General features: G+C 41.6%; 1 protein-coding gene and 2 pseudogenes across 1 annotated transcript; 2 read left to right on the plus strand and 1 right to left on the minus strand.

The window, feature by feature from the left end:
* Nucleotides 1-666: 666 nt before the first annotated feature.
* On the minus strand, nucleotides 667-30,225 carry LOC141498691 (ribosomal RNA processing protein 1 homolog B-like). The gene is given in 8 exon segments (XM_074201851.1): nucleotides 667-802; nucleotides 804-1,050; nucleotides 1,052-1,232; nucleotides 1,573-1,920; nucleotides 5,040-5,176; nucleotides 5,178-5,218; nucleotides 29,928-29,979; nucleotides 30,119-30,225. Coding segments are annotated over 8 exon segments (1,224 nt in total). The 3' UTR covers nucleotides 667-691.
* A 64-nt stretch (nucleotides 30,226-30,289) lies between these two features.
* On the plus strand, nucleotides 30,290-32,896 carry LOC141499934 (tyrosine-protein phosphatase non-receptor type 2 pseudogene; annotated as a pseudogene).
* Nucleotides 32,897-44,862: 11,966 nt separating this feature from the next.
* LOC141500010 (tyrosine-protein phosphatase non-receptor type 2 pseudogene) lies at nucleotides 44,863-47,869 on the plus strand (annotated as a pseudogene).
* Nucleotides 47,870-72,089: the final 24,220 nt, after the last annotated feature.

A 72,089-nucleotide genomic window follows, 5' to 3' on the forward strand; every position in this document is an offset into this window, starting at 1 on the left:
ACATTTTCTCCTAATTTTTCATTTTTTTTGGTTTGTGATCTTTGTTGTTGCCGTGAAATGCCAGGGCGTTTGAAACATATTGTGCCAATGAGCGTGAATCTAGCCCCACCTGTGTGCAAGGTGTCCGTAAAGCAGGATAACCAGAGAGTGCCTGACTGCTTTTGATTCCTTGAGTTTTATAAATAAATATTTTTCCTCTCAGTTGTGCTGAGGCAGTACCCAATACAGGGATTATTGATAGATTAGCAGTGAAGGCAAAAATGACCTCTCCCACTACTCTTCCTACTGTATATTTACAGTTACAAGGGATCCCACTGGGGAGATAGGGCAAAGTTGCAAAAGAACCCTGGTCTAGGAGGGAGGATGCCTTCAATCTAGTCCTGGTTCTTTCAATGGTTGTATAACTCTGAGTAAGTCACTCCAGACCCTCTGGGTCTCATCTATAAAAGAGGCTGAGGAGAGGAAGAGATGGCTGAAATAATATCTCATTGCTTTTAGTTCTTTGAACTGGGAGGAAAATGAAACCTCTATCTCACCTCCTCCCTCTTCTATCCTTACAAATAAAGTTCTTTTGGTGCCGTCATCTGGCAATTTCTTAGATGGCTCTGTCTTACTGTTCCCATTTCGTTCAGGTCAGTTGAGGGCATCAGCCGAGCCTGAGTTTTCTCTTTTGAAGGTTGCATTCACCATCTTACTCAGATGTGTTAGATTTCTGTGGCTTGCCTTGCCCTTTTTCTTTTTCCAACTTGACTTTCTCTGTAAGTTTATTTCTTGTTTTCTTACGCCTTTCCCGATTAAGGAAGGGTGTGGTCATCTCCATCTGTAGAAATGTCTTCAGGTAAACTGATTTGAGGGAAAATTCCTTCAGATAAATCTTGAAATTTTTTGACTAGTTTAGAGAGACGTCTCCTATTGAAGGGTGGTGTGTTTTTTCTGCTGGTCACTTCTAGGAGTCGGTCAGCAACAGCTGTATAGTCAAACTGAAGAAGTGGACTTGTGTCTTCAGAGGTCCCTTTCCTCTTCAACATTCCATCCCTCTCTTTCTGTTGGACCTATTGCCGATTTCTTTTTAATGACGCCGTTTTTAGAAGTCAACTCATCAGATTCTTCCTCCTCAGACAGTTCACTGTCACCATTAGTTTTCTGTTCCTCCATTAAATCTTCAGGGGCAAATGGGGATTGATCTCCAATGACTTCAAAGATTCCTCTAGCTATCGTTTGTACCAAGCTATGTGCCGGGTTTTTATTTACAACGCCGGCTTCTTAATGCTAGTCCGTCCTCTTACTCACCAGTCCAACGCATGGTGAGTCTTCGGGGTACCTCCGGCCCCCACTCTTTGATGGGGGAAGAACCAGACAGAGCGCCTGAGGTGGGTCATGAGTCTTTATTCTTCTGTGATCACATTCCCGCTCCCTCCCCACCTCTCAGCAGACCCTTTTATCCCCTCTGTCCTCCCTCCCATGAACTCTTACTCAATGAGGGGCCGAGTTCTGTAACATTCCCTTATAAGGTGATTATGTTTCCCCCTCTAAGCGACCGCCAAGCCTCTTCCCCCCGCCCCCAACAGCTATGGTCCTTAGTTTTAGCTGCAATCTTGTACAATGGATCAATAAACTTGAGATTTTGATCTGCCACAAGCTCTTTTGCTCCCACTTTTGCTAGTTCATCTAGGTAGATGTCAAGGAAATGAAATTTCAATCCATTAGGAGAATTACTCTCAGGGTGCAGAATTTCCTTCATCAAGACATCCAGAAAAAGCTTGATCCGGCTTTCATCCCAGCCATTTCTCTTCAGTACTTCAAAGGACTGTCTCAGGACCAAACGAATTAGCATATAATATTTGTCTAGATGTTGCTGATCTATTCCTTTCCATTCCCGATTCGTGGTTTTCCAAAAGGTCTGGATGAATAGGTGTTTTAGCACAAAGCATGTGCCAGGAACTGTGCTTGGCATGTATCTTCTCAAAATTCAATTGGTACTCAACTCAGAGCTGCTTTTTTCTACTTGAAAGTGAAGTGAGGGGACGGAGCCAAGATGGCGACATGAAGGGATCGAGTCTAAGGAGCTCTCTGATAAAAACTCATAAACTAAAGACTCTAAACTTTAGAGAGACAGAACCCACAGAGGGACCCAGTGAGGCAGTTCTCCTACTCAAGGTAACCTGGAAAAGAGCAGAAAGGCTCTGCTCCCCGGGACGGAGGGACGGCCCGCCAGAGCCAAAGAACTTCAGCCTCCAGGAGGCAGCCCCAGGGCGCTGGGAGCTGAGGCTCAGAGCAGCGGGGGAGTCTCCTGAGCTGCACCCCGAGGAGCACCGGCACAAAGAGGGGGAACAGAAGGGGACCTCTGCCAGAGCGAGCACCTGGAGCCCAGCCCTCAGGGCACACAGAGCAGCTTGGTCTTTCTGCAGCCCAAATCCAGGAAACAGAAGCAGGAGCCCCCAGGGCATGAGCCCATTGAGCTGAGGGAGGGGAGTGAAAAGAGAGAGACTGCAGAGCTCTGTCCTCTGCCTCCGGAACAGGACTCTGGGGCTCTGACCACATTCACATCCTGATCCCAGTCTGCCCCCCCCCACCTCGGCCCCGTGGCAGAGGGGGGCGCTTATGCTCATTCACAGACCAGGAGGGAGGACAGAGCCTCACACACTGAGACCCTTGTGGGGGTGTCCCAAAAGCTCAGGAAGCACCCCCAAAAACAGGCTTAGGGGCTTAGGCTGGGAAAATGAACAAGCAAAGAAATAAGAGGAAGACCATTGAGAAATATTTTGCAAATGAGCCCAAGAAGGATCAAAATACTCAGTCTGAAGATGAGGAAGCACAAGCTCCTGCATCTAAAGACTCCCAAGAAAAACAGAAATTGGGCTCAGGCTATGACAGAGCTCAAAAAAGACTCTGAAAATCAAATGAAGGGAGTTGGAAGAAAAACTGGGAAAAGAAAGGAGAGAGATGCAGGAAAAACATGAAAATGAAATCAGCAGCTTAGTCAAGGAAATCCAAAAAAATGCTGAAGAAAATAGCATGCTAAAAGCCAGCTTAGGTCAAATGCACAAAACAGTTGAAAAAGTTATTGAGGAGAAGAATGCTTTAAAAAGCAAAATTGGCCAGCTGGAAAAAGAGATAAGAAAACTCTCTGAGGAGAATAAATCCTTCAGACAAAGAAAGAATTCAGGGTGATTGAAGAATTTACCAGAAATAAGGAATCAATACTTCAAAACCAAGAAAATGTGAAATATCTCATTGGGGGAAAAAAAAAAAAACAACTGATATGGAAAACAGACTTAGGAAAGGTAATTTGAAAATTATTGGAATACCTGAAAGTCATGATCAGGAAAAGAGCCTTGACATCATTTTCAAAGAATTACTGCAGGAAAATTGCCCTGATATTCTAGAAGCAGAGGGCAAAATAGAAATGGAGAGAATCCACCGATCCCCCCGAGAAAGAGATCCCAAAAAAACAACCCCTAGGAATATTATAGCCAAGTTCCAGAGAAAATATTACAAGCAGCCAGAAGGACACAGTTCATATATCGTGGAGCTGCAGTCAGGATCACACAGGACTTAGCAGCAACTACATTGGAAGCTCGAAGGGCTTGGAATACAATATACCGGAAGGCAAAAGAGCTTGGAATGCAACCAAGAATGAACTACCCAGCAACGCTGAATGTCCTCTTCCAGCGAAAAAGGTGGACTTTCAATGAACCAGGGGAATTTCAGAGGTTCCTTTGGGAATGGCCAGAGCTGTACAGAAGGTTTGATCTTCAGAAACAGGACTCAGGTGAAGCATGGAGATTGGAGGAGAGGGGGGAAATATGAGGGACTTAATGAGTCAATAGGAAAAAATGGGAAATGGAAAGGGAGAAAGAAAAAGGAGAGGGGGAATAGTCCCAAGATGTTTCACATAATAAGATTTTTTTTTTTTATTACAATGAGCTATTGCAATGATATGGAAGGGGGGAGGCAAGGGGGAATGAGGGAACCTTTGCTCTCATCAGAGATGGCTAGGAGAGGAAACAGCAAATATACTCAATGGGGTATAGGCATCTGGAGTAAGAAGGAGGGGGGGGAGCAGGGGGAAGGGGTGGGGATGTGAATAAAGGAGGAGAGGATGGACCATGGGGGGGCAGTGGTCAGATATAACACTTTTTCTTTTTTACTTCTTGCAAGGGGCTGGGATTGGAAGGCCTGTCCAGGACCACAGGGCCAGGTGGATTCTGGGCCTAAGGGGTGGTATGGGGGCTCAGGGCCTCTTGGCCCCAGGACCAGGGATCTGTCTGCTGCGCCACTCAGCGACCCTACAGCAGAGTCAGAGGGAAAGGAGAGAGAAAGTATAGTACATGGTAGTGCAGAAAAAAGAAAGGAGGGAGTTGCGATCAGCAATGGCAACGGTGGAAAAATATGGAAGTAACTTTTGTGATGGACTTATCATAAAGAATGAGATCCAGTCACGACAGAGTTGATGGTATTGGAACAAAGACTGAAGCACATTTTTTGTTATTATTATTTGGGGGAGGGTGCAGGGCAAGTGGGGCTGGGTGGCCTGCCTGGGGCCACATAGCGGAATGATCTTTGTGGGTGTCTGGGGCCGGATTCGGACCCAGGTGCTCCTGGCTCAAGGGCCAATGCTCTGTCTGCCACCCGGCCACCCCTACTATTATTACTATTTTATTTTATTTTGGGTCTTTTTTTTTTCTTTCTTCTTTTTGGTTTTTGCAGGGCAGTGGGGATCGGGTGGCTTGCGTGTCACATGGCTGGGTGATTGTTGGGTTTACGAGGATGGATGTGGACTCGGGTGCTCGTGCCTCCAGGGCTGGTGCTGCTTCGTTCATTGCGCCACCTGGCCATACCTACAATTATTACTATAATTTTTTTTTTATTTCAATGTTTTTCTCTCCCCTTTACTTTCTCGCCCAAGCAAGTCTATCTATATTCATGGGGGGAGGGGTATTTTGTTTACTTGTAAACAAGTATATTTTATTGAGGAAAAAAAAACATTTAAAAGAAAAAAAGTGAAGTGATCATTCTCTGTGCAGGTAGTTCTGAGCCTCCCAAGTTGTTCATAACATGGATGAGTTGGGAAATGGTATCAGCTAATTCCTCCTGTAGGAGAGATTCATCTTGCATCCACATGCAATAAAAAAGTCCTTTCCATATTTTTAATAGCTCTTCTTGACTGAAACCACGTGTCACTCTGAGTTTTCACGCTAATGTACTGGCGCAGCTTCTTCGCAGCCCAGTCAGTCCCAAATCAGCTTCTCGTTGGCCTAGTGGAGCATCCTGCTCGGAGGACATTCAAGAAACCATGTTACAAGGTAGTCAAGGCAAATGGGGTTCAGTGGCTTGCCCAAGGCCACACAGCTAGGTATTTGTTAAGTGTCTGAGACCGGATTTGAACCCAGGTACTCCTGACTCCAGGGCCAGTGCTCTATCCACTGCGCCACCTAGCCGCCGCCACAAGTTTATTCTTGCATGTTGAGCATTGTTAAAGTTTTAGAGCTGGAAGATACCTTAAAAGTCTTTTTTCTGACTTCCTGAAATCCCCCACCCCAACCTTTTTTTGTCTGTTTGTTTTTAGGATAACCACTCTAAGGTCAAGAAAGTAATGGAAACTTTGAGCTGAACTTCAGTCGGGTCTCCTAGTAAGCAGTTTGTGTGAAAAGGACTTGGGGAGGGGCAGCTAGGTGATACAGTGGATAGAACACCGGCCCTGGAGTCAGGAGTGCCTGGGTTCAAATAATTGTCTAGCTGTGTGGCCTTGGGCAAGCCACGTAACCCCATTGCCTTGCAAAAACCTAAAAGAAACAAACAAACCAAAAAAAGGACTTGGGGAAGATAGATGCCACATGCTTTAGTAGCTTCTGTTTCTATAATGGCTATCATGGATCAGGCACGGTGTTAATACTTTAGAAATATGATCTTATTTGAGGTGGGTGCTTTTAGGATTCCTATTTTATAGTTGAGGAAACTGAGGCAAACACAAGTGAAATGACTTGTGAAAGGTCACACAGCTAGTAAACTTGTTTGACGGATGTTCGGCCTTGCTGACTCCAGGCCTCACACTCTATGTGCCTAACACTTTGATCTTGTCAGCATAAGCCATACCCAATCTGAACTAGCTGAGTGATATGACAAGTCAGAAGTTAGTCAGTCATCGAGGTTTTATTAACTGCTTCCTGCCCTAAGTGTTAGGGATACAAGAAAAGGCCAAAAGCAAACAAACAAAATTAAAGCCAGTCCCTGCTTTCCAGGGAGTCAGACAGCAGGTACATTACAAGGGGCACACACAGTACATACAGAGGGAATGAAAGTTAGTCTCCGAGGGAAGGGATTGGGGTGGGTAGGTGGGGCCAACGAGGGAGTGGGGGCCAGCATTTCTGATAGATGCAGTCTATTATAGTCTATTTGTCTACATAGTGAATAGACATTTATCGAGTTCACACTATGGCTGGCACCTTGCATAGAAAGGAGAAAAAGAAGAAAATTCCTCCCAGAACAGAAGCTTCCAGTTTAATGAGGAAGACAACACTGGAAAGGGCAGGGAGAGGCACCCCTCCCGCCAGGAGCTTGGTAGAAAAGTTGGGAAATTCCCAAGTAGTGCAACCAGGTGGGAAATGAGATGTTGGAGGAACTGCAAGGCAGTCAATATAATACAGCAGGATTATAGCCAGGGAGTGAGCTGTCAGAAGTCTGGAAAGGGAAGAAGATGACAGGTTGGGAAGACCGTTAAAAACCAACCAAAAGACTTTATATTATAGCAGTCTTCACAAGAAATGATGAAGATTTCAACTCAGCACACAGCTGAGTAGAGAAGGGAACACACACACACACACACACACACACACACACACACACCTGTGATGTTTCAAAGATTGAAATGAAAAGCTTGGCAGTGTGAGCAGCTGGGGATGACCTCTACTGTAATAGCAAAGTTTGGAAGGGGGGAAAGTTTACAGGGAATAACAAGAATGATGAGAGGCGTGGAATCCAGCAGTTGAAGAAACTAAAAATGTTTAGCTTGAAGGAGAGGTGATGGTAGTAAGGTAATACTCTGTGTTCTAATATCTGAAGGATTGCAAAGTAAGAATACTAGACTGAGTTCTGTGTCATCTTAATGGGGCAGAACCTCCTCACAATTAGGGAATGAACATATACATTCAGGAAATGAAAAAATACTCTGAATCATTAATTATTACAGAAAGGCAAATTAAAGCTTCTCTGAGGTACCACCTCACACCTCTCAGATTGGCCAGTATGGCCAGGAAGGTTAATGATCATGGTTGGAAGGGATGTGGGAAATCTGGGACACTATTGCACTGTTGGTGGAGCTGTGAACTCATCCAGCCCTTCTGGAGAGCTATTTGGAACTATGCCCAAAGGGTAACAAAAATGTGCATACCCTTTGACGCAGCAATACCACTACTGGGAAATGAAAATCAGGAAAAAATGGTCATATAGTTGCTGAAATATTGAAGGCAACACTTTTTGTGCAAACAAGAAACTGAAAACAGAAGTGGTTGTTCATTGAGGAATGAGCAAAAAAGAAATGATATACGAATGGGCTCATAAGGATCAAATTTAATGGTGTTTTCTTGGTCTTCATCTTTTTGATCTCTCTGTAACCTCTGACACTGTAGTCCTTTTTGCTCTCTCCAGGTTGTCCTCCTATCTGATCATACCTTTCAATCTGCTTTGATAGATCTTTAAGCTGGTCGCTCCCACTAACAGAGGTAGTCCCCTGGGGTGCTGTCCTGGATATTTTTCTTTTTCCTCTCTACAGCCTTGCTTGGTGATCTTAGAGTTCCCATGGATCCAGTTATAATCTCTAATCAAATAATTCTGAGATCTACGGCCCTATTTCTCTCCAGTCCTGAAAAACCAACTGCCTCACTGATGCCTCAAACTGGATGTGCCATAGACATCTCTCACTCAGTATGTCCAAAACAGAACTCATTATCATTCCCTCAAACCAGAGGTCTCTGAATAAGTGGTTAACAACCAGGTCTGGGAGAGGGAATGTACCTTCAACATATTTTAACAGTTTATTCTATATATTAACTATGATGAATATACAATAACTGTAATAGTTAATAACTAAATGCATATATTGTCTATCACAATCTACAAAATAATACATCAAGCATATATATCTGATTTCTAGCATCTGCGCTTACACTGAACACTTAATCATTGAGAACTGGCTTGATCCATATTCACCATGCTTCTGCCTCAGACTTCCCTTCTTCTGAACTTTTTTTGCTCTGGCCTCCTGAATTTCCCAAATCCTTTCAAGACTCAGTTCAAACCCTACCATCTGTAGGAGACCTTTCCTAGTCGCCTCCACTTCCGTCCCTTCTATTGACAGTGCCTCCTCTCTGAAATCATTTTCCATTTATACTTTGTGTTAGATTTCCAAATCGGTGTGTGTTCTTATCCTTTTAATTCCTTTGGTTACAATCTGGGACATCTAGGCTGGAGGACTGGTGAAAGATCAACTCCGCCATATTTGTATTTGATTATCTGCATGATTTTTCTTTCACTGGAATTAGGTTTCCTTGAAGGGAAGCACTTCAGAAATTTTTGTTGAATTCAATGTGCATCCTCACATAGGGAAAACTAGTCAGCCAATGTGGACTTAATGGTTCTATCCCTTAAACCTGTTGCCTGCCCCCCCCCCCCACACACACACACAAAGGGGAGAATCTGGGAATGCTCATGGACCGTTAAGCTCTGCATTGTCAGCAATGGGATATGGCAATCCCAAAAGCTAATACAATCCTGGAATGGATTGATTTAGTGTCCAGGATTGAGTAAGCGGGGGCCCACAGAGGGTGGCACACATCCTTAAAAAGTCACCAGGATGGTTAGAAGACTGGCAAGAAAGCACTTTGAAGGAATCTGGCTCATTTAGAGGAGATGAGTTGGGGGAGATGCACAGCGATGTTTGAGTATTTTAAGGGTTACCATGGCAAAGAGAGTTGAGCCTTGTTTCTTTGACCCCAGGGAACAGAATTAGGAGCAATGGGTGGCAGCTGCAGAGTCTAATTGACATTTGGAGCTTACCAAAACTTCCCAACAATTATAATTATTCCAAAGTGTAATGGGATGCTTTTGGAGTTTTCACAAAGACGCTGGATGACTGCTTGTTGGGTACATGGTACAGAGAAGTCTTGTTTGAGGACGGATTAGACTAGATGAGAGGTTCATTTTTTTTTTTTTTTGGTGAGACAATGGGGCTAAGCAACTTGCCCGAGAGCATACAGTTAGTAAGTATCAAGTGTCTGAGGCCCGATTTGAACTTAGGTCCTCATAGGTCAGTGGTCATAACCTGGGGTCCAAGGACCCCTAATTAGTCTGTGGACAGATTTCAGGAGTGTCTCCCAAGCTTGGAAAAAAAATCACATCTTTATTTTCACCGACTATGATCCTGAGAAGGACTCTATCCATAGACTTGGTTGCATTTCCCCTGACACCAAAAAGGACCAGAAAGCTGGAATAGATGCTCCCTCAGGTCCCTTCTTGTTTCTTACCACCATCACAGGCAACTTTCATAACCTTCAGTTGATATAGGTAACAGAAAACTCATGAGATGGAAGATGATTTTTCTATTTCATTGGTTCCTTCAAACAAGTCTGTGAACTGTACTACAGAACTTGGGGGAGAAAATGGCCCTAGAGTCAGGAGGACCTGAGTTCAAATCCAGTCTCAGACACTTTTAAGTTGAATTGATTTGGTCATGTAAGGTACCCAGTGATTACACAATGCAAATGACTTCTTTCCCAATTAAACTGACCAGTCTGACTAAAGACATCTATAGCCAGCCCAGCGTCTGGCACAGAGATGCTATACTAAGTTTCTTTTTGAATGAATGAATGATCATTTTACTTGGAGTTCCTGGTTTAAAAAGTCAATCTGGTAATTGTGCAAACACTGGTATTTACTTATATTGTCAATATGGCTAAAACCTCTCTGAGAACTCTTGTACTTTTGTTGCTTAGCAAGATTATTGATCCATAGTATTAGCAGTATCCTTTCTACTCTGGTTCCCCTCCCTCAGACAAAAGAGAAACAACTTTATCCAGCCCCTAGACCTGGCTGCCTAAATGCCATATCATCCAAGCGAGCAAAGCAGAATCTTGAGGCAAACTGCATTACACTTCATTACTTAACCTGTTGACCTTTATGAATTTGGCCACAATAAAGAATTAAGTTAACATGTGCTAATGTCCAACATTGAGTTTGTTCTAAGAAGGAACAAATGGAATTAGGCAAACATGGGTTGACCTTCAGAATTTGATCTTAACAAAGAGCAAACAAAATTAGATCAACATTGTGTGTTTATTAGATTCTCTAAGCCTGTGGGTTATGCAAGTTTGAGTCCCAGTTAGGAATCGGGCCCAAAAAGGAATTTTTGGAGAAGCATACCTCTGTGCTTGTCCATCAAGGGAGTGACCCTCAATTCAGGATGTGCCTCATGTAATGTTTGTTAGGGGCAAAGAGTTTGTTAGGGGATGGGAGTGAGAGGCGCCAACAGGAGTGCCCCCTCCCAACTCCGGACCTTTGTGCCTTAACAGTTATGCATGGGAATCTTGCCCCTCCGGGACTTTGCCACCATGCTGTGACTGTTGATACAATAGGGCAATTCATATGTACTGCAAGCAAACAAAATTGACATTTGTATTTAGACGACATTGTCACACCCTAGCTTTGGGTGTTGTGCTCCTTGAAAGGTACAAGTGTGCCCTACAAGTCCAGTGTACATGGATAATAGATGGACAAGGAGGAGGGCAAGGCTGATCTTAGAAATAGGCAATGTGCTTTGTTCTACAGGTGATAAAAATAATTCCCCTGACCAAACATATCTCATGACTTGTACATGCTTTTTATCCTAAGCTACAGCATTGGAGGCAGCATTATACAGTAGAAAGAACCTTGGAGGTGAAGTCAGAAACCTTGGATTTGAACTCTGCCTCTCCTACTTACTAGGTATATGGCCTGCCTCAGTTTCCTCCTCTATGAAAGGAGGATCTTAGAGCATATGATTTCTCAAGTCCTTTCTCTAAGTCTTATGAATATACATATTAAATTCTATGTGCTGACTGGGAACAAAGAGGAACTGCTTCATTTATTAATTGCCAGGGGTCCAACACTGTATTAAGAGCTTTGGGGACTAGAGAAGAAAGCCCTGCCATAGCCTCTGCTTTGAAAGAACGCTTTGGGGAGTCATATGAAGATTTCATTGCACTCTAATATTTGGGCACTGCAAAGGAAAACATGAAAAGGAGGGGAGAGACAAGTTTACATTCACTGCATTCAAGAATCACTCATTCTGTCAGAGAAAACCTCGTTTATTTGAACTCCACACCGCAAATTCCAAATATCACATTGTGCTGATTGCATTGCAACACGAAAAACTGGTAAGGGTGATTCACTTTCTAAGTCATTCTGTGGATATTCTTAAACGTTTTATTCACAATCAACAATAAAAAGCAACATGATTTCACAACCCGAAAAGCTGTCAAAAAGAGACTTTCTCAATGGTCTATCCTGAATAATTTTGCAGCTAAACGAAAGATAAATTTTTAAAGCGAAAATAGTCGCTATTCAACTACTCTTTTATGTTTGATTAAAAGAGAGAAATTAGCAAAAACAACAGCAATGAAAAACAACTTCATATAAACTGACATGTGAAAGAAAACTGGCGGAACAATCATGCACGTTGAACTCTATGGTGTTTCTGAGCGATCACCACCCTTCTATGAATCTTATCTCCATTTTGAAGTTTGACCTGTCGTTTTTATTTTTTAGCAAACACACTCAGTTAACGTTGCTAATCACTGAATTCTCGAGTATTTTTGAGGAGCCGTTACCCACTGTTGGTGGCAGGTGGTGCTTTGAAACTGACGCCACGGTTTCTATCAATGGGACAAATACTGGATTTTTTTCAACGTGTGAGTTGTGTTTATGAAAAGACCCTAAACATGTCTTGTTGTCAGATCTCATCCATAATGAAATATAAGGAAAATCCAATTTGTATGTCCTAGCAGATGGTCAGTGAAGAACTCTATTTTCATAAAGAAGGTAACATACTGTGATCAGAGCAAAATGTCATGTTGGAATTTCAACGGATTCTTACTTTAGCTCTTCAGATGTTCACTCGAAAGCTGCTAATAATACTGTCAGGGTTTGAGAAACATGTTTAATAAAACCTCCTTTGGGGTCTGACTGGAGGACAGAAAAATGGGTGTGTTCTTAAAGACCGTTAAGTCATGGTATCATAGATTCAGACCTGGAAAGGATTTTAGAGGACATGGAGTCCAACCTCTTCATTTTATAACTAAGGAATCTGAGGCCTAGACAGATTAGATGACTTTCCCAAGGTCGCATAAGTAGTTAAGTGGCAGCTCTAGAATTTGAACCCAGGTCAACAGTCCTTCCTCTATTTTATTTCATACCATAATTTGTTCTGTGTTGACCATTTTCATTGAGAAGACTGAAAAGTGTTTTACTGGATGGGGCTCTATACGAATCAACTAAGACAACACTTTTAGATGACTGCCATGTGTAATTCTTGCTTGGAAAATGAAGAAACTCCAAATTGAGTTTTGAATCATATTCCAAGTCCAATATGACTTGACTATTTAGAAGTTATCTCCAGCCTTTTGTCTCGCATCTTTGCCAGTGGCACCATGGGTCACCAGCAGCTGTGCTGGAGCCACCCTCGTAAATTTGGCCAGGGGTCTTGGTCGTGCCGCGTCTGTTCCAACCGCCACGACCAAATGATAATAATAATAACCCCTACCTCCCAAATTTCTTGTGAGAGGATCAAGTGATGTAATACTTGCAGAGTATTGTGAAAACCTGAAATGTCTAGAAGTGGTGGCTCTTATTAGAAGTTCCAGAAGACTAAGGGAGGCCAAATTGGTTATTTGTTGGTTTGTCGGGATGTCTTTATGCTATATTGGAAAGGAGAAGCGTAAAGAAGGGATGGGGGGATTCATGGATGATATGGGTGACAATGAGAAAGTAGGGGAGCACAACTCATTTTGCCTGTTTGCTATAGTAAATGAACTTTAAACTGATCAGGATGAGCTTCTGCCATGTGGATGTTTTCTATGAGAGGTTTACAAAAAAGGAAATTTCTCTAGCCCAGGGGAATCTGATATACGATCTTTATATAGAGATGGAGTAGATATGATTTCAAACAACGGGATGTCTCTAGTAAGAGGTAAGAGAGAGGCCTGTAGGGCCAGTCATAGTTAGAATACCAGGTCTTAGGCAAAGACCCTTTACGCAGATATTTCATTAATTGGGACTGCGTTAAGATTATAATTTGAATTTAGTGTGAATGGTATTCCCTGGAAGTACTAACCAGATGAAACAGCCATTTTAGATCACAGGACTTTTAATTTTCTCTTATGTCAGATAACAGTATGGTCAACAGAAAGAAATGCTACTGGGTAAATGTTCTTGGAGCCAAGGAAGCCAATGGGCAAAGGATATCAGGTGACAGGGATGGACAGCTTCTCAATATGGCTGAGGTTGGACCCTTCTGACTTGATTTCCGCAAAATGACATTTGGATGATATCGCACCAGGATGAATAAATCTGGCCTAAGACATTTGACTTACCCATGTGACCTCTGCCTGGACACTGACAATAGATCAAATAGCCAGAAATGGGTTAGGTGTCTGGCTCTGATACCTGCTATTAGCTACATGGTAAGTTAAGAATTAGGTATGGCAGCTAGGTGCTATAGTGGATAAAGCACTGGCCTTGCAGTCAGGAGTACCTGGCTTCAAATCCAGTCTTAGAAACTTAATAATTACATAGCTGTGTGGCCTTGGAGAAGCCACGTAACCCCATCTGCATTGCAAAAAAACCCTAAAAAATGATAGGAATTAGATTTCCTTACTTTTTGTATTAGAGGGGATATTTAGGTAAGAAGAATGGGAAGTTCATAGGATAATTACAGTTTCAAATTCTAGTTTCAGAAAACGAGTGTGTTAAATAAGTATGCCAGGAAAAGGAAAATTTGGGAATATTTAGAAAAATTCATTTTTGGTTAAGGATTTTGTGTTCTTGTTGTAATAAGAGCAATGGTTAAAACTGTTTTATTTTAAGCAAGGTGCTAGGTACTCGTAGAACAAAGACGACTGTTGAATATGTGTATGGATGAAACTCCCAATGAGAATGATCACATTGACTCAAGCTTGTGAGTTTGCTCATGTAGTAAAACACTAAAGGAAATTTGCGTGTTAAAAGTGACCTATATGTGTCAATATGGCAACAAGTAACATGTAAATTGTAGTAAGTGCCAGAAACTCCGTGTTTTGTGATGGAAACATGTGTTTTGATCTGAATAAGATGTTAAGCAGTTGCTCCACCAGAAGACAAGGTCTCATGGAGTCTGAGCTGGAGAGGACTTCTTGAAACAATTTCAGAAGGTACTGAAGGACATTGGATGCCTCCAAGTAAAAAGGGAAGAGAGGAGAGACATTAGACTAGTAGTCTTCACTATCTCTCACCTATGTGTACATTGTTTATCTGTAACTTCCCCTTGACTCTGTAAGTATGACACCCCTACTTATGCCCTTCTCCTTATGGAAAGGAGTAGGGGAGTCAGGGTGAAAATATTCTCCATGGAGAGAGAAAGAGAGAAATCATTGGCTGGCATTATTATATCTACATGAGTCCTATCTTGGATTTAGACAACAGGTTTTTAGAAAAAGTGGGAGGTGAGTCTAGCTGGCAGAAGTCAATGCCCAGTCTTTTTATGTGGCTGTTGGAATTACCATAGTTCACAGGACTTAGAGAATTGGCCATGGGGACCCCTGGGTCTGGCTTAGATTCTCAGTCCCTTGTCAGAGGTGCACAGTGGCACAGGATTCTGATCCAGAGGAGAGACCCATCAGTGGAATGTCACTGAGTCAGTTCATGGTGACTATTGTTTATAAGTGACTGGCCAGGATATTTGCCTGAGCAATAGCAAATGTCTGGACGTGTCCAGAAGCGGGGTACATGTATTCAGGACTATAAAACTTAAGAGATAGCTGACCTCAGACTCATGTGTGATTAATGATGGTACCTGGATCAAGGGCCTACTACTTGGGCACAGGATGGGAGCTGGGGCTATGGAAACCCAGTTTATGTCCTGAATAGGATAAAAAGACTTCAAGCTGTAGTGAAAAAGCTACCTCAAATCTGGTCTCAGACACTTAACAATTACCTAGCTGTGTGGCCTTGGGCAAGCCACTTAACCCCATTTGCCTTCCAAAAAACATAAAAAAAAAGAAATTGAGGTTTAAATGTCCATTTTTTAAGTTCAAGAAACTGAGACTCACAGGAATTCCATTTACAACAAGGAGAATCTGAGGCTCAGAGGAAATCAATTTTGATGATGGAGAAATTGAGGTTCAAAGAAATTCCATTTTAATTTTTTTTGTCAATACAATTTTTATTTTAAACAAGAAGAGAGTCAGGGAATGAGGTATTGTTCTTTACATTTTACAGAGGAGATGTAGAAAATTGAGGCCCCAGGATGCAAAGTGACTCTTCTCCCATCTCGGAAGTTAGTGCCAGAAGGCTCTTCAGTCTGATCCCATTCTACAGAGACAACCACTGAGTCCAAAATCCGGCTTCCCTCCACTGAGAGTCCCAGCTCTCCTCCAACTCACAGATCCGAGAGTGGTGGAGCAGCCCCTGCCTTGAACCCAGGTCTCCAGATAGCCTAGGCACCCCAGTCCTAACTCGGGTGCATTGTGTCACACTCTGTCCGGAGAGTGCCTCCTAGCCTTCACCCATGGTAAAGCCTGGTCCCTCCTAGCCTGCACATAGTCTAGGCCAGCTTCCAGGCAGGGAAGCTGAGGTGGGATTGGTTGCCGTGTAGTTGCACCTGGCTGGCCCTTGGTAGATGAGAGGGGAGGGGGTGGGTGGAGTGAAGGGGACCCCTCCCCCTTCCTCAGGTTGGCCCTAGGGAGGAGGCACCAAGGGAAAAGTCTGTTAGTCCATGATGGTGACTGTGGGCTGTTAGAGTTGGGAGGCTTGAGAGTAGCAGACTTAGGGGGGGACCCCAGGGACCCAGCTGGGAGGAGGGGACTCTGAAGCAACTGTACTGGGTGGAAAGGAGCTTGGGGGACTGTGAGGGATGGGAGGGGGTGGGAGAGGAAGGAACTTGGGGGGGCAGGTCCAAGGAGAGAAAACAGTGGGAAGAACTAGTAGGGGGACAAAACTAAGAAGAGAAAAGGGGGGCAGGACTGGGGGGCAAAAGAAGATGGGGTGAACTGAGGTGGAGAGAACAGTGGACTACAGGGGAGAGAAGGGAAAGGATGCAGGGTGGGGCAGAGTAAGGGGGGACAGGAGAAGAGAAGACAGTTGAGGGGGAAGGGACACTGAGAGTCGGGGGGAAGGAGACAGGAGAGGGGAAGAGAGACCAAGGGGAGGGGACCCTGAGGAGAGGATGCTAGAGGGGTAGACTGGACTTTCTTTTATTCTCCCTTGATACTCTTCTACATGTTTCTTCCATTCCTTTTTTTTAAAAGATTTTATTTATTCATTAGTGACCCTACTGAAAAAACTGAGGGAGACTAAATTTAAGTGACTTGACCAGGATCACACAGCTAGTAAATGTCTAGTAAGGTCCCCTTTTAATTCAAGTTTTCAGTCCTCTGGGCCCTGCACTGCACCTACCACAACATTGAGGAGAGGTTGGAGGGGCTAACTTTGCCCAGTAGGAGGGGACCTGAGGGAAGGGTGAGGGTGATTGTGCCCAGGAGGGTGGCTTGAAGTGGTGGTGGGGGCTAATTATATGCTTATTATAGCTCTTATTAGTTTCTTAATAAACCTGAGGGAGACTAAAGTTAAGTGACTTGACCAGGATCACACCACTAGTAAATGTCTAGTAAGGCTTCCCTTAAATTGAAGTTTTCAGTCCTCTGGGCCCTGCACTGTGTCCACCACAAAATCAAGGCTTGAGAGTTTGAAGGGGCTAATTTTGCCCAGTAGGAGGGGACCTGAGAAAGGGGTAGGTGTGATTGTTCCCAGGAGGGTGGCCTGAAGTGGTGGGGTGCTGATTTTAGGCTTATTATAGCTCTTATTCCTGACAAATCTTTATAAACCTGAGGGAAACTAAAGTTAAGTGACTTGTCCAGGACCACACAGTTAATGAATGTTTAGTAAGGCCCACTTTAAATTCAAATTTCAGGCCTCTGTGTGCTTCACTGAATCCACTGAACTTCAAGGTTTCAGGAGAGGTTGAAGGGGCTAACTTTGCCTAGCAAGGGGGTCTCAGGAGGGCTTGGGGCTAACTTTGACCAGAAGGTAGGCCTGAGAAGGGTTTGAGGGGAGCTGAATCTCCCATGCAGAATGTCTGTTGAAGGCTTGGGGAGGTGACTTTATCCAGCAGGAGGACTGTAGCAAGGGTTGGGGCATGGGGCTTTTGCCCAGCAGGGTGGCCTATGCTGGTGGGAAGCTTGAAGAGAACTTGGAGCAGCTAGGAGCCAAGGAGGAGGACCTGAGATACGTGTGGGGGTCTGATTTTTTTCAGGAGAATATCTGATGAGGTCTTGGGGCGGCCTAACATTCACCAAAAAGAGACTTAAGGAAAAGTTGGAGGGTCTACCTCTGCCTCATAAGGACAGCTGAGGAAGGCTTGGGGTTGTTAGCTTTGCTGAGCAGGACACGAGGGATGGGTGGCACCAACTTCTCTAAGCAGCGGGGCTTGAGGAAACATTGGGGAGGGTCAATTTCTCCAACAGGATGTCTGAGGAGGGATGGGGTGGTGACTTCATCCAGTAGAAGATCTCAGGAGAGCATAACAGGATGAGCAGAGGAAGGCTCAGGAGGGGGAATTTGCCCAGCAGGACGGTCTGAAATGGTGTTGGGGGCACTAATTTTATCCAACAATTGGCTTGAGGAGAGGTTGGAGGGTCTAACTTTCCCCAGTAGGAGGACCTGAAGGAGGTGTGGGGGTGATTGTGCACAGGAGGGTGGCCTGAGGTGGTGGTGGGGCTAATTTTAGGCTTATTATAGCTCTTTTTAGTGACCTTACTTAATAAACCTGAGGGAGACTAAAGTTAAGTGACTTGACGAGGATCCCACAGCTAGTAAATGTCTAGTAAGGCCTGCTTTAAATTCAAGTTTTCACGACTCTGGGTGCTGCACTGAATCCACCATAACATCAAAGTTTGAGAAGAGGTTGGAGGGGCTAACTCTGTGTAGCAACGGGGGTCTAAGGGGATAGCTTTGTCAAGAAAGGCTGCCTGAAGAAGGGATTGAGGGGGTCTGAATTTTCCCAAAAGAATGTCTAATGAAGGCTTGGGGAGGTGACTTTATCCAGCAATAGGACTGTAACAATGGTTGGGGGGGGCTTTGCCCAGCAGCATGGCCTATGATGGTGGGAAGCTTGAAGAGAACTTGGAACTAGGAGCCCGGCTCTTCTCCAAATCACATCCCTGAGAGTGCAGCAGGCCCTGCCTTGAACCCAGGTCTCCAGACAGCCTAGGCACCCCAGTCCCAACTCGGGTGCATTGTGTCACACTCTGTGGCCGGAGAACACCTCCTAGCCTTCACCCATGGTAAACCTGGGTTCCTCCTGGCCTGCGCATACTCTAGGCCAGCTTCCAGGCAGGGATGCTGAGGTGGGATTGGTTGCCATGTAGCTGCACCTGGCTGGCCCTCAGTAGATGAGGGGGAGGGGGTGGGTGGAGTGAAGGGGACCCCTCCCCCTTCCTCAGGTTGGCCCTAGGGAGGAGGCACCAAGGGAAAAGTCTGTTAGTCCATGATGGTGACTGTGGGCTGTCAGAGTTGGGGGGCTTGAGAGGAGCAGACTGAGGGCAGGGGACCCCAGGAACCCACCTGGGAGGAAGGGACTCTGAAGCAACTGTACTAGGAGGAAAGGAGCTTGGGGGACTGTGAGGCATGAGAGTGGGTGGGAGAGGAGGGAGCTTGGGGGGGGGCAGGTCCAAGGAGAGGAAGCAATGGGAAGAACTAGTGGGGGGACAAAACTAAGGAGAAAATGGGGAGAGGATTGAGGGGAAAAGAAGACGGGGGAACTGAGGTAGAGAGAACAGTGGACTACAGGGTAGAGAAGGGAAAGGATGCAGGGTAGGGGAGGGTAAGGGGGACAGGAGAAGAGAAGACAGTTGAGGGGGAAGGGACACTGAGAGTCGGGGTGGGGGAAGGAGACAGGAGAGGGGAAGAGAGCCCAAGGGGAGGGGACCCTGAGGAGAGGATGCTAGAGGGGCAGACTGGACTCTCCTTTATTCTCCCATTCCTTTTTTAAAAAAGATTTTATTTATTCATTCGTGACCCTACTTAATAAACTGAGGGAGACTATTGTTAAGTGACTTGACCAGGATCACACAGCTAGTAAATGTCAAGTAAGGCCCACTTTTATTTCTAATTTTCAGGCCTCTGGTCCCTGCACCAGGGCTCTGGGCCATTGGTTGGGCCTGTTCTGAGGTGGGACCCTCATTGCTAGGAGACAGCTCACGGAATTCCAGGCTGCTAGGTGAAGTCTGATTTGTTGGAGGCACAGTGTAGCCAGTGGTCAATCCCTATTCATAAGCACTAGAACACAGTTCCTTCCTCTTTTGCTCTAGATCCCTCTCAGAATCCCTTTTCCTCCCTACTTCCTACATGCAGATATGACTCCACCTGGTCTCTACCTGACCTCAAGACCATGGCTTGGCCAGAGATATTTCCCAAATGTGTTCACATCCACTTCATGGTATACTTCCTCATGTTTACCAGCTGCACCTTGTATCATAGTTCCTGGAAGACCTTCATTAATGTGAAAATGAACATTTACAGGTATGAAGAAATCAACGTGACATTCCCCAATGGTACGTCTATTTATCTAAATACCAAGCAAGCCATCCTAGTTTGGGGTACAATAGGCAATGCTTTCTTCCTTTACTATATACATTGGGACTTTACATCATTGCAATAATTGGACAATGGATCAGTCTAAGATGGGCCATGGATCTTGGTATGTGTTTCTCAGCCATAATGAACATCTGCTTTGATACCCTAACCAAATTGCCCTTGTTTTTCAATAAACAATTTTACTTTTTTATGTGGCCACTCAACGGCTTGCTTGAAGCCAGTGGATGGCCATGCCTTGTGGCCGTTGTAGAGACTGGTTTTGACATAATTGGTGATGGCTTTATTTTTGGCCTCTGGAGTGCCTCTTTAGGCAACCTCTTGGGAGCACGTATAGCCCCTCTACTAATACAGTACAACTATAAATATACCTTCTGGGTAACAGCTGCCATGGAATTTACTGCAGGGTTAATCATCCTCTTCACCCTTTGGTTGTCACCAAAAGACCGTGTTCTCAGAGACCAGAACAATATGAATGATGTCCAAGAACGAGAATAAGCACATGAAAATCATCATATAGAATTCCCTGAAGAAGATGCTGTGATCGAACTAAATGACTTTCTTGAGAATGGGAATGGAGAAATAGAATTGCTTGACTACTGTGACTTTCATGATTTAGGTGGGGATAAAGATTACATGTATCCTCCACCAACACTTTTTTTTGGTGCTACTAGCTTAATGGACATTTTTCATCCTCTCCTCTTTGTGTCCCATAAGTAGGCAAAGAATTTATTGTTCCTGTGGCTCCCTTTTTATCTAAACACCAGTTACGGATCTGGGGACGTTCCTCTCTGCAAGGATTCTGTTTGGTATAATCTTCAACGAATTCTAACTGGCACCTTTCAAGGCTACCTCTAAAATCTAGGTCAGAAAACATTTGTACTAACCATGTGTACACTAATGATCATGGCGTCACTAATTGGATATAACCACGGACCTAGAAACAAAGTCTTCAGTGCAATGCTAATGTTAGTCACAGGGCTTTTAATTGGTAATCCAAGAGAGGTAATGGTGTCAGCCATTTACAATCAGGCCAGTATCCACGAACAAATGCAAGGACGTAAAGAGGCCCTGGCTGTTGTTGCAAGCATTGTGAATAGAACCATCAGCACGGGCACCGCAGTACACCAATATTTAATATCTCTGATCCACAACCAACTAGGATGGATGGGTCCTTATTACTATTTCTGGGTGTTCATGACAGTCTCTACAGTTTTCTTACTTTCCCTGTTACTAATAGTGAGGGAAATAAGAGATTTTGTTCGAAAAAGACCAAGCCATCCACTGAGAGAATAACCAGTTCCCCTTACAGAGAGGCTTCCCAGAACACCAGGGAAAAGGAACATCCATTAAAATGTCATTTAGTTTAATTCATCAATTGGGACTGGGGGTAGGGTGGAGTTTCAGGGGTTTTAGAGAGGTGTATCTGGGTATAAAAAGTGAATGAACACCAGCAGTGCCACTCCCCTTGAGAAACAGACAGATCAACAACCAAGCTGGGACATGACACCCATACACATTTCAAGGTCATACTGAATGTTGCCATGCCTTTGGGTTAAATTTACAGTCTTTGCTTGAATTTGTGCACCACTTCATACTTGGATTCCTAAGTGTAGTTCTTCACCTAGTCTCTGACTATTCTATATTTGTGCAAAGGCATGATGAAAAAATCAAAACCACAATGTGCATTAGTTGTCTGCTTTAGTAATAATACCAATAAAACATGTTATTACTGTTTGTCAAGGTTTTTGGTATTGGTGGCAACGAATTAAAGGAATAATCTATAAGGTACATCAGTTTGGTTAGGGTTTCCCTTGAACTCTACCCCCCCCCCCCAATGATATTATCCTATCTCAATTATCAGGGGAAAAATCATATTTCATGTTTAAAATCTGAGTAACTTATCCATCTGGGCTTCATTCTTTCTTTTAGGTTTTTGCAAGGCAAATGGGGTTAAGTGGCTTACCCAAGGCCACACAGCTAGGTAATTATTAAGTGTCTGACACCGGATTTGAACCCAGGTACTCCTGACTCCAGGGCCAGAGCTTTATCCACTGCGCCACCTAGCCACCCCTGGCCTTCATTCTTAATACCAGTATTTCCATTCAACATTTCCAGCTCCTGCAAGCATTTATTAGCCATCCTTCTCAAAGGACAAAGATGGAAGATCATTCACTATGATGACAGTGACTAAAGTAGGCAGTGACCCAAATGGAGGTCAGTAGGTGGACCTGAAGGAGGAGTGGAGGTGATTTTGCCAAGGAGGGTGGCCTGATTGGGTGGTGGGGGATAATTTTAGGCTTGTTATAGCTCTTATTACTGATGCTTATTTATAAACCTGAGGGAAACTAAAGTTAAGTGACTTGACCAGGATCACACAGCTAGTAAATGTCTTGCACGGCCTCCTTTAAATTCAAGTTTCAGTCCTCTGGGACCTGCACTGAATCCACTGAACATCAAGGCTTCAGGAGAGGCTGGAGGGGCTAACTTTGCCTACCAACAGCGTCTCAGGAAGGCTTGTGGCTTATATCACCCAGAAGATAGGCTTGAGAAGTGATTGAGGGGGGCTGAATTTTCCCCACAGAATGTCTGATGAAGGCTTGGGGAGGTGACTTTATCCAGAAGGAGGACTGTAGCGAGGGTTGGGGGGTGGCTTTTTCCCAACAGGTTGGCCTATGATGGTGGGAAGCTTGAAGAGAACTTGGAGCAGAGAATGTCTGATGAGAGCTTGGGGGGGGGGGCTAACATTCACCACAAAGAGACTTAAGGAAAAGTTGGAGGGGCTAACTCTGCCTTGCAAGGACACCCAATGAAGGTTTGGGAGATTAGCTTTGCTCAGCAGGACCTGAGGGATGGGTGGCACTAAATTTACTCAGCAGGAGGGCCCTGAGGAGGCATTGGGGAAGCTGAATGTCCTCACCAGAATGTCTGATAAAGGATTGCGGAGGTGACTTTAACCAGCAGGAAGACTGTGGTGGAGATTGTGTGGGGTGTCTTTGTTTAGCAGGGTGGGCTAAGATGGTGAGAAGCTTGAAGAGAACTTGGAGAGGGAAAGGGCCCAATGGGAGGAACTGAGGTAGGGGTGGGGGAGCTGATTTCCCCAAGAAAAGAGGCATTGAGGAAGCTGAATTTTTCTATTTTTCTATTTTTTTATTAAAGAGATTATTTATTTTGAGTTTTACAATTTTGTTGTAAGTGCACTAGCTGTGAGACTCAGATTCTGCTAGTTGCATATGGACTTCCTATGAGAATCAGTTTCTTGGTCCTTGAAATGGAATTTCTTTAAATCTCAAATTCTCCATCATTTAAATGGACTTCCTGTGAGCCTCATATTCTCCTTGTTGTAAATGGTCTTCCTATGAGCCTCAGTTTCTAGATCTTTGAAATGCAATTTCTTTGAACCTCAATTTCTCTATCTTTTAAATGGACTTCTGGCAAGCTTCAGATAATCCTTGTTGTAAAAGGACTTTCTCTGAGCCTCAGTTTCTTGATCTTCTAAACGAACTTTATCTGTGCCTCAGTTTCTTGATATTTAAAATGGACCTTCTGTGAGCCTCATGTTCTCCATGTTGTAAATGGACTTCATGTGAGCCTCAGTTTCTTGATCTATTCATGGGAATTTCTTTGAAGCTCAATTTTTCTGAATTATCAGATAAAAGACACAATCCTACAAGCAGCCAGAAAGAAACAATTTAAATATCAATGAGCCACAGTAAGCATTACACAGAAACTGGCTGCATCAGCATTAAGGGATCAAAGGGCCTAGAATGACATATTTCGAAGAGAAAGGGAGCTTGGAATGCAGTCAAGAATCCGCTATCCGGCAAAGCTGAGCCTTTTCTTCCAGGGAAAAAGATGGACATTTAACAAAATGGAAGAATTCCAAAAATTCCTGATGAAAAGATCAGAGCAAAATAGAAAATTTGGACATTAAACAGGAGGTTCCAGAGACACATGAAAAGGTAAACAAATAAAAAAGTTTTTTGTAAAAGTAAAATGCTGCTATCCAATAAGTTGAAACTGGATATATCCCAGAATGGGGGAAAAGATTCTCATAAATCTTGAGAATTGTAACTGTAACAGAGAGAATATACCTAGCTAGAAGTGATGGACATTCATGACCTATCCATGAGACTGCTATCCAATGGGATGTAACTGACTTTAACCCCACTTGGGTGAAAAACGCTAATAACTTTCAAGAATTTTAACTCTGTTATATAAAATGTACTTAGCTAGAACTGACAGATATTCAGAATTTTCTATGACTCAGGTAGAATGATGTAAAAAAACTACCTCCTTAAAAAAGGGGACATTAAGGAGATTGGAGAAGGGAGGGGATTGAATGGGGTAAATCTCATTACAGTAAGAGGTACAAAATACCTACGGTAATAGAGGGGAAGAAGGGAGGAGATAAGAAACATCTGAATCTTCTCATCAGACATGGCATAAAACCAACTTACACATAATTACTTAACTTAAAAAACATTTAACCATTCAAGTATTAAAAGGGGAAAAGGGGAGGAGGGATGGAGAAAGGGAGGGGGAGTGGGGAAAAGGGGGAACTAACAACAGGAAGGGAAGGGGAAAGGGAAAAAGGGAAAGGGGAAAGAAGTGGAGGGGATAATATAAGGCAAACACATTGAAGGGGCTGGTATTCAGAAACAAAATACTGGGGAATTGGGATAAAGGCAGGAAAGGGGGGAAAATACAAACAGAGGGAAGATAGCATGGAGGGCAATATAGAATTAGTAATCATAACTTTGAATGTGAATGGGATGAACTCTCCCTTAAAACGTAAGCGAATAGCAAATTGGATTAAAAAGCAAAATCCTACAATATGCTGCTTACAAGAAACTCCTTCGAAGCAGAGAGATACATAAAGAGTAAAGGCTACTCCTGCTTTTTTCACTTCAGCTGAAGCAAAACAGCTGAAGTGAAAAAAGCAGGAGTAGCAATCCTTATCTCAGACAAAGTGGCAGGAAAAATAGATAGCTTTAAAAGACATAAGGAAGGAAACTTTATCCTCCTAAAAGGTAGCATAGACAATAAAGTTATTTCAATACTGAATATAAATGCACCCAATGGGACAGCATGCAAATTCTTAGAGGAGAAGCTGAAAGAACTACAGGAAAACACAGACAGCAAAACTCTACTAGTGGGAGACCTCAACCTCCTGCTCTCAGATCTAGATGAATCGAATCATAAAATAAACAAGAAAGAAGTTAAGGAGGTAAATAGATTGTTAGAAAAACTAGATATGTTAGACTTATGAAGGAAATTGAATGGGGATAGAAAGGAATATACCTTTTTCACTGCAGTACATGGAACTTATACAAAAATTGACCATGTACTAGGACATAAAAACCTAATGATCAACTGCAAAAAGGCAGAAATAGTGAATACATCTTTCTCAGATCACAATGCAATAAAAGTCATATGCAATATTGGGTCAACAAGATATAGACCCAGAACCAATTGGAAACTGAATAACCATGTTTTAAAGAATGAGTGGACCAAAAAACAAATTACAGAAAGTATTAACCATTTTATCCTAGATAGTGACAATAATGAAACAAAATACCAAAACCTATGGGATTCACTCAAAGAGGCTCTCAGGGGATATATTATAGCTTTAAAGGCTTACATGAAAAAATCAGAAAAAGAAGAAATTAAAAATCCCCAAATGGATACCAAATTAGAAATTTGAAAATCAAAGGAGAAATTAATAAAAGCAAAAGCAAAAAACTATTGAATTATTAAATAAAGCCAAAAGTTGGTATTATGAAAAAAACAATAAAATTGATAAACCTCTGGTCAATTTGATTAAAAAAAAAGAAAGAAGAAAACCAAATTGCTAGTATCATAAAAGAAAAAGGGGAACTCACCACCAAAGAGAAGGAAATAAAAGTGATAATTTGAAATTATTTTGCCAACTCTATGCCAATAAATTTGATAATCTAAAGTGAAATGGATGAATATTTACATAAATATAAGTTGCCCAGGTTAAATGAAGCGCAATTAAATACCCAAATAACCCTATCACAGAAAAAGAAATTCAACAAGCCATCAATGAATTCCCTAAGAAAATATCTCCAGGGCCTAATGGATTCACAAGTGAACAATTGGTTTCAATTCTATATAAACTCTTCAGAAAAATAGGGAAAGATGGAACTCTGCCTAACTCTTTCTATGAAATCAATATGGTGCTGTTACCTAAACCATCAGGAGTTAAAACAGAGAAAGAAAATTATAGACCTAGCGTCCTGATGAATATGGATTCAAAAATCTTAAATATAGTCTTAGCAAAATGATTACAATTTATCACTGGGATAATACATCATGATCAAGTAGGATTTATCCCAGGAATGCAGGGTTGGTTCAATATTAGGAAAACTGTTTGTATACTCGATTATATCAACAACAAACCTATAAGAAATTATATGATCATATCAATAGATGCCAAAAAAGCTTTTGACAAAATACAGCATCCATTCCTACTAAAAACACTAGAGGGTGTAGGAATAAATGGATTGTTTCTTAGAATAATTCGCAGTATCTATTTGAAACCATCAATAAGCATTATATTCAATGGGGAAAGGCTAGAGACATTCCCAATAAGATCAGGGATGAAACAAGGGTGCCCATTATCACCACTACTATTCAATATCGTATTAGAAATGTTAGCTTCAGCAATAAGAGAAGAAAAAGTAATTGAAGGAATTAGAATTGGGAAGGAAGACACAAAACTCTCACTCTTTGTAGATGACATGATGTTCTGCTTAAACAATCCCAAGAAATCAATCAAAAAACTACTGGAAACAATTAGCAATTTTAGCAAAGTTGCAGGTTATAAAATAAACCCTCTTAAATCCTCAACTTTTCTATATATGTCTAGCAAGATACAGCAAGAAGAGCTAGAAAGAGAAATCCCATTCAAGGTAACCTCAGACAATATAAAATACCCAGGAGTCTATTTGCCAAGACACTCAGAAACTTTTTGAAAGAAAATATACAACATTTCTCACAGAAACTGCATCAGTTTTAAATAACTGTACAAAAATCAACTGCTCATGGATAGGTAGAGTTAATATAATAAAAATGACAATTCTACCAAAAATAACTACCTGTTTAGTGCCCTACCAATCAAAATTCCAAAAAAAATGCTTTAATGAGTTAGAAAAAAATTTAAATAAATTCATATGGATAAATAAAAAGTCAAGAATTTCAAGGAACTTAATGAAGAAAAGTGCAAAAGAAGGTTGCTTAGCCCTACCTGATGTAAAATTATATTATAAAGCATCAGTCATCAAAACTGTTTGGTATTGGCTAAGAAATAGAGTGGTGGATCAGTGGAATAGACTAGGCTCAAAAACAGAAGACAATTATAGTAGTCTGCTGTTTGCTAAACTCAAAGAGTCCAGCTGTTGGGATAAAAACTCTCTCCTTGTTAAAAACTGCTGGGAAAATTCGAAGTTAGTATGGAAGAAACTTAGATTAGACCAACACATCACACCCTATAGCAAGATAAGATCCAAATGGCTACAGTAATTAGACATAAAAAACAATACTATAAGCAAATTAGAAGATCAAGGACTAGTTTACCTGTCAAATATATGGAAAGGGGAGCAGTTTATGACTAAGGAAGAGATGGAGAACATCACCAAAAACCAACTAGATGATTTTGATCACATTAAATTAAAAAACATTTGCACATATAAAACCAATATAACCAAGATCAAAAGAGATGTAGTAAATTGGGAAACAATCTTTACAAATAATGATTCTGACAAAGGACTCATTTCTAAAATATACAGAGAACTGAGTCATATTTTTAAAACAAAACATCATTGCCCAATTGACAAATGGTCAAAGGATATGCAAAGGAAATTTACAGATGAGATCAAAGCAATCCATAGTCACATGAAAAATTGCTCTAAATCATTAATTATTAGATGAATACAAATTAAAACTTCTCTGAAGTACCACCTCATACCTCTCAGACTAGCCAATGTGACCAGAAAGGATAATGATCATTGTTGGAAGGGTTGTGGGAATGCTTGGGGACTATTACAGTGTTGGTGGAACTGTGAACTCATCTAACATTTCTGGAAAGAAATTTGGAACTACGCCCAAAGGGCAACAAAAATGAGCATAACCTTTGACCCAGAAATAACACTACTGGGTCTATACCCTGGAGAAATCATGAAAAAAGGGTAAAAACATCACTTGTACAAAAATATTTATAGTAGCACTGCTTGTGGTGGCAAAGAATTGGAAATCAAATAAATGTCATTCATTTGGGAAATGGCTTAGCAACCTGTGGTATATGTATGTCATGGAACACTATTGTTCTATTAGAAACCAGGAGGGATGGGATTTCAGGGAAGCCTGGAGGGATTTGCATGAACTGATGCTGAGCGAGATGAGCAGAACCAGAAAAACACTGTACACCCTAACTCATGGGGGTGATGATCATCCGTGAAGGACTTGCTCATTCCATCAGTGCAACAATCGGGAACAGTTTTGGGCTGTCTGCAAAGGAGAGTGCCATCTATATCCAGATAAAGAGCTGTTGATTTGAACAAAGTTCAAAGAGTATTCCCTTTAATTTAGAAAAAACAGATATCTTATTGTCTGATCTTGTTATCTCTTAGACTTTTTGTTTCTTCCTTAATGATATGATTTCTCTGTCATCACACTCAATTTACATCAATGTACAATATGGAAACAAAGCAAAGACTGACAGATTGGTTTCTGTGAGGGGGTGGGGGGAAAATTGTGAAACTCAATATCTTTATTAACAAAAACAAGTAAAATAAAATAAAATAAAAAGAAAGAATGACTAACTTTGGCAAAGTTGTAGCATATAAAATAAACTGACATTAATCATTTCTATATATTGCCAACAAATCACAGCAGGAAGACATAAAAAGAGAAATTCCATTTAAAGCAACTGTTAAAAACAAAAAAAAAATACTTGACAATCCAACTGCAGTAGACAAAACCAGAAAATATGCAAAAACAATGACCAAACCCTACTCACAAAAATAAAATTGAATCGAAATCATTGGAATAATGTCCATTGTTCATGGATAGGTAGAGGTAATATAGTAGAAATGACAATTCAAACTAAATTTAATTACATATTCCATACCATACCAATCAAACTACCAAAAAATTATTTTACCAAGCTGTATAAAGTAGTAACCACATTCATCTGGAGACAAAAAGAAGTCAAGAATATCAAGGAAAATCATGGGGGGAAAATGTGAAGTAAGATGATCTAAACATACAGGATCTAAAATTTTATTATAAATCACAAAACTATTTGATACTGGCTAAGAAATAGAATGGTGGATCAGTGAAGTTGATTAGGTTCAAAAGAAACAGCAGTAAATTAGTACGTAAATCTACTGTTTGATAAGTCCAACGATTCTAGCTTCTGCAGTAAGAACTCACTATTTGACAAAAAGTACTGGGAAAATGGGAAAATAATCTGAAAGAAACTAGGCATAGACCCACATTCCACAGCTTATATGAAGAGCAGGTCAAAATGGGTACAGGAGGGGAGGCTAGGTGGCACAGTGGATAGAGCACGGGCCCTGGAGTCAGCAGTACCTGAGTTCAAATCTGCTCTCAGACACTAAATAATTACTTAGCTCTCTGGCCCTGGGCAAGCCACTTAACACCACTTGCCTTGCAAAAACTAAAAAAAAATATGGGTACAGAAATTGGACAATGAAAGGTGACATAAGAAGTCTATCTCTCGGATCTGTCAGGCAATGATGGAAGAGTTGGTATTCTACATTGATGGAGAGAGGTTTCCCAGTAGGAGTTCCTTGCAGTGAAATAAAAGGGGTGGGGTGGGGGGCAGGGAAGAAAGAAATGGGGGGGGGGAGTAGACAGGAAGTAGTTTTTAAATTATGATGTATGGATAGCTTTCAGGTGATATGTGAACTTGAATGGGAACCAAATTATCAGTTTAAAGTAATCGTGTCGGTTTTATTTTATACAATTAAAACCTATTTTGAGAAGAGCGATAAAGACTTTACCACATGGTGGCCAAAAGCATCTAGGACACACAGAAAGGGTGAAGGATCCCTGCTGTAGGAAATGGAAGGGGATTCAACAGCTAATTCAGGTTTTGCTTTGGATCTCATAGACAAATCACCTCATCCCTGAACTTCTGCCTTCCATACAAAGGAAAGATGGAGTCCTTGCCTCGACCAACATTGGTTTGTACCCGGAGATGAGCCCCTCCCCTGCAAATCGACTCTCCCTGCCCAAAGGGGTGCCCTCCAGGCTTCCGCAGAACGGTGCCGCGAAGGGGCGGGGCCAGAGTGCACGCATGCGCGCCATGGAAAGTAGGCGGAGTTTGGCGGAGGGAGCCCAAGAGTGGTCTTCCACCCCAAGCCCTTGGGCCTGGCCGGCGGCGCCTGGGCTCTCCTCGCCCCCGGAAGTCTCTGTCGCCGACATTCTTGGGCCTAGCGGACCTCGTGTCTTCGTTCGTCCGGGGGACGTGTGCCCGCCAAGCCTGGTGACGGTGAGCCTGGGTCCTGCCCTTCTTCCCAGAGCCTGGCTTTTCACGCCCTCGACTTGGCTGGGCCGAGCTCCAGCAGCCTCCGGAAGAACATTGCCTTGGCTTCCTCAGAGGATTGGGCCTTCCACGGGCACCTCTTGAGGGCCTTTCCCTCGAGGTCCCGGGCCCTGTGGGCCTCCCCGGAGCCTTTTCTTCCCTCCGGCACCTGCTGCTTCCGGCCCCACGGTCGGCGCCTCCCCTCCCCCACTGCAGCGGCCCTCGCCTGGGCGCCCCTGGGCCTGGCTGTCGCCTGACACGTGACTGAGTGAGTGGGGGCCGGAGGGTGGGTCAGGGTGTGTCCGTGGGGGGGGCTTCCGCCCGTCTCCAGGCTTGGCCCCTCCTCTCCCGGCCCGGGTGCCCCCCGCCCTCCCGGCCCGGGTGCCCCCCCGCCCTCCCGGCCCGGGTGCCCCCCGCCCTCCCGGCCCGGGTGCCCCCCGCCCTCCCGGCCCGGGTGCCCCCTCCCCTCCGGCTGATCTGTGCTCCCGCTGGTCCCGGCCTCAGCCGCCCCGGCAGGCCTCCCCCTCCCCCTCCCCGGCCGCCATGTTGGGCCAGGCAGCCATGTTGGGCCAGGCCGCCCGAGCGCCCTTCCCCCCCTCGCCACGCCCCGCCCCCTCCTCTCGGCCCTGCCCCTCCCACACTGAGGCCCCACCCCGCCCTCCCACCGCTCCCCACGTGCGGCCCATGCCCGCCCCCCACGTGCGGCCCATAACCGCCCCCCCCCACCATTGGCCACTATAAACACAGACACCCCTTGTGCTGCAGGTATGGCGGAGGCCCGGACCCCATCGACTCCCTCAGACTTGGAGACATCCGAAGGGGAGCAGACCTCCAGCAGCTCCAGCACCAGCCTGGCCACAGCCTCCTCCCCCTGGGTGATGGGCACCCTGACCTCCCCGCTGTCCGCGGGCACGGACAAGGAACAGGCAGAAGAGGCTGTGCTGGTGCCTGGCTCTGGCGCCACGGCTTCTGGGCCACACGTCTCCATGGAACTGGAGCTGCAGGAACTAGACGCCCGTGGTTGGTGGCCCCGGGCCCTCGTCGAAATCTCGGACCAGTGCCAAGATTACCCATACTTTGTGGCACAGGCTACAGAGAACAGGTCCCGCAATCGATACCAAGACGTGAGACCCTACGACCACAGTCGCGTTCGCCTGAGACAGGCCTCCCTTATCCCTGGGGGAGGTTTCCATCTGGGTCTCGGTTTGCCGTGGGCATCAGCCCAGGGTTCTGGCTCCTCCTCGTCAGCATCCCCGAGTGCGAGCAGTGACAGAGGGGACGACTTGGACAACGACTACATCAATGCCAGCTTCGTGGTGGTGGAGGATGCCCAGAGGACCTATATCCTGACCCAGAGCCCTTTGCAGAGTACATGGGGCCACTTCTGGCTCATGGTATGGCAGCAGAACAGCAAGGCAGTGATTATGCTGAACCAACTGATGGAGTGGGGCTCCAGCATAGGTTTTCGGTATTGGCCAACAATGCGGAGCCCCAGTCTCCTTTTTGACGAGATAGGCCTCAGGGTACAGTTGCTCAGAGAGGAGGTGAAGCCCTTCCACACGGTCCACTACCTGAGTCTGGAGAACCTGACGACGGAGGAGGTCAAGCCCATCTCCCACTTCCACTACACCAGCTGGCCCGACTTCGGGGTGCCTGAATCACCAGCCTCCTTCCTTACATTCCTTTTCATGGTGCGGGACTCCGGCTCTCTCAAGAACAAGCTGGAGCCCGTGGTCATCCACTGCAGTGCCGGCATCGGCCGCTCAGGCACCTTTACTCTGATCGATGCCTGCCTGGTCCTAATGGAGAAGAGAGAGAATCCCTTTTCCCTGAATATCAGAAAAGTATTAGTCCATTTGAGAAAGTACCGCATGGGACTTATCCAGACCCCAGAACAATTAAGATTCTCTTATGTGGCTATCATCGAAGGAGCAAAATTCCTTATGGGAGATGAAAACATCAAGAAAAAGTGGGAACAACTTACCGAGGAAGACCATGGTCGCAGCTACAGCTTTTCCAACCCTCTGCCCATGCTGACCTTAGACTCTTCTAGTGATGACAGCAACCCCTCTGATGAAAACAATGAAGAGTCCGATTATGCAGATATTGCCCTTAGACTGCCAGACTCTGGAGAAGAGAGCTCTGGCAATGGTACCGACAAAGAAGGGGGAGAGGAATGTAAACCTAGTACCAGTCAAGATGGAAATAAGAAGTTGAAGGGAACTGGATTGAAGAGGAAAAGGTTCCATATGGAGGATATGTAAATGATTCAGATGTGTACAACAAAAACCCTCTCTCTAAAAGATCAAACGGAGGAATAAATAACTCAAAGATAGCTTTTACAACTTCACTTTTGTACATTCAGTAAAACATAGCATTGGAAAACAATCTTTGCTTTTTTTGTTAAATGTTTTAGATTTTTCTAAAAATATTTAGACCTTTCATAACCAGTACATTTGTCTACTTATTGAGTATTTTTAAAGTGCTCATTTGAGTTGCAGAAAAAACGAAAATGCAGAAAAAGAAACATTCATTTTGTTACTATTTTTCACTTTTTAGGTTTGGGGTAGCAAGACATGCTTTTGAAACTAAAAAAAATTTTAAGGTGTTCATTGCTTTACAGTACATTTTAGTACTTCAAAGACCACCAAACTTGACTTATGCTATGATGTTATGATAGACTTAATATTTAGTAGCAATGCTGTTAAATTATAGTATCTGTTTATATTACTAAGAATTGTTTGTTTTTTCTCCATTTAGTTACTATTTATATTGCTTAGTAAGCATTAAATGTTTTCTTAACTGAAAAAAATTTTCAAACTTAAAAAAAATATTTAAAAAATTAAAATTTAAGGAAAAAAATACTTTAAATGACATTTGTTACCTGGACACACATTTTAGTGACTTCAAAGGTTGATTTTCAGTAATTTGTAGTCAACGTAATATGGGATAGCAGTAGAAATAAGCAACTTATTGAGTAGTCTGTTTACATTCCTGGAAATATTGCTGCTGATTTAAAGCATTTCATTATTTGTTACCATTAAACATCATTATAGTCATATGAATATGAGTATGTAAAGTAAATTTAACTATGTAAAATATGTTGTACTATTTATATGCTTTTACCAGCATTACATTTCTCTGCAAAAAAACAAATGGGAAATTTAACGAAACTTTAATTTGCATTTTAATAACTTAAAAAATCTTCTGTTTTAATAACTTGCTATAAGCTTGATGTCCAACATTATCCTAATGAAACTTGCTTAGCAACTGATTGCACTAGCCTTGGAGTCAGGAGTACCTGAGTTCAAATCTGGCCTCAGACACATAATAATTACCTAGTTGCTTGCCCTTGGCCAAGCCACTGAACCTTGATTGCCTTGCCTCGAGGGTCATGTCCTCTCATCCTGATTCATATCTGGCCACTAGACCCAGATGACTCTGGATGTGAAAATTGGGTAAATCTCAAATCCAATTCATGCTCGTCTTGGCAACCCCTCCCCTGATGTCATGGCATTTTTCAAGGTCAAAGGACAAACATCAGCCTTCCCAGATTCTCAAAAGACTAATGTCATTAACGATTCTTCTAGTATATAGTAGCTCCTGAGATCTATTAATATTTTACATTTCATTGGTGGCAATATCATCATTATCTATTCTACTATCTCCTCATCTTTTGTCAGGTTTATACACCACTAGGAAATTTTTGAGATAGCGCAGGTATGCTGGGATTATTTTATAAGCCTTCTGTCCAGCTAATCATCTAGCTTCATCTTCTTAAGATCCCACATACACCAGGCATTTTGCATCTGCATGGCAACTGCCACACATTTCCTTTGCATGGAGTTCCTGAGAACCCCAGATCATCAGAACATCCCAAGGATGTCTTCAAATATAAAGTTCCAATGGGCTAATTGCCAGATGGGTATTATTATAATTATAATAATCGTTATCATTATTTTGCCGATTTATTTTCCTTATGCAACCTGTGTTCTGTTTTTGAGAATGTTACCAACAATATCTTCCAACCCAATATCTTCAGGAGAAAAGTAATAATCTTTTACAATTTATCTTTGGTGAATTATGACTAGAACCTATCCTTAGGAAGAATTCAAACAATCAATGTTTTTTCCTCACCTAGAGCACTCTTTGATTAAGGACATTATTTGAGAATTTCTCTTTCTCCTCTCTCTCCCCCCTACTCCTTTCCTCCACTTCTCCACCTCTCTCTCTCCTTCTACCCTTTTGTCCCCCCTTCCCTTTGTTCCCCTTCCCCTCTCTCTTTCTCTCTCCCCCTCTCACTTTTCCCTTGGCCTCCCCCTCCCTCTCTTATTTCCCTTCACTCCCTGCTTTCTACCTCCTCTTCCTCTCTTCCCCCTCTCTTTCCTCTCTCCTCTCCTCCTCCCTCTCTTCCCTTTCCTCCCTCTCAATGTGTCATCATTTCAAAATCTCTAAGAGACAAAAATAAACCACTGTTGTTAAGTTCAAGTCACCAGGCTCAGATGAACTCCATTCTAGGTTCCTGAAAGATTGCTATCTATGGACTTGGAAAAACTGGGGGGAGTCTGGGGCAGCTAGGTGGCATAGTGGATAGAGCACCGGCCTTGGATTCAGGGTACCTGGGTTCAAATCCGGTCTCAGACCCTTAAAAATTACCTAGCTGTGTGGCCTTGGTTGGGGAAGACACTTAACTGCATTTGCCTTGCAAAAACCTAAAAACAACCCCCAAAACTGGGGATAGTCAGTGAATGGAGACACAACTGGAGAGGGACAGATGTTTCGGCTTTCAAAAAGTATTAGAATCACATCTCCAAACTGTAGTGCTAGGACCTATGACTTGACTTTCATTTCTAGCAAAATGCTAGAATAGCTTATTCAAGGAGAATAGTGGATGATCATCAGTGTAAGACCTCCCTCAATGAATGCAGACTACACACCCTCTCAGAGCCTACACGTTGGCTGTGATTCTTACGTATCTTTCCCCATATCCTCCAAAGATTAACTTCCTAATTGTGGACACCTTCCTCTTGTTCTGTGAATATCTTTGGGGATAAAGAGGGCTCTCTGAAGGCCTATTTAATGCCTTCTCCCATTTTTAATAGATGTGCTCTATGCTTCTTTTCCAGTCCATCCATATCCTCAATAATGACTCTGGAGTAGCTTTCCCCACACAAATCTGTGCTTTTGTCTGCTTATACCCAGTATGTGGCTTTCCTTTAGGTGTTGGCTAAGTTAGAATAATCAGAGTTTAAAACGCAAGAAGCACAAGTTACAGAAACAAAAGCAAGTCCATCTGACACCTATAAAAGGCCTATAGGCTTCACCTAAGGGCAGTATGTCACAGGTAGGCAAGCTTTGGACTGAGTTACCAACTGTGGCTCTAACACTTGTTAGTTTCATATCCATGAATGAGTCGCTTAACCCTTCTGAGAAGCACTTTGCACTTGTTAAAATGGGACAGGGAATCAGGGAGACAGAACAATGCCAATAATCCTCATCATCATGATTATTTTTATAGCTTACATTTAAGTAATGCTTACTATGTCTCAGGCACTATGTTAAAGTGCTTTCTCGTTATCTCATTTGATTCTCACAACCATGGTGAGAGGTAGGTATTATTATCTTCCCATTTTACAAATGAGGAAATTGAGGCAAACTGAAATGTAGTGAGTGACCCAGGGTCACATAGCTAGTAAGCATCTCAGTCTACATTTGAAAGAGAGCCTTCCTGTCTCCAGGTCTCCCATTCTATCCACTCTACCACCTAGGTGCTCAGAATAGTTTTCTCAGAGGGCTGTTTGGAGCATCAAGCAAAACTTCTATAAAGTATTTTGTAAATTGTAAAGCCCTAAAGCAATATCAGGAACTCTCCTCTCTGGGGAACCTGGGGCTCTGAATGGGCTATCGGAAGTTGACTCCACTGATTAAATGAGCACATTCAAAGATCCTGGAATGCAAAGGTCAGTTTGGACCTCCGTTTACAACTTAGAAATGAATGTAAACTGCAAAAAAACCCCCCCAAAAATAAGTAGAAACAGTTCTGTACTCCATGAAGGAGAATTCTATAATTAAGAATTTAACTGAACTTAGCAAACACAATTGTTCTCAGAGGGAGGGATTTGAGAGGACTTAATTATGGCTTAGATTTAATTGGCTATACTGGGCTTGGGGATTACCCTCTTCTCTAATTTACATATCCATAAGGCAGAGAGAGATCTGTATGAAAAATGTGACACCTGGGACTATATTTTGCAAATAGAAAAGAGCACATTAAAATCGACCACACATAAATGTAGAACAAGAAATAGGATGAATTAGATACTCTGTAAATGAATAAGTATCTATAAGGTCCAAAAATTTGGAAGAGACTCAGTTTAAAGAGGCAGAAACTGAGGCCTTGTGAAACTACCGAACAAGAAGGAAGGAAGGAAGCCTAGTGCCAGGCATTATTATTTCATTTGGTCCTCACAACAACTTAGGAAGAGATATCAGATCTTCCTGACTCTGAACTGTCACATAGATACCACAGTGGTCAAAAGCAGATTTAGGGTGACTTTAGAAACCCAACATCCTTTCCACTGAACCACACTTCACAAAGAACATAATCCTAGTTGTGAATGTTCCCGCTTGACTGTGTTTTTAAGTATCTTTATGTTAGTAGAGAACCATTGGGGGGACAGCTAAGTGACCCAGAGTACAGAGCAGCAGACTTGCAGTCAGCAGGAACTGAGTTCAGATGTGATCTCTGACACTCGATACTTACTAGCTCTGTGACTCTGGGCAAGTCACTGACCCCTGATTACCTTGGAAAGTAAACGAATAAAATTAGACAGGGAATCATTTTCTACCATTTGTAAAGGACAAAACTGCAATGTGAATTGTTCAAAGTGAGTAGTACAACAGACCTTTGAAACAATTTTTTCTTATCTTCTTTAATTAGCAAGCATTCTATTATACCTTTACTGTATGGTCCTGGAGAGCAGGTATGACTTTTCTCTTTCATTGTATCTGCTCACTCTATACAATGATGCTCCATCACATTCCTAATACCACCATTTGAGGCTCATTTTTCCCCATTCCTCATTAACGAGCAGCCCCTCATTTTCTAATTCTTTGCCTCGGCACAAAGAGCAACTGTGAATATTTTTGTACATGTGAGTTTTTTACCCTTTATTGTATGCACAGGTTTATTGACCTTTGGCTATACTTTCAAATTGCTCTCCAAAATGGCCACTTCATTTCACAACTCTCCCAAAAATGCATTAATGTCCCACTTTTTCCACATCTCCTCAGACATTGATCATTTTCCTTTGTCATTTTAGCCAGTCTGTTACTTATGAGGAGGTGTCTCAGAGTTGATACGATTTGCTTTTCTCTAATCAATAATGATTTATGGGGTGGCTACTTTTCAAATTGGATAGAGCCCTGGCCCTGGATTCAGGAAGACCTTTGTTCAAATCCGGCCTCGGACAATTAATAATTACCTAGTTCTGTGACTTTGGCCAAGTCACTTAACCCCCATTGATTGCCTTGCAACAATAAAAAAAAATAAATTAAAAAGAAAACCACTGGTCAAATGTATTTAGACTCAACATGCCTTAGAGAAATGAACTAAGAGAAAGGGAAACAAAATCAACAGTCAAAATAAAAAGAGAGAACAACTTTTGAGAGATGCTGTAACAAAATTACTTTCCCCAGTCCACCCTAGATATCAACAGATAAGGAGCAACTGGGCCATGGGTTAATGTAAACTGGGCAATAAACGAAAACATCGGTGACCTTGAGATGAGACTAGCAAAACCAAATTTGCTTTTTTGTGCTTTCAGGTTCTTGCTTTTCATTTTCATTTTTTTAATGTTTTTTTTTTTTGCGAGGCCATGGGGTCAATTGGCTTGCCCAAGGCCACACGGCTAGGTAACTATTAAGTGCCTGAGACCGGATTTAAATGTGAGTACTCCTGACTCCAGGCCTGGTGATTAACACACTGCACCACCTAGCTGCCCCTCGGTTTTCATTTTTAATGAACAACTAAGCCCCAGTCAGCTACATGCCATGTTACGTGAAAGCTACTGTTCCATGTGAAGTTGGATTTTTAAAGTCACAGCCCAAGCTTCTTTAGTCATATCATTTTATTTAAAAAAAGAACATTTACAATGAAAATCAGGGCTCTTATATAAAAAACTGTTCTCTCTGCTACATATATAATTCCAAAGACCATGTGTGTTATTCCAACCCTGTACATTTCAAACTGATCTGTAGTCAGCAATGCATTTAAGAGACAATATTGTGGATTTTAGTACCTTACAATATAGTACTATTTAAAGAACATCAAACTAATATGTGATGAGTCACGTCACTAGTCTTTCTGCAATTACCAGAGTCATTACACACAGATATCTGAAAAAAACAAATTTTCTCCTTTTATTATTTTTTAACCTGAATAAGAACGTACTCTTATTCCATGGAAACTTATTTAGTTTTCATAGCCAAATGTTGAAGCTCATTTCTTTCACCATTCCTGGTTTGGAGGCTGCTAATATTAAGTAACAAATATCTCAGAGAAAATAGAAAACATCCATCACCCCTTTACATTTTCTTTCTAAACTTTTAAGTTTCAAATTGTGTTATCATTACAAATAATTAACGGAAGACCTCATACGAAGATTTCTTAAATGAACCCACTTCCTGGAAATAAAATGTGGGAATGCCATATTCAGAAAGTTAAGAGTTCAGTCCATTATGAGAGATTTCACTTTGTCCATGGGCATATAAGGCCTAGGTATTATTTCAGGACAAAAGTGAGAAACTTCCTCACAGTTCAAGTTAAGTACACTGCCAATCCCAAAAGGGAACAAAAAGAAGGGATTCTTTAAGGAAAGAAATTGTTGAAGCAAACTAGAAAGTTGTACTGATGTGTAACATTCTTGGCACCAGTCTTGTGGAGCTCTATGTGATGGCTTTTGTGTTGAAAGGTGAATGATTTAGTAAGTGCCCTTCCTTACCTCATCTGTGTCTCTTAACGAGGGTGTAAAATGTCCCCATAAGTAGATTTCTTCACTGTAAAACTTGGGTTCCAATCATACCGAAGTAGCTTAATTCATGTGCATCACTAAGTAGCAAACCCCTCAGGACAATCTCTTTCTGTCAACTTCTTGTATGGCCCTGAAAAAGCAATAAAATAGCTAATTCAGATGGTATACGGATAGCCAAGTTCTTTCAGGGTCTACATTGGGTCTATCTGAACTTAACTAATATGTTAACATCTATGCAAATATGACTGAAATGTGACTAGCATGTTCTAGGGTACCCACAGAATATCAGGGCCATAATTATTTCCTCTGCACTGGGGGTGTGGAATATGTCCTATGGGTTTTGTTTTCTGTTTTTAAACAAAACCACTTGTTCATGTGACCAACTCTAGTGAATTGAATTTTAAAAATCTAAAGCTTTGGTCAGTCAGAGGCAATTTGTATGGAGATAGTATGGTTTTAAGGAATGAACACTTGTCATTGTTGACCACTCTGACCTTGAATCACAAGATGAGGATGGATCATAAGCAAGATATTTTATTTGTACTATAAGCTAACCCTTAAAGGGAACACTGTCAGAGGTTTAGGGATAGACTTAGTAATTTTGAGTAAGTCTAGAGTAACCACCCCAGGGGTTTCATGGACTATCTGTGCCCAACCTGTGGTAGAGCATTTTGAGCTCAGGTGGTCTGATTGGCCATAGTCAGCCACACTGTACCTTGTCTGCAACATAGTGATGTCCTTTAGGTGTTCTTTGATAACAAACAAGAAGCAGGCCTTCAATCTACCAACCAACCATATCTCTAAATGCTTACATGTAGAAAATAGAGCTCGGTCCGACAAATCGTGCAACTAAAAAGGCTAGAGAAAAGAACAAATTAAAAATCCTCAATTAAATATCAAATTAGAAATTCTGAAAATTGAAGAAGAGACTGATAAAACAGAAAGTAAGAACACCATTGAACTAATCAAGCAAGAAGTTGATTTTATGAAAAAAGCAAAAAAAAAATGAACATTTGGTCCTTTTGATGAAACAAAGCACTGAAAACCAAATTACTAGTACTGAAATTTTGTAGGGTAAATTCACCCTCAGTGATGAAGAAATTAAAGTAATTAATTCAGAGTGAAGTGGATGAATTTTTACAAAATTGCAAATTGCCCAGATTAGCATTAGAGGAAATAAAAAAATTGAAACAATCCCATTTCTGAAAAAGAAACTGAAGGAGCCATCAGTGAACGCCCTCAAAAATCATCTTCAGGGTGAGATGAATTTACAAATGAATTGTAACAAACATTTAAACATCATTCAATTCAAATTTTATATAAAGTCTTTGAAAAAATAGGTGATCTTGTCATAGTCCTTTTATGACACAAATATGGTGTTGATACTAAAACGTGGAAAAGCCAAAATAGAGAAAGAAATTTACAGACCAATTTCTCTAATGAATATTTATGCAAACATTTTAAATAACATAATAGCAAAAAGATTACAGCAATGTATCATCTGGATAATATGCAATGATTTGATAGGATTAATAGCAGGCCTGCAGGGATGGTTCAGTATTAGGAAAATAATCAGCAGAATTCACTATATTCATAGCAAAATTGACATAAATTATATGGTTATCTCTGCAGGTAGTGAAAAAGTTTTTGACAAAATACAGCATCGGAATAAATGGAGTTTTCCTGTAAATGATAAGAGTCATCTTTCAAAAACAACCAGCAAGCATTTTCTTTATGTTTGTGTCTGTGTGTGTGTTTGTGTGTGTGTATATGTGTAAACTAGAAGCCTTCCTAATAAGATCAGGGGGAAACAAGGGTACCGATTATCATCACTCTCATTCAATATTGTACTAGAAATTTTAGCTTTAGCAATAAGAGAAGAGAAAGAAATTGAAGGAATTAGAATAGTCAATAAGGAGAAAGAACTCTTACTCTTTTCAGGAAATATGATGGTATACTAAGAGAATTCTAGAAAATCAACTAAAAATGTACATGAAACAATGACCAACTTTGGCAGAAGTTGTAGCAAATAAAGTCAACTCACATTAATGATTTCTATATATTACCAACAAAGCCCAGCAGGCAGAGATAAAAAGAGAAATTTCATTTAAAGTAACTGTCAACAACATAAAATATTTAAGAGTCTACCTGCCCTGGCCAATCCCAGAAACTATATGAAAACAATTGCAAAACACTACTCACACAAAAAAAGTTGAATCCAGATCATTGGGAAAATGTCCACTGTTCATGGATAGGTAGAGTTAATATACTAAAAATGACAATTCAACCTAAATTTAAATACTTGTTACATACCATAAAAACCAAACTACTAAAAAATTATTTTATCAAGCTGGAAAAGTAGTAATCAAATTCATCTGGAGACCAAAAGAGGTCCAGAATATCAAGGGACATCATGGGTGGTAAATGCAAAGTAAGATGATTTAACCATACAGGATCTAAAATTATATTGCAAATCACAAAACTGTTTGATAGTGGCTAAGAAATAGAATGGTGGATCAGTGTAGTTGATTAGGTTCAAAAGAAACAGCGGTAAAGTAGTAAGGCAATCTACTGTTTGATGAGCTCAACGATTCCAGCTTCTGCAGTAAGAACTCACTATTTGACAAAAAGTGCTGGGAAAACAGGAAAATAATATGATAGAAACTAGGCATAGACCCACATTCCACAGGTTATACCAAGAGCAGGTCAAAATGGGTACAGGAGGGGTGGCTAGGTGGCACGGTGGATAGAGCACTGGCCCTTGAGTCAGGAGGGCCCGAGTTCAAATGTGCCCTCGGACACTTCATAATTACCTAGCTCTGTGGCCCTGGGCAAGCCCCTTAACGACATTTCCCTTGCAAAAAGTAAAAAAAAATATGGGTGCAGTAATTAGACAATCAATGGTGACATAAGAAGTCTGAATAAGAAATAGTTTTTCTCTCTGACCTCTCAGACAATGATGGAGGAGTTGGTGTTATATATTGGTGGAGAGAGGTTTCCCAGTAGGACTTCCTTACAGTGAAATAAGGGTGGTGAGGAGGGGGACAGGGAAGAAAGAAATGTGGGGGGAGTAGACAGGAAGTAGTTCTTAAATTATGATGTATGGATAGCTTTCAGGTGATATGTGAACTTGAATGGTAACCAAATTATCAGTTTAAAGTAATCGTGTCGGTTTTATTTTATACAATTAAAACCTGAGAAGAGTGATAAAGACTTTACCACATGGTGGCCAAAAGCTTCTAGGACACACAGAAAGGGTGAAGGATCCCTGCTGTAGGAAACGGAAGGGGATTGAACAGCTAATTCAGGTTTTGCTTTGGATCTCATAGACAAATCACCACATCTCTGAACTTCTGCCCTCCATACAAAAGGCATTTACCTTGCCAGGGTAGTTGGAGAACTGGATGAGAAGAGGTGCGGAAGGCCCTTTCCCTGTCTGTGTTTGTAGGGCACTGTATTTACTGGGGGTGGAGCTCCACTTCTATTGGATAGGGCTGTGGTCTGTTCCTTTCTAGTTTCATCTTTGAGGTTAATAACCTAGGAGAAAAGATGGGATGATTGTGTGAGAGTGACAAAGGGAAACCTTTTTGATTCCATTTGTTCTTGACTGCAGTGCAAGGATGCTCCTCTGGAGGAGGCTACATGGCCTTTTGGTTCAGCTTAACGTCTTTTATGTCAGTGCTGTCTTTCCCGGCACATTTTTGTGGAAAGGTTTCTCTTCCCTCTCTGACCTGGCCTTCACACCTGCCTCAGAGTAAGGACTTAACTTAAGCAAGGTGGCCTCAAAGGGGAATCAGTGATGAGGTTGGCTGTGGGTTCACACTCCAGTCTCCAGGGGGTGGGGCGGGACTCACTCATCACATTCTCCTCTTCCGGAACTGACATCGCCCAGGTTTTAAGACAATGTTGTCCTACCACCAAGCTCAAAACATCATTGAATCTTAAGTATTATGGAGTCTGAGAACATCATGAAAAACAAATTAGATGATTAGGATCACATAAAATTAAAAAGCTTTTGCACAGACCAAACCACTGTAACCAAGATCAAAACAAATGTAGTAAACTGGGATTCAATCTTTACAAATAAATTTCTGAACAAGGACTCATTTCCAAAATATACAGAGAACTGAGTCATCTTTTTAAACAATAAAAGCCATTTCCCAATTGACAAATGGTTAAGGGTTATGCAAAGGTCATTTAAAGATGAGGAGATCAATGCAATCCATAGTGATATCATAAGTGGCTCTAAAGCATTACTTGTTAGGAAAATGCAAATTAACGTTTCTCTGGGGTACCACCACACTCTGACTGACCACCACACACCTCTCAGACTACCCCATGTGACCAGAAAGGATAATGATCAGTGTTGGAAGTGTTGTGGGAAATCTGGGACACTATTACATTGTTGGTGGGGCTGTGAGCTCGCTCATCCAAATTTACTGGAAAGAAATTTGGAGCTCCGCCCAAAGGACAGCAAAAGTGAGCCATCCCCTTTGATCCAGCAATACCACCACTGGGTCTATACCCTGAAGAGATCATGAAAAAGGGTAAAAAGTTCTTTTGTAGAAAAATATTCTTAGCAACTCTGTTTGTGGTGGCCACGAATTGGAAATGAAGTACATGTCCTTCCTTTGGGGAATGGCTTAGCAAGCTGTGGTGCATGTATGTGATGGAACCCTATTGTTCTATTAGGAGGGACGGGAATTCAGGGAAGCCTGGAGGGATTTGCATGAGCTGATGCTGATGGAGATGAGCAGAACCAGAAGAACATTGTACACCCTAACAGGCACATGGGGGTGATGCTCACCCTTGATGGACTCGCTCATTCCATCAGTGCAACAACCAGGGACAATTTGCGGCTCTCTGCACTGGAGCGTACCATCTGTATCCAGAGAAAGAACAGTGGAGTTTGAACAAAGACCAAGGACTGCTACCTTTAATTTAGGAAAAAGAACCTGCTATCTTGTCTGATCTTGCTCTCTTTGTGCATCTTCCTTGAGGACAGGATACCTCCGTCAGTCATCACACTCAATCTGGCTCAGTGTATACCATGGAAACAATGTACAGACTGGCAGATTGGCTTCTGGGGGGGGGGGGCGAGATTAGCGGAAAATTGTCAAACTCAAAGTAAATGAAATCACTGATAAAAGAAAGCGAAGGAAAGATGGAGTCCTTGCCCCGACCAACATTGGTTTGTACCCGGAGATGAGCCCCTCCCCTGCAAATCGACTGTCCCTGCCCAAGGGGCTCCCCTCCAGGTTTCGGCGGGAAGGTGCCGGGAAGGGGCGGGGCCAGAGTGCACGCATGCGCGCCATGGAAAGTAGGCGGGGCTTGGCTAGGGGGAGCCCGAGAACGGTCTTCCCGCCCAAGCCCCCGAGCCGGGCGGCGCGCCTGGGCTCTCCTCGTCCCCGGAAGTCGCCGTCGCCGACATTCTTGGGCCTTGCGGACCTCGTGTCTTCGTTCGTCCGGGGGACGTGTGCCCGCCAAGCCTGGTGACGGTGAGCCTGGGTCCTGCCCTTCTTCCCGGAGCCTGGCTTTTCACGCCCTCGACTTGGCTGGGCCGAGCTCCAGCAGCCTCGGGAAGAACATTGCCTTGGCTTCCTCAGAGGATTGGGCCTTCCACGGGCGCCTCTTGAGGGCCTTTCCCTCGAGGTCCCGGGCCCTGTGGGCCTCCCCGGAGCCTTTTCTTCCCTCCGGCACCTGCTGCTTCCGGCCCCACGGTCGGCGCCTCCCCTCCCCCACTGCAGCGGCCCTCGCCTGGGCGCCCCTGGGCCTGGCTGTGGCCTGACACGTGACTGAGTGAGTGGGGGCCGGAGGGTGGGTCAGGGTGTGTCCGTGGGGGGGGGGGCTTCCGTCCGTCTCCAGGCTTGGCCCCTCCTCTCCCGGCCCGGGTGCCCCCCGCCCTCCCGGCCCGGGTGCCCCCTCCTCTCCGGCTGATCTGTGCTCCCGCTGGTCCCAGCCTCAGCCGCCCCCGCAGGCCTCCCCCTCCCCCTCCCCGGCCGCCATGTTGGGCCAGGCCGCCCGAGCGCCCTTCCCCCCCTCGCCCCGCCGCGCCCCGCCCCCTCCTCTCGGCCCTGCCCCTCCCACACTGAGGCCCCACCCCGCCCTCGCGCCGCTCCCCACGTGCGCCCCATGCCCGCCTCCCCCACCATCGGCCACCATGAACACAGACACCCCTTTTGCCGCAGGTATGGCGGAGGCCCGGACCCCATCGACCCCCTCAGACATGGAGACATCCGAAGGGGAGCAGACCTCCAGCAGCTCCAGCACCAGCCTGGCCACAGCCTCCACCCCCTGGGTGACGGGCACCCTGGCCTCCTCGCTGTCCGCGGGCACGGACAAGGAACAGGCGGAACAGGCTGTGCTGGTGCCTGGCTCCGGCGCCACGGCTTCTGGGCCACACGTCTCCATGGAACTGGAGCTGCAGGAACTAGACGCCCGTGGTTGGTGGCCCCGGGCCCTCGTCGAAATCTCGGACCAGTGCCACGATTACCCACACTTCGTGGCACGGGCTATAGAGAACAGGTCCCGCAATCGATACCAAGACGTGAGACCCTACGACCACAGTCGCGTTCACCTGAGACAGGCCTCCCTTATCCCTGGGGGAGGTTTCCATCTGGGTCTCGGTTTGCCGTGGGCATCAGCCCAGGGTTCTGGCTCCTCCTCGTCAGCATCCCCGAGTGCGAGCAGAGACAGAGGGGACGACTTGAACAACGACTACATCAATGCCAGCTTCGTGGTGGTGGAGGATGCCCAGAGGACCTATATCCTGACCCAGAGCCCTTTGCAGAGTACATGGGGCCACTTCTGGCTCATGGTATGGCAGCAGAACAGCAAGGCGGTGATTATGCTGAACCAACTGATGGAGAGGGGCTCCAGCACAGGTTTTCAGTATTGGCCAACAATGCAGAGCCCCAGTCTCCTTTTTGACGAGATAGGCCTCAGGGTACAGTTGCTCAGAGAGGAGGTGAAGCCCTTCCACACGGTCCACTACCTGAGTCTGGAGAACCTGACGACGGAGGAGGTCAAGCCCATCTCCCACTTCCACTACACCAGCTGGCCCGACTTCGGGGTGCCTGAATCACCAGCCTCCTTCCTTACATTCCTTTTCATGGTGCGGGACTCCGGCTGTCTCAAAGACAAGCTGGAGCCCGTGGTCATCCACTGCAGTGCCGGCATCGGCCGCTCAGGCACCTTTACTCTGATCGATGCCTGCCTGGTCCTAATGGAGAAGAGAGAGGATCCCTTTTCCCTGAACATCAGAAAAGTATTAGTCCATTTGAGAAAGTACCGCATGGGACTCATCCAGACCCCAGAACAACTAAGATTCTCTTATGTGGCTATCATCGAAGGAGCAAAATTCCTTATGGGAGACGAAAACATTAAGCAAAAGTGGGAACAACTTACCGAGGAAGACCATGCTCGCAGCTACTGCTTTTCCCTCCCTCCGCCCATGGTGACTTCGGACTCTTCTGATGATGATAATGACTTTGACAGCGACACCTCTGATGAAACCGAAGAGGAGTCAGATTATTCAGATCTTGCCGTTAGACTGCCAGACTCTGGAGAAGAGACCTCTGGCAATGGTACCCAGAAAGAAGGGGGAGATGAATGTAAACCTAGTACCAGTCGAGATGGAAGCAAGAAGTCGAAGGGAACTGGACTGAAGAGGACATGGTTCCATATGGAGTATATGTAAATGATTCAGAGGAGCACACCGAAAACCCTCTCTCTAAGAGATCAAAGGGAGGAATGAATAACTCAAAGATAGCTTTTACAACTTCAATTGTGTACAGTCAGTAAAACATCGTACTGGAAAACAATCCTTTCAGTTTTTGTTAAGTGTTTTAGATGTTTCTCAAAATATTCAGACCTTTCATAACCAGTTAATTTGGCTAGTTATTGAATATTTTTAAAGTGCTCATATGAGTTTTAGAAAAAACAAAAATGCCTAAAAAGAAATTTCATTATGCTAATATTTTTCAATTTCTAGGTTTGTGGTAGCAAGACATGCTTTTGAAACTAAAGAAATTGGTAAGGTATTCATTGCTTTACGGCACATTTTAGCACCTGAAAGAACACCAACCTTCAATTATGCTATGATGTTAGGATAGACTTAATATTTAGTAGCAATGCTGTTAAATTACAGTATCTGTTTATATTACTAAAAATTGTTGTTTTCACTCTTTAAATTACTTACTATTTATAGTGCTGGGACAGCATTCAATGTTTTCTTAACTGAAAAAATATTAAAAGTTACAAAAACATTTTAAAAATTAAAATTTAAGGGAAAGAAAGTCTTCATTGACATTTGTCACTTGGACACACATTTTAGTAACTTCAAAGTTTGATTTTCTGTAATTTGTAGTCAACATAATATGGGATAGCAGTAGAAATCAGCAACTTATTTAGTGTCTGTTTCCATTCCTGGAAATATTGCTCCTGATTTAAAGTATTTCATTATTTGTTATCGCTAAACATCTTTATGTCATATGAATATGAGTATGTAAAGTAAATTTAACTATGTAAAGTGCATTGTACTATTCATATGCTTTTACCAGCATTACATTTTTCTGAACAAAAACAAATGGAAACTTTAACGAAACTTCAATTTGCATTTTAATAACTTCAAAGATCAACTCTTTTAATAAGTTGCTATAAGCTTGATGTCCAACATTATCGTAATGAAACTGGCTTGGCAACTGATTGCATACGTATGAATTAAAATATAACAACTTTTCAGTCTTCATGAGATTTCTTTGTCCATCTCCTTTCATTTTTCTTACTATGTCCTCTCTACTGGTTCTACTTTTGTCTTATTTTCTGAAGGTGTTTTCTAGATTTTGTTATATTCTTTATACAAATCTATCTTGAATGCATTGTGATATTCGATACTACATGAAGGTACCATGATTTATTTGATCATTCCTCCTCTTTGGGGAGCTTAGGCTGCTTGCGGGGTGTTGCTTTTTAAAATAATGATACTGTAAAAACGTTTAAACTGCCATTTTGTTTTCTTTGCACCACCATTTCAAGTTTATACAATGGATTCATTAGATCAGAGGTTATGATTGTTTTTGTAGCTTGCCTGAAATTGCTAAACGAATCCAAAGAAAATTTCTCAACCAGTTTTCAGCGTATCAGCAATGAATGAATGTACGTGTTTCCTGATAACTACCAGAATTTAGTTTCCTTGGGATTCATCATTTTTGTCACCTTAATAAGTGTGAGGTGCTGCTTCAAAGTTATGGTTTAATTTGCATCGTCTTAATGATTTGGAAGGTCAAGCACTTTTCTAGTAATTATTAACAATTTGGGCTTTTTTTCCTGAGAACAATCAGTATCTAAAGGCCAAATTTCCCAAGTACCTTTGTGAAATTATGAAATCATCCTGCTTTTAGTTTCTATAGATTTTTGAAACACTCATCTTTTGCACACATTAATCCGATGTCTAATTTTTCTCTTGTATCCCATCGGACTTTATCTTTATTTTAATTCATTACCTCCATAGATATAGTCCCTTTGTAATCGAGTTTAAATATTGAGCGTGTGAAAGCTCCATCAGCTTAGGTTTATCACCAAGTCTCTTGATATACTTAATCGTTAATTCTCCAAATATATTTCATTATGATTGCAGCCAGTCCTATAAAGAAATACATTGCTACTTTGACTGGTTTTCCATTAACACTAGAGGTGAGTTTGATGTCTAGTGCCATTTTTCTTCCATCAACCTAACCCAGCCATGAGCACAAACTCTCCCTCTAATCATTTAGATTTTCAATTACCATACAAATTTAAATGCATTCTATCTGCCAGTGTTCTATGTCCTAGGAATATGAGGATAAAAATGACAGTCCATTATTTAGGAGCTTATATTCAGTCACAGGAAATAAAGTAACATATGTATATAAGTTTTTAGAGAAGATGATCAAAGTGAATTAGAGAACACTAGCTATTGGGAAGATCAAGAAAAGCTGATTCTTCAAGGAAGATGTCTACACAAAAGCAGTTACCAAAAGGGTCCATTCAAAGTGTGTGTGTGGGGGGGAGCCACAGCCAAGGCCCTAAAGCTTAGAGATGCAATTCAGTGTGTGATGAATAAAGACCACTATGGTTGTATAGTAGAATGGAAGGGGTAATACAAATGAAGTGAAAAGAAGGTAAGTGAGAGCTGGGTTTTGAAGGGTTTTAAAAACCAAACAGAAAAGTGGATCATTTTAAATTTGCAGGTATTACGATAGACCTCTTTCCTGTGGCCGAGTTTCATCAATGACCTTTTCGGCCAAAAGTCTGTTTTACCTAGCAAGATTCTTAAAAAGTAAGCTGACAGTGATGAAGCTTCAAGTTAGAGCTATCTTCAGGATGGTCTTTCTTCTTCTGTATTTGATTATATGTAAGTTATGTAAATATCTTTTCATAGAATCACTTTACATGAAAGAACTAAACACAAAAATAATGATATAATTTTTAAAAAGCGAATACTTCCCTGATGACCAGTTTTCCGGGCCATAAACCCAAAAAGAATTTATGTTTTGGTTTTTGATTATCTTGTAATTCAGCCAGTTCTCATCAGGGTGGCTATATACATGAATTTTAAATGCTATCAGTTATTTTTATTTATAGTTTTGATTCCTTGGTAATACAAAATATACTTTGTAAAGGAGAGCAGGAGAAAAGTGAATTAACAGCTGCTGAGAGTCAGGAGGATAGATTTTATGCCTTATTGCTTCAGTGAGTGCATTAAATGAGGCCCAATAGTCTGATCGTGTAGCAAACACCTGCCCTCCCCTTCCTTCCAGGACAACATACAGAACAAAGTAATTCCCACATCTCTTTAAGGCATTCTTTTGGGGGGATTTTGTTTCTGTCTCTCAACCAACAAGCATTTCTTTCTTTGTTTCTTTCTTTGTTTATTCATATTTTATTTTCCCCAATTACGTTTAAAATTTGGGAATACCACTTCTCTCCCTTCTCATGCCCACGCCCCACCCCTCATCAAGAAAGCAAACAATTTCATATAGACTACAAGTATATGTCCATGGAAAACATTTTTATAATTACCATGTTGTGAAAAAACAGACTCCCATCGAGAAAAATAAAGTTAAAGAAATATGTCTCAATCTCTATTCTGACACCATCAGCCCTTTACCTGGGGATGGATGGCATTACCTGGGGATGGATGGCATTATTATTTTTTTAAGTTAAGTTTTTTCAAGGCAAATGGGGTTAAGTGGCTTGCCCAAGGCCACACAGCTAGGTAACTATTAAGAGTTTGAGGCCGGATTTGAACTCAGTACTCCTGACTCCAGGGCCGGTGCTCTATCCACTGCACCACTTAGCTGCCCCTGGATGGCATTATTTATCATCAATTATTCAGAGTTGTTTGGGGTCACAGTACTGCTGAGAAAAGGTACCTCATTCACAACTGATTATCCCACAATATTGCTCTTTCTTTGTACATAGTACATTTCATTTTGCATCAGCTCATGTACATCTTGCCAGGTTTTTCTGAGAGCATCCTGCTCATCATTTCTTGCAGCATAACTGTATTCCAATACAATCACATCCCAGAGCTTGTTCATTCTATTAATTGTATATTAGGGTATTCTGCTTCAGGTACCTTCATGGATGGTAGATGAAATTGTCTTCTGCCATAGGAAGCTTTCATGTGTTTTGGATAGATACCATCCCCACTCCCAACTCAATGAAGGGTTTAAGACCTTTCAGTTACTCTCAACTTGGTTTGGTCTCTAAGTCAAAACAGTTGAACTGGTCCTGGCTGCTGTATATGATACAACTTAGAGTCCCAGGTGGGAGTTGGATGAATCAGGTGGACACCAAAGGGAACAAAGCAGCCCTTAAAAGGATCAGGCAGTCGGCATAACAGAGGTATTTTGCTTCAACATAGTGGTGCCATTTTGGATGTCTTGGATGAGGTAGGATAACTGCATAACAACTCTATTACCACACATAGTTCAGGGATATGGTGAAGGGTTATATCAACAAGAGGACAAGTTTTAGCAGGTTCTACTAAGGTGGAAAACATTCAAGTAGGACCTTGGAGGAGATATGGGTATCACTGTCCAAGGTTTAAAGAAACTGACTACCAGGATGACTGCTGGGTGATGAACATTTGAGCCACAGAATTTTTTCCCCCGAGTCAGTTTTGTGAAGGGACTGAGTATGGTGATGAAATTACAGATCCTTGATAACTATTGAGATACTGTATATTTTAGCTAGCTATGTGTGCCTTTCCCCCATTTTTCCTCAGGATACTATTGGTTCCATTGGGACAGGGACCCTGACTAAATTGTCCACCTTTCTCAACATCGGTCATATTATTTTCTACAGTGCTTAGTTAATAGTAGATTAATGAACACTTTGACTGTATCACTTTGGCCTAATTTTAATTTGTCCACGCAGGAAAACTTTGCATGTTTTTGTATTTGTATGAATAGCTCCTTCATGTCTCATTGCATGAAAGGATGCCCAATGCTGCTTGCTGTGCCTTAGGCAAAGCCATGCATCTGATGACCCCATAATAGTCTTTATACTGAGGACCAAAACGGTATTCACAGCAAAGCAATAATTCCCCAAATAGAAGACTGAACAGAGCCTAGAGGGAACTAAGAAATTAGCAGCTGTTTAGAATCTCCGGGTGTTTGATGGGGGAATGGAGACATTTCTTTCTTTCTGAACTCAGTCATCATTCTCTACAAATATACTTCCTCCATCCTCTTTCGATTAAATTTTGCAACTCAATTCACTAAATTCCCTCTGCCTACTGAAGTAGATACTGCCACTAATCAAGGGACCAGTTTCCAAAAATGGAGCCATTTTATGGAGAATGGAGTTCATTATATACCTGTCATTTATCACTCTCCTTAGATAGAATTATAGTCCTCCATTTCCCAAAGAGGCCCCTATCCAAGGGAATGCCTGGGGTTAAGTGGCTTGCCCAAGGCCACATGACTAGGTAATTATTAAGTGTCTGTGACCACATTTGAACCGAAGTACTCCTGACTCCAGGGCCGGTGCTTTATACACTGTGCCACCTAGCTGCCCCTGGGTTTTCATTTTTAATGAACAACTAAGCCCCAGTCAGCTACATCATGTTACATGAAAGCGACTGTTCCATCTGAAGTTGGATTTTAAAGTCACAGCCCAAGCTTCTTTAGTCATGTCATTTTATTTAAAAAAAAAAAACATTTCCAATGAAAAACAGGGCTCTTATCTAAAAGACTCTGTGCTGTCTTCTACATATATAATTCCAAAGACCATGTGTGTTATTCCAACCCTGTACATTTCAAACTGATCTGTAGTCAGTAATGCATTTAAGAAGAGAACATTGTAGATTTTAGTACCTTACAATATAGTACTATTTAAAGAACATCAAACTAATATGTGATGAGTCATGTCAGTAGTCTTTCTGTAATTACCAGTGTCATTTGAAGTAGCTTAGTTGTGGAATGACATTCAGGCCTAATTTATTGCCTTGGGAACCTGCATGGTATTCACATACGCCTATTTCACAGATATTTTGAGCAACCCTAGAAAGCAAAATCTCATTCTGTATAAACAAGCATAGGCCTTCCCAGAATATAAGGCAAGGGGCATCTTCTTTTATGCATTCACTGGATAACAAGGATGTAAGTGTTTACAAACTTGGAAAAGGTCCCAGAGTAAAGGACATTTTTTTAGGCTTTTGCAAGTCAAATGGGGTTAAGTGGCTTGCCACACAGCTCAGTAATTATTGTCTGAGACCGAATTTGAACCCAGATACTCCTGAGTCCAAGGCAGGTGCTTTATCCACTACACCACACCACCTAGCCTCCCCAAGGACATTTTTAAAAGACCATTCCGTGGTGTCACAACTTTCCTTTGGTCTTCTCATGGCCTAGATGATCTCAAGGTTTCACTGGGTACCATGAGAGAGAGCAAATATTTGTCAGGGAACAATTTATAAACTATGTGCTGAGCACAAATATTCTTATACTTCCCTTCTACAGTCTTCAAAATCCACTGAAGAAATCCCCAGAGACTGCCATGCTTCCTGTTGATGATGATACCAGAAGTCACCTGGTGATTCGTATTGCCAGCTTATGAATAAATAAACCCATCTGGTGCATGAAGTATTTCAGAAGCTGTGCCCAGTGACAATACAGTATGGGTTGATGATTCACATGAGTCACTAAGTAGCAAGCCACTCAGGACAATCTCTGTCAACTTCTTGTGTGGCCCTCAAAAAGATATAAAATACCTATTTCAGATTGGATATGGTTACCCATGTTCTTTCAGGGTCTACGCAGGGTCTATCTGAACTTGACCAATGTGTTAACATCTATGCAAGTATGTCTGAAATATGGCTATCAGACTATCAGGGCCATAATTATTTCCTCTACACTGGTGGCGTGGAATATGTCCTATAGGTTTTACTTTGTCTTTTTAAAAAGAATCCCTTGTTCATGTGACCAAATCTAGTGAATTAAATTTCAAAAAACTAAAGCTTTGGTCCATCAGAGGCAATTTGCATGGAGGTAGTATGGTTTTAAGGAATGAGCAATTGACATTTTACTACCACTGTGACCTTGAATCAGAAGAAGAGCATGGATCATAAGCAAGATATTTTATTAGTACTATAAGCTAACCCTTAAAGGGAACAGTGTTGGTGGTTTAGGGATAGACTTAGTAATTAATTAAATTAATTAAATTAAAAATCTTACATTAAATAAAAAATTACAAATTCTGAAAATTAAAGAAGAGATTGATAAAACTGAAAATGAGGACACTATTGAACTAATCAAGAAAGCTGATTTTATGAAAAAAAAGCCACAAAATAGATGAAGCTTTGGTCCATTTGCTTAAACAAAGCAAAGAAAACCAAATTACCACTACTGAAATTGAAAAGGGTGAATTCAACATCAATTATGAAGAAATTAAAGTACTAATTCAGACCCAACTGTAGACCAATGAATATGACTATCTAAGTGAAATGGATGCATTTTTACAAAAATGCAAATTGCCCAGATTAGCAGAAGAGGAAATAAAGAAATTGAAACAGTCCCATTTCAGAAAAAGAAACTGAAGGAGCCATCAATGAACTCCCTCAGGTGAGATGAATTTACAAATGAATTCTAAGAAACATTTAAACATCATTCAATTCAAATTCTATAAAAAGTCATTTAAAAAATAGGTGATCTTGTCAAATTCCTTTTATAACACAAATATGGTGCTGATACCAAAACGTTGAAAAAGCTAAAACAGGGAAAGGAAATTATAGACCAATTTCTCTAATGAATATTTATGCAAACATTTTAAATAAAACATTAGCAAAAAGATTAGAGCAACGTATCATCAGGACAATATAGATAGCAGGCCTGCAGGGATGGTTCAGTATTAGGAAAATAATCAGCATAACTCACCATATTAATAGCAAATGCAACAAATTATATAAATATCTCTGCAGGTAGCGAAAAAGTTTTTAACAAAATACAGCATCGGAATGAATGGAGTTTTCCTTAAAATGATAAGAGTTATCTTTCCAAAACTATCAGCAAGCATTTTGTATATGTGCCTGTGTCTGTATGTTTGAGTGCGTGTATGTAAACCATAAACTTTTTCAATAAGATCAGGGGGAAACAAGGATGCCGATTATCATCACTATCATTCAATATTGTACTAGAAATGTTAGCTTTAGCAATAAGAGAAGAGAAAGAAATTGAAGGAATTAGAATAGTCAATAAGGAAATAGAACTCTTAATCTTTTCAGGAAATATGATGGTATACTTAGAGAATTCTAGAAAATCAACTAAAAATGTACTTGAAACAATGACCAACGTTGGCAGAAGTTGTAGCAAATAAAATAAACTCACATTAATCATTTCTATATATTACCAACAAAGCCCAGGAGGAAGAGGTAAAAAGAGAAATTCCATTTAAAGTAACTGTCAACAACATAAAATATTTGAGAGTCTATCTGCCCTAGACAATCCCAGAAACTATATGAAAACAATTGCAAAACACTACTCACAAAAATAAAATTGAATCCAGATCATTGGGAAAATGTCCATTGTTCATGGATAGGTAGAGTTAATATAGGAAAAATGACAATTCAAACTAAATTTAAATACTTGTTCCGCACCATAACAACCAAACTACCAAAAAATTATTTTATCAAGCTGGGAAAGTAGTAACCAAATTCATCTGGAGACAAAAAGAGGTCCAGAATATCAAGGGAAATCATGGGGGGGGGGGGAATGCAAGGTAAGATGATCTAACCATATAGGATCTAAAATTATATTGTGAATCACAAAACTGTTTGATACTGGCTAAGAAATAGAATGGTGGATCAGTGTAGTTGATTAGGTTCAGAAGAAACCACAGTAAATTAGTAAATCTACTGTTTGATGAGCTCAACGATTCTAGCTTCTGCAGTAAGAACTCACTATTTGACAAAAAGTGCTGGGAAAACGGGAAAATAATATGATAGAAACTAGACATAGACCCACATTCCACAGCTTATACCAAGAGCAGTTCAAAATGGGTACAGGAGGGGCGGCTAGTTGGCGCAGTGGATAGAGCACCGGCCCTTGGAGTCAGGAGTACCTGCATTCAAATCCAGCCTCAGACGCTTAATAATTACCTAGCTGTGTGGCCTTGGGCAAGCCAGTTAACCCCATTTGCCTTGCAGAAACCTTAAAAAAACATACTAATATAATCAATGATTTAGAGCAGCTTTTCTGAGATACCTTTAATTTCTTCATCTGCAAACTACCTGTTCATATCCTTTGACCATTTATGAATTCGGCAAGTTGCTCATTTTTGTCATTAGTTCTTCAGAACCTGAGAAACAGCTAAATGAACTTCCCCGAGTCATGGTGGTATTAATTTCTGATCATATTTCGAGATGTAGATAAGCTTTTCACTCAACAGTATCCAAATGCAATAAAACTTATCTCTGTGTCCATAGAACTCTCAAAGAAGCAACAGTCAAATAATGAATCAACCCATAGGACTGAGCTGATAGATCAGTTCACAAACAACCATATATTAAGCACCTACTATGCACTAGGCATAGGCAGGTACTGTGTGTGTCAAGTTCTGGGGATACACATGAAGGCAAGAAAAACTCCAGTAGTTCTTTATTTTTTTCCTTTTTGGTTTTTGTGAGGCAATGGGGTGAATTGACTTGACCAAGGTCATATTGCTAAGTATTAAGTGTCTGAGACTGATTTAGAACTTGGGTCCTCTTGACTTCAGATCAGGTACTCTATCCACTGCAACATTTAGCTACCCCCAACCATTTCTCTCAATTAAGAATTTCACAGTCTAGGGGCAGCTAGGTGGTGCAGTGGATAGAGCACCGTCCTTGGAGTCAGGAGGATCTGAGTTCAAATCAGACTTCAGACACTTAATAATTCCCTAGCTTTGTGGCCTTGGTCAAGCCACTTAACCCCATTTGCCTTGTAAAAAAACTAAAAAACATTTCACAGTCTAATGGGGCAGACTATATGCAAACAACAATGGACCAACAAGATACAGAGAGGCTCATTTGGAGATTGTCTCAGAGGGAGGGCTCTAAGATTATGAAGAACTGGGAAAGGTTTCTTCCAGGAGCTAGCCTTGACTTGAAGGAAGCCAGAGGCCGAGCTGAGGAGGGAAGGAGTCCCAGACATGTAAGTCCCCCAGTGTGAATGATGGAATAGAGAAATGGAATGTCTGTATTTGGGGAACAATAATGAGAACATCAGTGTTACTGAATCTCAGCGTATACGACAGGGAGTAAAATGGAGTTGGCGAAACTAAGGACTTTAGTGATAAGAACTTTCTTTTCTGTTTTTTTTCTGACTCTTCTATAACAGTACCTGCTAAGGACCCTGCACAGGAACTATTCTCTGATGACTAGATGACTCGGGGATCAAGGTGAAAGGCAGAGCTCTTTGGTTCCCCTACCTTTTGATGGCAAGTGGGGATATGGAGACTAGAGACTGGCAAGTCCCAGCTCCACAAAGTTGACTCCTTTCCATGACAAGTGCGAAGACTGGGCTGGGAGCAGGTTGCTGTTGTGAGTGGGCAATGCTCTTTCCAGGTCTTTTTGGGTTCAAGGTCCTGGGCTTTGTGCATTGAGATCTAATGTGATGGATAAAGTGGTTGTAATGGTTGAGCCTGCCTGGCACATGCTACTTTCTGTTCCACCCTCAGAATGCCTCACTGCTTCAGGGAGCAGCCTGGAACTGTCAGGAGGCTGTATAGTATGTTCTTAGCCCATCATTAAAGAGCCCTGTGAGTTACAGGAAGGAGGAATGTAGTTTAACAGGCTACTCAGAATTTTCTCTGTAAGATACTTAGAGGGCAGCTAGGTAGCATAGTGGATAAGAGTATGGGTCCTGGAGTTGGGAGAACCTGAGATCGAATCTGGCCTCACACTTAATAATTACCCAGCTGTGTGACCCTGTGCAAGTTACTTAACTCCATGACCTTGGAAAACCATTCCCCCCAAAATAATTATAATAGCCTTACAGATTCAGAGTTGTCAGGTACTTTAGAGGCTATCTAACACGCTACTCATTTTGCAGATGAGGAAACTGATCAAGGTTACAAAGGTAGTTAATGGTCAGGATTCAAACCCATATTCTCTAATAAGTAGTAGGCATTATATTAGGCAGCCTCCCAGAACACTAAGGGAGGGAGGGGAGAGAAAGAAAAGAAGTCCCAGGATGGAACCTTGAAATATACCCATGTTTAGGAGTCAGGAGATAGATGATAAACTAGCAAGAGAAACTGAGACTAAAAGGTCAGGTGGATAGAAGGACCAAGGAAAACAAGGTTCCTATAAGCCAAGGGAAGAAAGAATATTCTCCAGGACCAACCCAATCTGCTTCATGTTTGTTGAATGAATAAATGATCATGTTTGTTGAATGAATAAATGATCATTCCCTTAAAGTTATCTTTTTTTGTATATCATGGACTCCTTCAGCAAACTGGTGAAATCTAATTTGATCTTTTAAATTCATAATTAAAGGAAAGCCAAAATTCATTTAGATGATAGGGAAAATATAGACCTATTTTTCCCATTCCAGTTCATACCCTTGAAATCAATCTATGAATTCTTTGGATGGAGAATGTCTTTTTTTCAGTTGTGAATGTATTTGCCCTCTTGGGACTTGTCTGACTCTATATATTGCTTCTTTTTAAAAGTTGTGACATTATGGAAGAGGTTAAGCCTTAACTTACCCACCTATTTCAGGGTCTTGTGTGAATTGAACCTAGCAGTATGTGTATGTATGTAAATGTACATGGAGTACATACTCTACTTTTCAAACCCATGGGCAGGTGCTACTTTGCCTTTTATATCCCAGAATTCACCAGTCTCTCTCCAGAAAGATTCTTCCTCCCTTGTTCAACATGGTTTCCAACTGTGGGCAGTCAGTGGACAAGGTCAGGCAGTATCTGCCTCTTCCAGTCTCTCTGCTGTTGGCTTGAATGTCCAGAAAGTGTCCTCCCAGCCTGTGATCCCAAGCTCCAGGGGCTGGGTCTCTGTTCAGGTCTGTGAGGCCCCCATGGTTGCTTCCTGCTCAATCCTAACCTGCCTGTCACACTCCATCTCCCACAATGCCCACTAAATGAAGAGAACTTGACCCTGCAAGAAGGATGGGCCACCAATGAAGAGGGGTGCAAAGTGACTCTAAGTACAACAGAAGGTAGGTTGCTACGGCATGGTCCCCTGGCAGAACACAGGCTTTGCAACTGAGCTCCTGTTGGTTGCAGTGAACAATCCTGCACCTAAAGAACAAATGAGAAGATGTGAATCAGGTTTGTCTGCTATGAGAATGCTTTATGTATCTGAGATGTGTGTCAGCCTAATCCAAATGTTCATTGGTGTGAAACTGCTCATTGGTAGAGATGAATGTCCTGGTCTTTGGGAGAACTGGGGTAAGAAAGAAGCGGCTAGAGATATCTATTCTGCCTCTCTTCAATTTATAGAATGATACTTCCTACAGGCCTTTCTACCCATAGGACCTTGCTACATTTATTTAACTGGGATTTTTTCAGTTTTGTTTTATTTTCCTAGAACATTCAGAGGGGCAGTTAATCTCCAGAAAAGACTATGATGTAAAAAACAAGAAGAATCAACAAAACTTTTTTAGAGTTAAATATGCTCTTATTTGATCTCTGAACTTTTTTTTTTGGTTTTTGCAAGGCAGTGGAGTTAAGTGACTTGTTCAAGGTCACACAGCTAAGTCATTATTAAGTGTCTGAGGTTGCATTTGATATCAGGTCATCCTGACTCCAGGGCCAGTAATCTAACCACTGCACCACCTAGCTGCCCCAAATATAATTTCTTATAAAAACGTTGTTACCCATTTGATGCTCATAAGAAATCTGCTTTTTGTTCATTTGTTCACTGTTTGACTCTTCATGACCCCATTTGGGATTTTCTTGGCAAAGATACTGGAGTGCTCATTTTAAAGCTGACAAAACTGAGGCAAACAGGGTGAAGTGATTTGCCCAGGGTGGCAAAGCTAGGAAGTGTGGCCATTTCCCACCTTTAGCTCATTTTCTTGCCCCTTATTTGTTTCTTGAGTTCAGTTCTGCCTGTGATGACCTGGGATTGCAGGTTTTGGAAAGAAAAATAGAGATTTATTAAAAGAAGTTAGAGCATATTAAGAAAGTAATAGAAAAGTTCAAAAGAGTTTAAAGAAAAGACCACATAGATTGCTGATTGAATTGGCCATGCCAGCTGGTCAGGGTTCAGCAGGAGACTGGAAGGTAAAAGAGGATGAGCCCCTTACTCAATCTCCTTAAATTCTCTCCCAGAGTCCATGGGAGGGCTCCCACCTGGGAGTGACCCAAGTCCCTCATTGGAGATTTTGCCTTTTGGAGAGGGGTCTCTTTTGGGTGGTCTTGGGTGTTTCCAGGGCCTGGACTCCCAGGCTGCCCCAGAGAAACACCACAATCCTAATCAGGCTGCAAGTCTGGCCCTCAGGTGGGGCCTAAATTAGATGATAAAGGAAGAAGCAAGATGCCCTTTACAAGGCAAACAGAAGACTGACAAAGTTTGTCTCCAACTGATCTCAACACTCCCATGCCCATGTTTCTCTGCATCCATTTTATAGGTGAAGAAAAGGCAAGCAGGGTTAAATGACTTACCAGGGATCACACAGCTCGAAGTGACTGAGACAGGAGTTGAACCCAGGAAGATGAGTCTTTTCTGACTCCAGGCCCATTGTCTTATCTGCTGTGCCTCCTGCCTGCCATGAAGTCAGTGCTGAGGGAAATATGAAGTGGGGTGGTTGGGGGGAATATGAGATAAATAAAAAGATGTGGTTTCCTTGAGAAATTGCATTCTGAAGAACAATAAATGTGCAAGTAGCACAAGTATTTACTAAAAGACCAATTAGGAACTATGAATCACAAAGTTTTCACTTGGGTTAGAATATCAAAGTGACTGTCAGTGAGACATAACCCCAAAGAATTCTTCTCAGCCCCCCTCCACCCTCTACAGAGGAAAGTGTAGACTTCAGAGATAGCCCTTGAAAGACTTCTGCCTTGGTCAATCCATCAGGCCAAGGCACTGTGCTGGGGGAGGAGATAAAAAGCCAAAAAGGAAATAGCCCCTTGCCTCAGAGAGTAGGCAGTTGGGCTTGGGGAGGGCGTTAGAGGATGGGAAGAGACCAAATGAATACATGTGCATATGAAACAGACCAAAATAAATACAATATGATTTGGAAGTAGGAGACATGACAACTGGAAGGACAAAGAAAGGGTCCATATAGGAAGAAGTCTTTGAGTTGTGCTTCAAAGGAAACTATTGAAAGAGGTGACGTGGCAGCTCCTGCCAGACATAGGGGACAGCCCTTACAAGGTCCTGAGACAGGAAATGAAATCCAATGTTTGAAGAGCTGCAAGGAGGCCTTTGCTTCTACTCCACTAGGGTGAAATTGCCTGAACCAAGATGCTTCAGGTAAAATCAACCAAGTTTCAGCTCTGTTGTTACCTAGCCAAATAGCTATGACTGGGTTATTGGGAAAAGGGCCACCCAGACAGCAACTGGCCTGCTAGATTTGCCTTCCTCTGTGGAAAGTCCACAGCCCTTACTTGAAGTTAAGTTAGCGTTGAATTTCACTTAGCTCTTCTCTGCCTCCAGGTGTAGGCAGTATACCTCCCACGAAGGCTTTCTGAGGTTGTCTGTTCAGCTCAACATCATGCCCTCCCCCATCCCAGGAACCAACATTGGCCTGTACCAATGGCCTTGAAGCCCCAGGAAGACTAAAGAAGGCACTAGAAAAACAGAAAGGGGAAGGGCAAGGGCCCAGGGCCTTTTCCAACATTCTTGCAGCAAGACTTATGTCCCCATTACATGCAAATGAATTTTTGCAACACCCAAATGGAAAGATTTACATTATCTCAGAGACTGTATTAGGATGCAGTTATAGAGCTCACTGTATCTATTCAGAGGTCACTGTTTCTATTTCCCTGATTTTCCAGATAGGTAAATGCAGCCTAGAGAAGCAAAGTGATTTGCTAGTCCTCTGACACCAAATCCGGTGATATTTCTGATCTTTGACACTCTGCCCCATGGAGGACATGTGCCACCAGAAATGGAGGATGAACAAGAAAAGGATGACAGATGGATATTACACTGGTGCTTACTAAATAGTGAAAGTATCCAACTTTTCTTTTTTCTTTACATTTTTCGGTTGGAGGAAAAAGTGCGAATGAGAGAAAATAAATACTTGTTAAATACTTGTTAATTTTAAAAAAGCTTCAAACAAAAAATCAACAAAACAGATTAAGCCTTTGGAGAATGTACCAGGAAATGGATGGAATGAAAAGTCTTGGATGAGTCACTATTAACACTGAGAAAGCATGAAGGATCTGTTCAAGAACTGAAACATGATTTTCAAATTTGGAGTGTTTTCCATCTTGATTCCAAAAAAGTCAGCTGTCTGAATTTGTGATTCTCTAAAGCAGCATGCATTTTGTAAAGGAAAGTCAGCTTAGCAACCCAGGACAAGGAAACTTGTTCAGATCATATATAGTGTCTTAGGCACATCAATATTTGGGATGTAAGAAAAATCATTAGTAGAATTATCCATCTATGTTAACTATGATAGGGGCTTGCCTAGGGTATTGGAGGTAAGACAGGCAAGAGGGAAAATGAGTGTCATCTCTGTCTCTGATATTCCAAGAACTGAACCCCTAGAGAAATGGTAGATATATGGTGGTTGGAAACCTGTAGGAAAGACAGAGATGTAGGATTCCCCAAATGAAGTTAATGAACCCTTTAGTGCTAAAATGGGAATATTTCACTCCCACTTAGATCTCCTGATTTTTCTGATCAGTTTTGTCCTTGATCCAAGAGACCTAAAATAGGCCCTACTTGAGTTCTCCGTTGGGGAACTCTTTAGGCAGGGTGGTTGTGACCACTTGACATAGTGGGCATTCTTTTTCAATAACAGGTTGGACTAAATGTTTGCAGAGATCCCTTCCAACTTCCCTTATCTGTGAGTCTGTGATTCCATGATAATAATAAATTAGAGTTCATACAAAATTCTCCATTGGGTCCAATTTATTTGATAATGGTGGTCAAAAAACCCAAAATAGCGAGGTATAAGAGAAATTGTTTAAAAATTAAAATGTAAAGTGTCTTTTCTTTTCAATTGGAGTTTAAATCTGGCAGTATTTCAAAGACTATAAATGGAAACCTTGGTAACAGATGCAAAAAAATTCATCCTTCCTGGTGTTAATTTGAGAATATCCTGTTGTCCATGCAAAGCTGTTAGCCAGGCTCTCTCTCTCTCTCTCTCTCTCTCTCTCGTTACTATCATGGCATTACGACAAATGCAATCATTTAAGATGCTAAATCTGTATGACGTCCGCATTGCTAAGAAACTCTGTTATTATGAAGACAAACTGGGGACAAAAAGAGCCTATTTATTCACCAAGTATTTGTTGAACACCTACTATGTGCAAAGCACTGTGGGAGATTCAAAGTAAAAGATATAGCCCCTGCTCTAACTAAGAAATGTACAAACTAAAAATAATAATAAAAATAAAAAAGTTTACAACCTAGTTGTACATGAAAAGTTATTATGGCACAAGATCTATACAATTAAATATACCAAATGAGTCTGAGCAATAAGGGCTTTTGCAGAATCTCTGTCTGGTTTAGAAAGCAGTGTCTGAGAGACTTTGGGTATTTGATGTCCCAGAAATATGAAGTGGACCCATTAAATAATATAATATAGTTGATATTTTGGTGAAAAAATCATTTATTCTTTGATCTAGAAACTTCACTATCTACCACCACCTTGCTAGACAGAGTAACTCCCAGTAGGTATTGCCTCTAATTGTATTTTCTCACAACCCCCCCCCCACACACACACACACAACTCCCACTAATGGTCTTTTGGTCCCAGTTCCTTGGTCTAACTTCATAATGTAGCTTATTTCTCCACAAAAATAAGAGGACCAGAAATTCAGTTCAGTCCTGTAGCCCTCAGTCAGTTGTGTCACAGAGGTTGATGTCGTAGTGCTCCCTGGTCATGATCACAGACGTTTATGTTTTGTTGCCCCATGGCAACTTCTTTTTTTGTTGTTTTGCAAGATAGTGGGGTTAGGTGACTTGCCCAAGTGACTTGTCACACAGCTAGGTCATTATTAAGTGTCTGAGAGTGGATTTGAACTCAGGTCTCCTGACCCCAGGGCTGGTGCTCTTTCCCCTGCACCACCTAGCTGCCCCTCCCATGGCGACTTCTAATGAAATACCAATATATACCTGCTCAGAAAGTTTCTGAGGGTCCAGTGACCACTGGCTTCACCAACATACCAGACACTTAGGACTATACTACATCTCACAATTCCCAGAAAGTACCAGATTGTATCGGGGAACTCCACCATCCTATAAGATGTCCCCCATCAGTGTCAGTACCCCCCAAGGACCTAGTTTCCAGTAGAACCTTCAAATCCGCCCCTTCTCTTGGCCTTCAGAACCCTCAAATGTTTCCATATACTCTAATACAGAGTTATCTTATAGGGGATTGATCCCTATGCTATATAAAATAGGGGATTTTACTGAAGGAAGAAGGAAGAACTACCTAAATGTTACCACTCCTGCAAGAGAAAAGGATTTACAGTCTTCAAAAAAAGATGATTTTTAATTAAGAGAAGTTTTGCATTATGAGAAATAGATAAAAATCGGCAAGATCACGTTCCTCTGTCTTTAGCATCCTGAGGTAGTGGCCATCCACAATACTGGGAAAAGAAACTCATTATTGCTACATGAATGCTATTGACACATAAGTGGCACATTTTCACTAAGCTATGAAAAGTTCTTTGAAAATAATTAGGTCTTTCACTACTATTGAAAAGAAGTAAGTATTGTTTCAATAATTTTAGAAATAGGTAGGTTGAAATGTAAAGAGTGATGTCTATTCAACTGTGGTCAAAGTGACACACTCCTAAGAAAATTTGTGAACTCAATTTTCCAGTCTTATTAAGATTATTAATCAACACAATGATTCCTTGTTAGCAATAGGATCAAGCTTTATAACTCCAAGTCAGTCACAAAAAATGAGTTTTGATGACTCAGTTTATCTGGAATGTGGCCTCCAGATTGGCTCACACTGTAGTCAGAACTATCATCCCAGCAATCCAAAGGAGCAGCTTTTGAGTCATCTATCAGTTTCTCAGTTGTTTAATCATGCCCTTTCATCTCAACTTCTCACACTGAAGCAGAAGGGTTTTGAAGCTCAGGTTTTGATTTTGGGTGGGGGGTGCTTTTTAGATATACAAAGAAGAGTCAAAGTCCTCACAAAGTCAAGGTAAATTAGTAGTGACTATTTTCCACATCGTTCCTTCCACAAGATACTTAGTTTGGAAGAATGGATGAAGCTTGTAAACATTTTAAATAAATGTCATTTTGTTTTATTTCCATTTTCACGATTACATTTATGATGGAATAACTCTGGAGAGGCTCCGATACATCCCCAAAGTTACGTCATCATCTAAGAGCCTCAAAAGGGGAATCATCAGGGACTCCATGTTCCCCAAAGTTACGTCATCATCTAAGAGCCTCAAAAGGGGAATCATCAGGGACTCCATGTATTAGAGAGACCAGCCAATATGAATGAATATACTCTGTCTCTTCCATTTTTATTAGCATTAAATATTCCTGCCATCTTCCATTTTTATTTTTAAAGATATACTTTTCTGAGAAAATTCTGAAATCATTACAATATAAAATATGACACCATTAACTCAAGATTACCAACAGCAACAAGCATCTATAAAGAAGCACTATTTGTAAGTGTTATGCCAATGTTGTTACTATTTCTGCCAATGAACATAGTTTCTCTTCTGTTCTTCTGCACATGACTTTTACCACTGACTTGGACCCATATCTCAGTAGTACCTTCTATAATTAGCACAATTTTGTATGAGTTGTTTCAAACTTAACTAAACAATACCTATTTTCAGAAAGCAAGCAAAGAAACTTTTTTTCTAATTGACATTGAAACAAATGATTAGCATGCTGCAGTCCTTGTCTAACTCTTTTCTATTCATTAATTATTCAGCATTAATTCTTGGGGAAAATTCAGAGAATGCTCATGATGATGAGTTTTTAAGATATACAACTGTTCTAGGAGATAAGAAATGTTCATGAATTTATCATTTATTGAAATAGACTATAAAGATCTTAAGTCTGCAAAAAATTGTCTCTGACATTTGTTAAAAAATAATTACTAAGTATTGGAGGAGAATATGCATCAAAGTATTAGGACCAGGTTACAACATGCCAAATTCTTGTAAGATTAATTAACTTCATGCAAGCATGTTTAGGAAAGATTTTGATCTCTAAGATTCCGAGTAACAGAATCAATCCATCCACAAATGAATTGAGTCCAGTATGTGCAAGCGACTGTCAGAGGTAATGGGTGTTACACAAAAAAACACAAAGTGCTGTCCTGACCCTCAAAGAACTTTAAATCTAGTTGGCAAAAAGCAAAGAAGTCAAATAATAATGATGATGATTGATAATAATAATAATAATAAAGATTTATTTTCTTTTCACATGTCATTCTCTCTGAATCAACCTATGATGGCCCAACCCAGATGTCACCAAATCTTCCCTCATTCCAGTAGTGCTATTTAAGGGAAGTCAACAAAGTTATTCACAGCTTTTTGCCCGCCATAACTGAATAGCTCCAAATATAATGCCGATGGTGAATGGCAAGGGACAGGTAGATGGACTTTCTCTGTACCACCAGACATTGACATGAGCTGTCATATTGGCCAAGGGCTTATATATTACCCCAGTCAATGTGCCCTGAGTCTGAGAAAACACTGAAACAAATATCCATGTGTTTATGCTGAGTTTTTGACATTTCTGCATCACTCAGACATAGTCTAGGGACAAGGACCCTAATCTCCCATGAAGGTATGGATTGAGATCCAATGGGAATTGAATTTGATTCAGAAAAAAAAAAAACTATCCAATTCTCAGATGATTAGTTTAAATAGAATTTTCTGGAAAGAATGTCCCTGACTGGAGCCCTTCCTTGGTCAACTTAGAGGCACACTAGATCTTCCAGTTTCTTGTAAACTTGCTGGAATCTTCTAAGCCTTCTTCCAGAAACCTCTACTAGACTGGGAGCTCCATGAGGGCAGGGGCCACACCTTAGTTAATGGATTTGTTTCTCACACATCCAGGACAGTGTTCTTCTACACAGAATGGGTGCTTAATAAATTCTTGTTGAGGTTGAATTACATCACAGGAGACATCATAAAACAGAACATGATTAATTGCCAAGTGAATTGTTGATGTTTACTATGAATTCAAAAGAGAAAGCTGCATTTATTCATTTTGTTTTCAGTAGCCATACCCCTCATGCCTTGCCTTAGAGTGGGTAGGTACAGCAGTAGTCACCGAGTCTATCATAAGACTGAAAAAGAATCTTCTCTGAGTCATATTTAGCAAGTGATCCTCCAGCCTCTTCCTGAAATAGTGGGAGCCCTACTCCCTTCCAATCAGCTTTTCCATTGGAGTTCCATTGGAACTGCTCTAATCCAAAGAATCTTCCCTCAAAGGACACATTAACTTCTTTCATCCATTTTCTTCCTTCTCTTTTATCAATCCTGTTGTTGAAGATTCATCAGAATTTAGTGTCAGCTTACCATTTTAGAAATCTCCAACTAATATCTATGGCTCAGGTTTTTTCTCTGGCTCAAACTGTTATGTAACCCTGGCTTACTTTTGGTTAACAATTTATATAATTTCCTCAGACTTCAAAATAATTCATGATGAGCATGACACTGATGGTTTGGGAAAGAGCCCTAGACTTGGAGTCTAAAGACTTGCATTTGAACTTCTGGGAAAACTGAAAAATAGTATGACACAACTTGGCATAGATCAACTTCTCACACCCTATACCAAGATAAGGTTGAAATGAGTTAATAATTTAGACATAAAATGTGATACTATAAGCCAATTAGGAGAGCAAGGAATAGTTTATCTGTCAGATCTATGAAGAGGGAAGGAGTTGATAGCCAAATGAGAGTTAGGGAACATCATAAAAAGCCAAATGGATAATTTTGATTACATTAAGTTGAAAAACTTTTGGGCAAATAAAAACAATGCAACCAAGATTAGAAGGAACAAGAGGGGAAGCTAGGTGATGCAGTGGATAGAGCACTGGACCTGGAGTCAAGAGGACCTGAGTTCAAATCTGGCCTCAGACACTCAGACACCTGGCTGTGTGACCTTTGGCAAGTCACTTAACTCCATTGCCTTGCCAAAAAAAAAGAAAGCTGGGAAGCAATTTTCAGAGCTAGTGTTTCTGATAAAGGACTCAGAGAAATCAAATTAATAAGAATCCAATTGAGAAGTGGTCAAAGGATGTGAACAAGCAGTTTTCAGATGCAGAAATTAAAGCTATATGTGATCATATGAAAACATACTCTGAAAACTTCTGAAGACATTGCCAGCCTATTCCAGTCGAAGTATTTTTCAGACCCCCCCCCACAAAGTATATTTTGACAGTAAATTTTGTTTGACCAACATGGTTTTCTCAACTCAAATGCAATCTAATAAGATAATGTATGACTTTAAAAACATAAAGCTCAAGATTCATATGCAAGATGTTCATCTCAGTTTTCAAATTTCATTAACATTTATTAAGAGTCTACTATTTGCAAGACCTTGTTTGGGATACTGGTAATACAAAGATCAAAACAGAAACAATCAATATACTTACATTCTCTTGAGAGGATAAACTACATATGCAGATAAAAAAAATAAAAGGGACTCATTGGGATTGAGAGCACTAGCTATGCAGATCAGGGAAAGCTTCATATGGGAGGTACTAGAATCTGAACTGACCAATGAAGAAAGAAAAAGATTCTGAGACTTCTCAGTGAGTAGGGAATGATTTACAGGCATCAGGAACACCTTGGGTAAATAAATGGAGGTAAGAAATGGAATTTTAATAATAACAAACAGCAAGGAGAATAAATGAACATGAAGTAAAGAAATAATATTAAGTTTGAGAAGTCTTGGAGCAAGATTGTGGAGGGTCTTAAATTCTAGGAGAACGAGTCTGCATTTTATCCTGAAGGCAATAAGGAGCCCTGAGTGGTTTTGAGGAAAGGAGTAGCATGGTCAGATCTGAGCATCTGTAAAATTATATTTGGCGGGTTAATGAAGGATGGATGGAAGAGGAAAGAAACTGGAAGCAAGGCAACCAATTAGGAGGCTCTGGGCAAGAGTGACACAAACATCTTCAAACAACTAAAGTTAAGAAACTTTGTAGTCTGGTAGAAAGAATAATTACTATTAATGATGTCAAATAAGTCTGACAAATACCACTTGAGGCCTTTGGTATTGTCCAGTTCCCTACTCCCCTACCAGGTTTGCCATGCTACAATTCCAAAAGTCACCTGGTCCAAAAGAATTGGCAATGATCTTGTCAGGAAGCAACAACACAGAGATACTACCATCTGATTTCACCCTTTTTATCTTAATGATCATGAAATTAATATGTGAAATCTTGGGTTTTCCATGTGTGAATGAAGAGCCTATACAGATATATTCCTGTAGGGCTTCCTTCCAGGCTGGAGAGATAAGCCATCAATTCTAAGGACTCCATCATTTTATAAGGCCCTAAGGGTAGGGCTGTTATCTCTGAAGGGTATGCCCAAACCCAAATAGATTACAGTTTCATCATCTGGAAAAGGGATGGATAACTAGATATTCTTTAAAGTTCCCTTCATCTCTGAAAGTTCTGTTTTTCTAGAGATTAAAAAACAAACAAACAGCTCCGGAACGCTTCATGAAACATAAGTAAAATGCCTTTGGTGTGCCCCTAGTTTTCTACCTTTGTCTGTCCATGCCTTCCATGGTAATTCTAAGATTTACATGAATAAGTGTGCATGTTAATAGTAAAGATGAAAATGAGAAGCAGTGAAATAAGGAACAAACATCTAAATCATGCATGCATAATTCCTGTCCTAATGACATTTTGGAAGCTCACGATATTGCTGTAAGTATTTCTTCTATTTCTAGGAGGAAAAAGAATATTAATATTGCATGCCCAGAATATGAAATTTGTTGTGGCTAATGAGACGTTCAAGGGCCTAAAGCTTCATACTCCCCCAATGACTGGAGCTAAGCCTGGACTGGGGTTTAGGCTGATGGGAGTCCCACCTGGCATTGCCCCACCTTTCTCTTCTTAGATGACAGCTGCATCCTCAGACCCTGCCCGGAGTCACCAGTGTGTGCCCTGCCAAGAAACATTTTGTGCTGTGTTCCAAGCTATGAACTGAATTTGAAAAAAATAAATGTACTCGTTAAACCCCAGCATTTCTGAGTCTCCTTTGGGGGAGGGGTAGCTATCAGAAGGATTAAAAGGACATTATTTGAGACACCAGTAGAAGGAAAGGCATGAATTCTGGTCAGGTACAGCTGTAATGGCCACTCGGGGTGGGAATTAAACCATTTTAATAGTTACTAAGCAACATCAAAAGACATTTTTTCAAATTGCTACTTCTCAGATTACTCATTTCTTCTTGTACACTGAAAATGGAGGCTTCTCTCCTTTTTTTCTTCTAAATAATTACTTTGCCTAATTGGTCTTCACACAAGTATTCTCATTGTGACCTCATTGGACTAGGAATGACCTCCAAGAATGCAGACCCAAGACCTGTCTGTGCTATCCAAAGGGCTGGGGACCTTCCTCTAGTTCTCTTGACATTGGGTACGTACCACTGGAAACCAAAGTTGCCTATTGGTTGGTTCTTTGTCACATGACCAAGTTACCCTTCTGTCAGTCAAGTCAGAAGGAGAGGTCTATACCTGTGATTGCATTTGCATTGGGACCTCCTAGTCCAAAAATCCCTCCATAAGTACAAATGAAAAAATCTTTTGTAATTTCTGATCTTAGAGAGTTACCTAGATCACTTTGAGACTGTTCAATCAATAAACATTAATTAAGTGCATACTATGACCATGCACTGTGTTGAGTATTGGGAATACAAAGGTAAAAAACAACCACATCAAAACAAAACATACCCTATTCTCAAGGAGTTCACATTGAAATGGGAAAGACAAAATGCAAAGAGCTACATGCAGACAAGTCATAAACAGGATACACTGAAGGTCATCTCAGAGAAAAGGAACTCAAGTTAAGGAAGGTCTTACTGAAGAGGGTGGAGATGCTATCTGTTGGTAGAAGGAAGCCTGGAGGCAGAAATAAATAAGGAGAGAACTCCAGGCATGAAGGACACCCAGTAAAAATGGAGGGTCACTGGATCTCAAAATTCAAGACAGGGGAATAGGTTTAAAAAAAAAACTAGAAAAGCAGGAAGGAGTCAGGTTATAAAGGACTTTAAAAGTCAGAACAATTTCTCACTAGTAATAGGGAGCCATGGCACCTTATTGATTGTGAGGAGGAGGGTGTTCAGGCCTTCTTTTTTGGAAGATCACTTGACAGGTGAGTATGTGTAAGGCAGAATTTGAATCCAGGTCTTGCTGACACTTAGGTCATATTTCTTTCTATTTTCATCACTGATATTAAATTCAAATAGAAAGGGAACCCTGCTGGTCACATGTTGATTTGGAAAACAATAAATCAGCATTATCTATGTTGGATTGTATTTTTGTTTATTTTGTTAACCACTTCCCAATTATGTTTTAATCTGCTTCAGACAGGACTTCGGAGTTTCTTGGCTGCCCAAGTATGACATTTCTATCACAGCTGTGGTTGTGGTAAGAAACAATATCATTTTGAAGTTGAATCCAAGCATTAGTGAATTTGGGAGTTCTCAGGAAGGAAACACAATCCATACATGGTTCGTAGTAGTACAGATTAATTTCAAAAATACATACACAGAGTAATTCAGGTAGAAATGAACAATTCTCTGGTAGCTCTGAAGTCTTGGTGAAAGACCATGACTTAGCACAGCTTACTCATGACTCTGCTTCCTGCCTTCAGGGCTCCACTAGGCCCTGGCTGGCTGACTGAACTGATGAAGTGGAAACACCTAACAGACCCTAACAGATCTATTCTTCTTTAAGGTTAAGGGGCAAAGTTGGGGAGAGGAAATGG

The sequence above is a fragment of the Macrotis lagotis genome, chromosome X (assembly GCF_037893015.1).
Source record: "Macrotis lagotis isolate mMagLag1 chromosome X, bilby.v1.9.chrom.fasta, whole genome shotgun sequence".
NCBI lineage: Eukaryota > Metazoa > Chordata > Mammalia > Peramelemorphia > Peramelidae > Macrotis > Macrotis lagotis.